Below are 72,089 nucleotides of genomic sequence, written 5' to 3' on the forward strand. Positions count from 1 at the left end.
TGGTGTATTGCCATGACATTTGTAAACTGGCATGTTGCCCTTTGGAGTGTCTTTTTTTTTTTTTTTTTTTTTGAGACAGGGTCTCACTCTGTCACCTATGCTGGAGTGCAGTGGTGCGATCTCCAGCTCACTGAAACCTCTACCTCCCGGGCTCAAGTGATTCTCGTTCTTCAGTCAGCTGAGTAATTGGACTACAGGCATGCACCACCACACCCAATTTACAGACAGGGTTTCACAATGTTGCCCAGGCTGGTCTTGAACTTCTGACCTTAAGCATTCCACTGGCCTCAGCCTCCTAAAGTGCTGAGATTACAGGCATGAACCACCATGCCTGGCCAATTTGAATGTCTCTATGTTAATAAACAGTGAGGGTCACTAAAGGTCATTTTTGTCCCCTCTTCTGATTTCCACAGGCTTCTTCACTGAGCCCTGTTTTGATCAAATCCTGCTGGGATCAGCGAGGTTGCCAACAGGGTAGGGACCGGTGCTGGAAAAATAAGGCTTGCTGATTCCCTACCTATAAAAGCCTAATACACCTCTGTCTACATATCTATCTATGTCTATCTATGAATTTTTTTTATTTTTATTTTTTTACTGCTCATGGGTTTTGTGTTCTATCTACTTCAAAGTAATCAAAATATTCTTTTTATCCCTTCAGTTGCAACTTCAGCATTTTTATCTAAGGTCCAGTTTGAAAAATATTTTCGCCCAATCTGTTCAGTTTTCTTTCTCTTAGTAGTCCTTTTTGAAGACAAGTTTCTTGTTTCGACGAAGCCCAATTTATCTATTTGTTCCTCTATAATTCATGCTTGGTGCTGTATCTAAGAAATAGTTGCTGAAACCAATGTCACAAATATTTTAGTTCTAGAAGTTTTATAGTTTTATTTTGTTGTAGAAGTTTTATAGTATTGTTACCAAAATACCAGTGATTTGGTCCAGGTCCTGTTGCTCCCTGCACAGAAAGCCAATGACAGAGACAATGAGTATTGCCAAGGTAGAAGGCTTTACTCGGGTGCTGCAGCCAAGGAGATGGGAGCACAGTCTCAAATCCATTTCCCTGTTGGACTACAACTAGGGGTTTATATAGCAGGGAAGAAATGTAACAATGTGTAAGAAAACAGAAAGTAGGGAGGGGCAAGGAAGCAATCATAATGAATGAGAGGTCCAGTGTCTCATTGTCTGGATGTGGTGATGTGCTGAGTTTTAGTGCTTTGATACTTTTTTTAGAGGCCCAAAGGTCCTTTCCTGAAGAAGGAACTCAGATAAAAGAAATAATAAGTTTTGACCTTTAAGAAGAAAAGGGTCAATTTCTGTGCTTATCAAAAGAAAAAAAAACTATCTATGGGACTAATGGGTCCGTTTCAGTTTTAGGTGTCACGTTTAGATCTATGAATATTTTAGTTAATTTTTACATGTGGATTAAGATTTGGATTGCATATAGATATTGATTGATTTAGTTGTACATACATGTATATACATATGGATCTACTTCTGAATCTCTGTTGTTTTTCTTTGTCTATTTTTTTCAATTTTTGTGCTATTTATCACTGTCTTGAAGACTGCAGCTTTATAAGAAAGCTTTGAAATCAGACATCTTGCAACCTTGTGAAAATCACTTATTTATTCTAGTAGCTTTTTTTTTTTGGTATATTGCATTGGGTTTTCTAAATAGGTGAGCAAGTCATCTGCAAAAAACACAATTTTCCTCCATTCTAAACATGGTAACATTTCTTTCCTTGCCTTATTGAATTGGTTGGAACCTCCAGTTACCATGTGGAATAGAAGGGGTGAGAGAAGACATCTCTATTTGTTTCTGATCTTAGGAATTAAACATTCATTCTTTCATGCTAAGGATTCTTAGTTGCAAGTTTTTGAAGATGCACTTTTTAAAGCTGAGAAAGACGTATTCTATTCTTATTTTGTTGTGAGTTTTTATCATGAAAGGATGATAATTTTTTTCAAATGATTGCGCTACATATCTCAAAATTACCACAGTTATATTTTCATTTTTGGTTTTTAAATGTGATGTATCATATTGTTTGATATTTTACCATTAAACCATCCTTGCTTTTCTATAATAAACCCCAATTAGTTGCAATACCTTATCCTTCATATATAATAATTAAATCCACATTGTTAAAAATTGGATTAGTACTTTTGCATCTCTGTTCATGAGAAATATTGTTCTGTAGTTTTCAGTAATGTATTTGCAGTAGTGATATGAGGGTAATGAGGCCTCAAAGAATGAGTTTAGGATGCATTCCATCCTCTTCCATTTTCTGCAAGGTTACCACAGAATTTGTATTATTTATTCCTTAAATTTAGGATAGAATTCACCAGTAAAACCACGTAGGCCTGAAATGTCTTTATCAGGTTTTACTGCAGTTTCTTTAATAGATTTGGGGTTTCAGATTATCTATTTCTTGGTCAGTTATCTTTGGCAGTTTGTGTCTTTCAATGCATTTGTGCATTTCATCTAAATTATTCAATCTGTAGCAAATGGCTTTCATATGTTTTTATTGCATTTTTAATACCTGTAGAATCTGTTGTAGTGTTACCTCTATCCCTGATATTGCTTATTTTTGTATTCTATTTTTATGCCTTATCTAGTCTGTGTAGAAGTTTATTGATTCTATTGATCTCAAATAATAAGTTTTCAGTTGTCTTGATTTTCTCTACTTTGGTTTTGTACTTCATTTATTTTTCTGCTTTGGTTTATATAATTTTCTTTCTCTTGCTTTCTTTGGGTTTAATTCTCTGTTTTTAATATAGGTTTTTAAGGAGGAAGCTGAGGTTATTACATTTTGATATTTCTTTCTTCCTAATATAAGTGTTAAGTGTTACAAGTTTCCTCTAAATCCTGCTTTAATGGCTTCCATTGATTTCGAAAATGTTTTGTTTTCATTTTTCCTCAGTTCAAAATATTTTCTTTTTTTCTTTAATCTTTGAGTTATTAGAAGTGAGTCAGTAGTTTCCAAATATTAGCCCATCTTTCAGGGATTTTTCTTTTTTATTTCTAATTTAATTCTACTGTGGAAAGAGAACATAATCTGGCATGAAAAACATCTTAAATTTATTGAAATACGTTTTATCCAATAATATAGTGTAACTTTTTTATTTTTCTCTGTTCAAGATTCTTTATTTTGCTATTGCTTTTTGCAGTGTTATATGAAAACAATTGGGTCAAGTTGTTTGAATATGTTGTCTAAGTCTTCAATATATACTTATTTTGCATCTACTTGTTGTATCACTTTTTGAGAAACAAATATTCAAAGCACAAAATCTAATTGTTGATTGATCTATTTCTACTTTTAATTCTGTTATTTTTGTTTAACATATTTTGTGTGCTTCATATATTTTAGGTGCATATATATTTTTAATTATTGACTTATTGGAGATGGTATGATTCTATGTGGTATTATTTTTATGATCTGTTACACAGCTCTGGAACATTTCTCAGTCTAGGACCAATTATTCCCTTTTATTGAAACAAGGCTTATCTGTAAACTTCACCCACCCACATTTTTGTGAATTACAGGTTTTCTTCTTTTAGCTGTTGGGAGTAGGCACTATCTCTGGCCTTGTGTGAGTGGCAGATGCTATGTTTATTTTTTTGCTTGGCTCTTTTCCAGAACTAAGGTATTTTTCTCAAATGCATCTACTGATCAATTTTCTGCCAAATACTTGAGGGAAATCCGCTGCAAATCTTCAGGTTCTCTCACTGTGTGGTGCTATCTGCTCTAGAATTTTGTCTCAGAATCTTTTGCCAGCCTGGTTTCCCCAGACTTCCAACTCTATCTCTTCAAGTTAGCAAATTTGCCAGACTGTGTGCAGATTCCCCCGTCCTGTGCCTGAAAATGCTCTCAAAACAATAAAGCAGACACTACAGGATAACATCATTTGTTGATTATGTCTCCTGCCTCACTGTCTAGCTTTTGTGACTCTTGTGGTGGTTGATTTGAAACCAACCCCATAGTCCAATAGACTTGTCTTTTGGATAAACATAGAAATTGACCTTTCTGGTCTTAAGGCTTGAAACTCATATATGTTTATCTGCGTTCCTTTCTCAGGAAACAATCTTCAGTTCTCTCAGAAAAGTATCAAAGAACTGAAACCAGATCACTGCACCAAATGCTGGTTCCCTTATTCACCATGATTGCTTCCTTGCCCCTCCCAAGTTTCTGTTTTCTTACACATTGTTACATTTCTTCCCTGCTATATAAACCCCTGGTTTTAGTCAGCCAGACAGATTTTAGATTGATCTCTTATCTCCTCAGCTGCAGCACCCAATTAAAGTTTTCTTCCTTGGCAATACTTGCTGTCTCAGTGATTGGCTTTCTGTGCGGAGAGCAGCAGGACCCAGACCAAACACCTGGTGTTTCAGCAACGGATTTTCCTTTTCTTACATAATTGCACTAGCCAGGAACTCCAATAAAATGATGAAAAGTAGTGGTGACAGAGGACAACATGGCCTTACTTCAATCTTAGGAAAAGTGCATTATTTGTTTATTATTTAGTAACCTGTCAGCTGTAGGTTTCATTGTGGATATCTTCTACTATATTAAGGAACTTCCCTTCTAGTTTTGGTTAATCAAGATTTTGAACAATCATGGATGTTAAATATTTAAAAATGCTTTTTTTTCTTCATTCATAAGATAGTCTTACGATTTTCTCCTGTAATCTGTCACTATACTAATATTGAATAGTTTCAAACATTCAACTAAACTTGCACAACTTGATTGAACTCTGTCATGAAGTATTGTACGTTATAAAACAATGTGAACCAATATACTAATATTTTATTAGTTATTCTGTATATATGTATAAATTGTTAACTTTATGAGTATGTAATTCTGCTCACCTGTTATGTCAGGTTTTTGTGTAAGAGTTAGACTAGTCTCATATAATGAAGTAACAATTCTTTTTTTTTTTTTTTCTGAAGAAAGTGTGTATAAGGCTTCTCATTCCTCTAGTGTTCCTTGTATTTGGGGCACTGTTTTGGTTGTGAAAGTTTTACTTTATTGAGTAATCCTGTCTTACTTTCTGCTTTAAGTTTTCTCTATGAGATTGCACTTCAAAAAGGCTCACTTTCTGCATGTTTTGCTATACACAGAGGTAGACTCCTGTTCTTTTGTTCCTTGTTCCCCAATGCATACCATCATTGGTGATTCATGTACAGTTTCCCATTTCCACTAGTAATATGCAACAGTTAAATGTACTTTTTGAAAGCCAATTTATATTTTAAAAATGATAGTGAATAGATAAACAGTGAAATGTAGAACGAATTAGAGAGTAAGGCCTTGAAAATTTTTTTGTTTGTTTGTTAGAGGCACCAAAATATATTAGTAGCCAGTGCCTTGTTGAAATACAGTGTGTTCAATCCACTGTTTTTAAATTGAGTAAGTGAACAATCCAGAAAGCAAATCTTTTCTAAATTCTTGGGTTAGAGCTCATGTATTTCTAGTTAAACCTTAATATGTAAATAAAACATTTTATAAACTGGCTGTCTACTTAACATTTTGAATAATATTCAAATATACTTGTAAAATAGGCATGAATAGCAGATTCTTCATGTAAAAATGAACCTATTTAAGAAGGATTTTATGAAAACATTAGTTGGCTGTTGGATTCTACCACCACAATCAGACTCCTAGCAGCCCCAAGATTACCCAGCTTACACTCTCTTGCATCTACCTGTTCATCCTCCTCATAATTAGGAAGCAGTTGTTTCTGGCCTTCTCCCACAGCAACTGTCAACTGCAAATGGGATATAGAAGATCAGGAAAAGTAAAAGATTGCTTTGTGCCAGTGACAGGATACCATTAGTCTTATAGAGATACAGTATCTACGCTTTACATCAGAACCTTATAATTGATTTATTTCTGTCAGATGGTGAGTCACTGTCTTTGGCCATTCAGACAGCTTTAACCAAAACAACATAAACTGGAAGGCTTATAAACAATAGAAATTTATGTCTCACAGTTCTGAGGGGAATTTCAAGACAGAAGTCCTACCTGTGTTCTAGTGATGCCCTCTTCCTCACTGTCTTCCCACAGTGACCGCACATGGCACAATTGGCACAGGGTCTCTCTAGGTCTCTCTTGTAAAGGCATTCATCTCCTTTATGAGGCCTCCACTCCCATGACTTAATCTCAAAGGCCCCACTTCCCACTTCCTCAGATCATCAACTTGGGGGTTAGGATTTCAGCATACGGATTTTTGGAAGACATAAATATTTAATCCATCTCAATAAGGGGCTTATAATTTTCTTTTAGAATAAAGTCATGAGTATATGAGTAGGCATATATCCAGTTATAGTCCATGGTCTCTCTATATCAAGATCAAATATTAATAATCAAGTGATGTGTTTAAAGCAATTTGAGTTATTAATAAACAGCTATGTCAGGTTCTTAACTATATGACTTCCTTTACTTCTAAATTAGACAATATAAAATGAAGGTATATATATCAACTCCAGCCTCACTTTTAAATGAAGTAGGAGAATGATTACTAGGGCTTTCTTTTACAATGTTATTTATTTTGCCTTTAAACCCATTTATGCCTAGTGTTTCGTTATTGGAACACTAAGCTTGTGGGAGTTATTTATATGCTACTGCTCAAGGTCATCACCAAGGTCCGATTTTTCGCAAATAAAATTTGTAACCTCTGGCATAAATGGGTTAAGAATTATACAGGGAAGGAAAACCTGAGCAACAGTTATATGGTGATTTAAATATTTATAAAAATATCAACTATTTTATTTCAAATTCATGCATAAATTATTTATTTAACTGAGTTTAAAACCCAGGAAATGTAAAATTAATTAAAGCAGTGATCTGTAAATGTTAAGCCTCCACAAATTATATAATAAGATTGTTTTTTCTCTACATAAGCCCCAATGGCTGAGAAGAAAAATACAATAAAGTAAGTAACATTCAACTGAAATATCCCATGGGAGAGGTAGCATTTTATTATTTCTGTTTAATTTAAATATTTGATACCTTTTTTTCTCATTCTATAAGTTAATAAGGCTGGAAGCCAATTGGATTGAAAACAACCTTTTCAAAAATCAGAGCACAAATACTTTTCAACAACAAATATTACACATAATAAATGTGATTATCTTGAAAATTGATACAAATGTGGAGAGCTTATATGGAATGATATTTTACTAGCTAAATATACAGTAAAATATCCACAGAGGTGGAGTACCAAGGGTGCCATTACAGGCTGGGGAGTCTACAAGTGACCACAATATTATCAACTTGAGGGAGAATAGAAAACTCAGTACAACTTTAGATTTGGTTTATTTTATTTTTATTTAATTTATTTACTATTTTTATACTTGTGCAGTAAGTCAAAAGATTCTTGCAGCATAATATTGTGATGGAAAATGCTACAATAAAAAGAAAATACTGCCTCATTTAAATATTTACAGAGTAGCCTTTAGAATTAATATTTTTTTAAAAAGTGAGCGGCTCTTGTGACAATACTCTTACTTTAAACTTCTATGTTAATGTAGTTCATAGTCACAGAAAAGTTGCAAAAATAACCCATGATTTTCCACATACCATTGACCCAGCTCCTCCAAATGTGAATATTTTATTGCATGAGCTTTATTATTCTGTCCATCCATCCAGCCATCCATCCATTTGTCCGACATCTCACTCTCTCCCTCTCTCATTAATAATCTTTTTTATTTTTTCTAAACTATGTGAGAATAAGTTGCAGGTTCACTTTCTGTTTACCTTAAATACTTTAGTATATTTTACCTAGGAACACGAATGTTTTTTCATAACACAATAAAATTATAAAAATCAGGAAACTAACACTGAAATAATACTATCAACCAATATGTAGGCTTTATAAAAATTTCTGTCATTGATTAACAAATGCATTTAAAGGCAAACTCACTTTTTCAATTTTCTTTTAATTAACTTCTATTTTAAATGTTCTCTTAGTTTCAGGAATTTAAAATTTTTTTTCTGTCTAGTTATTTTGGTAACTGGAAAATTTATCAGAATAATACAGTTCTGCATGGCATCCTCATAGTACATACCAGCCAAGATTCATGTTACCAATTTTGGCTGCATTAAAACTTCCATCGTTCTTCATGCACCTTGTTTCCAACTCAGGATTTTTCTGTCCTTTTGAATAACCAGGTCACACACAGATTTCGGGAGTTAGGAAGTTTCAGTGAATAGCCTTTTTTTTTTTTTTTTTTTTTTTTTCCTATCTAGATTCTGAATACATAAAGAAATACAAGCAGGTTGGGCATGGTGGCTCATGCCTATAATCCCAGAACTTAAGGAGGCAGAGACAGGCGGATTACTTGAAGTCAGGAATTCGAGACCAACCTGATCAACATGGTGAAACCCTGTCTCCACAAAAAATACAAAAATTAGCTGGGCATTGTGGTGTATGCTGGTAATACCAGCGCTTTGGGAATCCATGGCAGGTGGATCACTTGAGGTCAGGAGTTTGAGACCAGCCTGACCAACATTGTGAGACCCCATCTCCACTAAGAATAAAAAAATTAGCTGGGTGTGGTCACATGTGCCTGTAATCCCAGCTACTCGGGAGTCTGAGGCATGAGAATTGCTTGAACCTAGGAGGTGGAGGTTGCAGTGACCCGAGATGGTGCCACTGCACTCTAGCCTGGGCGACAGAGCGAGATTCCATCTCAAAAGAAAAAAAAAAAATTAGAAAGAAATATAAGAAGATTAAAGAGAGCAATGTGTCACCTTTTAATTAATGGAGACTACTCTGGGGAATATGGACTTAAATCTATTAGTCACTGAACTTCTAATAAATGTCCCAGAATTAGGAAAGCCTAGTACTCTAATAACAGGCAAAGTAGGACAACCACATGCCTTTTCGTAAGGGGGAAGTCCCTTTAAAAACTATCACATGGCCTTCTGACACCTTGGACATAAATCACTAAACATTTTAGAAATCATTTTTTTAAAATTGTAATTAATTGCTGGACTGAATTTGCAAGCAATTACACATCAAATATGATTCTGCTGAGGAGAAAAGTCACTAGAATGGTAAAGAGACCAAAAACATTTATCCAGAACAGAGAAAAATTCACAGAAAAGCAGATGTAATAAAGAATGTGATTCTATTTTTGATGCTTGACTACTGGTAGATTCCAAGCTCCACTTCTCCTACTTTCCCTTTTGCCCCATAAGTCATCATAGTAATTAGAAAGTTCAGAAGCTCCTTCTTTGAATGCCACAGAGGAACTTCAAACAACACAAATTGTGCTTGTGAGCCCTCGCCTCAGGCCAGATCCCAGCCATAAGAAAAACAGAGCCACAGCATCTTTCTTTCAAATGAACCTCCACGAGAGTGTCATGACTTCATAGTCTCCTTTTTTGAAAGCATGGTCTTCAAAAAATGATGCTGGGAAAACTGGAATTCCATGTGCAAAAGAAAGAAACTGGGCTCTTATCTTACACATTATACAAAAATTAACTCAAAATGTACCGAAGACTTACCTGTAAAGTTTAAATATATTACTCCTAGAAGAAAACATGGAAGAAAAACTTTTTAACATTGGACTTGGCAATGATTTTTTGGATAATGACATCGAAAGCACAAACAACAAAAGCAAACAGACAAATGATACTACATCAAAATTAAAAATGTCTGTGTATCAAAAGAAAAATCAACAGAATGAGTGGAGAACTCACTGGATGGAAGAAATATCTGCAAATCATATGTCTGACAAAGGATTAATATCCAGAATACATAAAGAAATCCAAAATATATATTAACAACTCAACACCAAAAAAAAGATAACTAGATTAAAAACTGGGCATTTGTCCAACGAAGATATTCAAAAGACCAGCAATCACATGAAAAGGTGTTAAAAATTATGATTCATTAGATAAATGCAAATCAAATAAATGCAAATCAAACCATGAGATACTACCTCTCACCCATTAAGATGGCCACCGTCAAATAAACAGGAAATAACAAAAGGTGATGAGAACGTGGAGAAATTGGAACACTTGCACACTGTTTGTGGGAATGTAAAATGGTGCAGCAGTTGCTGTGGCAAATAGTTTGGAGACTCTTTTTTAAAAAAGTAAGGGTAGAATTATCATATGATCTGGTAATCCTATTTCTGGGTATATATCCAGAAGAATTGAAAACGGAATCTCAAGGAGATTATTTGTGCAACAATTTTCATTGCAGTATTATTCACAATAGTTAAGAAAAAGACAACATGCTAAGTGAAATAAGTCATACACAAAAAGATAAATACTGAGTGATTGCACTTATATGAGGCAGTTAAAGTAATCAAAATTATAGAAACAGAAGGTAGAATGATGGTTGCTGGGTGCTGGGAAAGGGGAAAATGGGAAGCTGGTGTTCAATGAGTACAGAGAATCACTTTTGCAAGATGAAAAAGTTCTAGAGATCTTTGCACAACAATGTGAATATAGTGAATATTACTGAGCTTTTCACCACAATTAAGACAACAACAGCAACAATTTATGTTTCAGTATGATAGAATACATTCTTGGGTCCCACAGTACTTATGGTCTGCCCAGGTGGCTTCTATCTGAGGTTTGTGTTGGATGGATCACCTTCATAACTATCACTTCAACCAGGAGAATTTGATTGTTACCTACCAGGTATCAAGCACTGTTCTAGGTTTGGAATTTATGCTGTTAAACCAGGCAATTCTCTAAATCTATTGGGAATATACAGTCAAACTTGTAACACTATACTTAGAATTCCTCTTTCTTGACATGTTTGACAATCTTAATCACCCAAAATTTCAAAGTTCCTACTTCTTCTGAATTGTATCTTTGTTGTTTCACACACTCTTTTGCAATTCTTTACTTTTAAACTAATGCACGTTGAACAAATTATTTATGTAACTACTGACTTTAGGTGTTTCAAAAAGCATTTAGTTACCAAAATTATAAATAGAAAGTTTTAGGAAAACAACAACAAAAAAAACTTTTCTCAAGGTAATTAATGTTCACCAAAAGGACGTTAATCATTCACAAAATATCATCCATGCTCTTGAATTTTGAAGATTTTTAGTAAGAAATGACATTAAGCTCTCTTTTTGTTTTTTTCTCATCTTTGTTTAGATACATCTGTAATATCACAGCAATTGTAAAACAAAACGTTTGTCTTGACATATTGCATTAATGAGAGAGAAAGTAAGCAATTAAATTTTAAAAATTGATTTCACTATATAACAAGTATATAAGGAAACAAAATTACATATCAATTTTAGAAAACATTGAGGAATCCCTTTCCAAAAACATATTTGTGTTAAAACCACAGCAAGTAAAGAGCCATTCATTGAAAACAAGCAAGCAAACAAACAAAAAAAATCACTGGAAAATAGTTATAATAAATGTATAAAGTTTTAATCGTATTTTGAAAATATTGGAAACTTTTGTAGCTCCTTTTCTGAATTTTCAACGTTTTATTTAATGAACCTGTATTACCCCCATAATGTAGAAGTTTACATTTAAATTATGAAAATATATTAAAACATTATAATTTAACTGCTACTGTTTTTGACAAGTACAATTCCTTGTTAACAATGCTTAGATATTAACGATGTTTTATCTGTCAGAGTGCATTATTAAATGCATGCTTATCCATGCCATGTATATGCAAAATAAGACTTTATTTACACAGGAAATCTTAGAAAATCTGATTTTTCTGAAATTTCTGTTACAAGAGGCATTTATTGTCTGATATGCTTGGCTTGTTCAAAAGGAATTTCCTATTGGAAAAGACAAAAAAGTGGGCCTTTATACTAGGTCACCACTGCTACTGCATATACATTGTGATTCTTCTTTAGTAACCTTGTTCTTCCATGCAATATAATGTACCTTGAAATCATATTTTTAAATTATGCCTTTATCTTTACTGAAGTGAATTATGCTTTTAAATTAATGAGCTAAAAACAGCTGAAGGACACTGACAACAACATGTCTGCACTGGTTTAGCAGAGCCGGATGTGCCAACCGTGGGATCACATTATTCATGTGACAAATGTCCTCTCTTGAAGGTTTCTAAGGATGTTTACTTCCAGATTTACTTTTTAAAGTTTGAATAATACTATACAAAATCTATCAGCAAAATATTTAGTTTTAGATATTATTCAAAATGTGGATCAAAGAATAGAAGCTTATTTATAAGTCCTGCTTGTAATTAGTATGTATCTGCTTTTTTATTGCAGTTTTTTCTCTGAAATTATTTTATATTAATAGATCAGTCAAATTAATTCACATTTGGTATTAGCAAAAATAATATTTAAATTGTATATTGATATGAGATTAAAGGAGTATTTTACACTTGAGAAATAAGGACATTTTCCTCAGCTGAAAACATTATAAGTGACAGTGGAGAATTAATTCAGATGTTCATTCATTTATTAATTTTTAATTGACTCAATAAATACTAAATGCTGCATCATTTTAATTTTCAAAAGGAATCTTCTCACTAAGAATATTAATTGGAAGGTAGTCAGAAATTGTTTTAGCATAAATGCTGGTCATATATTGTTCGGAACTTATATAACCAATATATAGAAACAAAAGACAAACACCAAATATGTTATACAACTTATCTTCTAGCAATAAAGCTTCTGTAGAGAAAACAAACCCTCTTTCAATAGATTCATTACGACTAAGAGTATTTTAGAAATGGCGAAACAGGAAATTGTGCAGTTTCCCCTCATAAACTGCAATGCAACTTTCATGACTGAACATCAGTGAAATCCTTTTGATATGACTAAATATGCAAAGTTCTGCTGTTACAGCTATTTGAGGTAACTATGTAAAGTTAGAACTGTCTCTGGTGATGAAAATGATTTTCATTATACTTTCATATATAAAACTATATTGGATATTATCATATATTCATTTTTCTTAATGAATCCACAAATATTTATAAAGAGCTGACTATGCAGAATTACTGTGTAAATATCGTGGTTTAAATTTGAGCAAAGCAGACAAGATCCAGCCAGCCAAGGTCAATTTGGCCATCAAATTGACACCATGGATTTCTTTTGAAATGCAATGTCTCCTTCAATCCCATCCTACATGTGTGCAGAGGTGTGCTTGGGAGAAGGTAGATGCTATTCCCTGGGGTGCTTTGTGCTAGGGAGGGAAATCATATCTCATATATGGATGCCATATATGGGGGAGGCATGGTGGGTGGTGGACTGACTGTTGGTGGCAACGTTGCTATTTCTGAAGTGTCCTGATAAACTAAAGTGGAGGGATCTCCACATTGTGTGCCTATGGGTGTCAGTCTTATCATGTGTGCCAATAATTTACTGCATTGGAATTCAGTCACAGTTATGGCACAAAAGGAAATGTCCAACCGAACATACTGCTAATGAAAGTAGAGTTGGTCTCAGAAGATAGTGCATGCCAAGATAAGAAATCTGGGAGCAGCTGCTTTTACCACTGCCTGATGATGCTAGACCCCAGGAACACATGGTGGAGACCTGGATGGTGGAGGCACAGTGTTTGGAAAACAAATGAATGAGAGCAACTCATTCTTGGAAGCAGACAGCTACATACAAGAGCTTGTCTAGGTTATTGCAGAGGAGGTACCAATTCAATAATTTTGTAAGTCCTACTTTTATCTTGCCATGTAAGTTGATATTAAGACCTCAGAATATGAGGAAAGTTGGGTTTTGTATTAATGACCACCCTGCTGTATACTTCGTTTTACAGCTGCAGAAAGATATTTTTTGTGCAAATGTGTTACAAAGACTGGCAAAAGGACTTTCTCATCTTTACCATGTGTACTCCGCATCTGACCCCATTTCTCCATCTTCACTTGGTCTTTCTGCCACAGTATAGTGGGCTTTTATTAACTTTTTACCTTGGTTCATTTTGTTCACACTGCCACATTCTTCTGCCATCTTCTCCACAGCTGCAGTTTCTTATTCTTTCAATGGCAACAGAAAAGTGAGCCATGCCTTGATTCCTTGTGCCTTTGTCATGATTTTTTCAATTTAACTCATATGTTTCAAAGCAGAGACCCATAATCAACTGAGTCCTTAATACATGTAAAAATGTAAAAAGGTTACTTTGAAACCACCAACTCCTTGTCTGTCATGAATCTTATAAGATAACCATGAAGCAAATACCTTGGAGGCTAGTGCATATGCATGTAGTTGATTTGGAAGGACTGATATGACCTGAGACTCATGTGTATCCGTGTGGACACCAGCCATGGCATTACCATGTTTTCTTTTATTCTTCTAATTTGTATTGTTAATTTGTACTCTGTGTCTTTGGAATAATATTATCTATTTTATAATTGCCAAATCTTTATCTTATAGAAGAGCCCAGCCTTAGAAAAATGTTGAATAGTATAATGATCCAAAATAATTGGTTTGGTGTATTTGCATTGCAACATTATCTAAGCACACCAATATATATATATCAGATTAGACAAATCCAGTTTTTTCTGGGGATGTATGAAGAAGAAAATGAATTTGGAAATAGTGAGACAGATAATTGCCAGAGAGTCTATGTTTTGGTATTGTTTTGTGCTTATCTACCCATAAAGAAAATTGAAATTGACTAGTAAACATAAAATTCCAATACAATTAGATAATTGTAATACATATAAATACAGAATAAGCCATATGCAAAGTTTAGTGATTTAAATAGAACTGTTGTACAAACACTACTGTTGTACCAACAATGACTCTCAAATAGTTTTCAATCCAATTACCTCACTTTCATTAAAGATTCTTCATTTTTAAACTTGTCTTTAAATTATTTTCTAAAGAAATCAAATCTATGTAAGTTTAGTAAGGCTGCCATAACAAAATACCTCAGACTTATTGGCTACAACAGTAGAAATGTATTTTCTCACATTTCTGTAGGCCAGAAGTCTGAAATCAAGGAGTGGGCTGGGTTGGTTTCTTCTGAGGTCCCTCCTTGACTTGTAGATGACCATTTTGCCCTGTGTCTTCAGAAGGTCTTTCTTCTATGTATGTTAGTGTCCTAATTTCCTCTTCTAATAAGGATACCATTTATGTTGAATGAGAACACATGCTAATGACCTCATTTTAATTACCTCTTTAAGTACCATATCTCCAAACACAGTAACATTCTAAAGTGCTGGGCATTGGATTTCAATGTATGAATTTTGGGGGAAACAATTCAGCCTTTAACAATGATATATGCATATTTTAAACTAAAGCTTAAATGCATGAATTCTACAAGCACATATATAACATAAGATCATGTGTGAACGTGTGTATATTATATACATCTACACAAACCCTGAACTGAAATCCATTAGGTAAAGAGCAACCACTAGACCGAGAATGTCACAAAACAATGTAAACTTAGCTAGAAGGCAGAATATAAAATTTTCAACCTACTATGCAAATGGTATTATATATGGCTAGATGATTATTCTATTTTAGTTGGACTTACTATCCTTATGTTTTGAAAATTCTGATAAATATTAAATAATTATAGACATAACACTCTCTCAGTAATTTTGAATTTATTGTTAAGGATTGGATCTATGTTTCTCTGAAGACAAATGGAACTTGATGACTGAGTCTTAAACTTTGTGGTGTTAATAGCATCTTTTTCAAAATGATATGTGCTTTATAGTATTAGAGAAGCAAGAATGTTGACAACTGTAGTGCTTTCTCCTTTAAATCAGTTGTATGCCTACAAAGCTAGTCAAATTCCTAGTGAGATTATCTCCACAAATAGTTACGGCTTTTATTTTAGGCACATTATCTTTGTATTCTTGATAGAGTCTAAACTCTGTATTTAATTGCGCCATAAATGTTAAAAAAACTTCTTGTTCTATTAAAAGTTAATTTGTCATAAATTGGAAAGAATGATCAGTGTCCCCTGTGACAGAGTGAGGAAAGTCTGCTCTTCTGTACTATGGAAAAAAGTGTACATTGGCACCTTCTCTGTGCCTTCTGTAGGGCAATTATCAAAAGCTTTAAAATGAGCATATGCTTAGATCAAGAAATTCCAGCAGAAGAATCATCCTCCAGAAGTCTCATGCAAGTGTGTAGATGAGGAGATGATAGATAGGCAGATAGATAGATAGATAGATAGATAGATAGATAGATAGATAGATAGATAGGAAGAGAGAGATTTTGCCACAGTCCATTTTTGTTTGTTTGTTTGATTTTGTTTTTGCTTTTTGAGACAGGGTCTCACTCTGTCGCCCAGGCTGGAGTGCGGTGATGCGATCTCAAGTCACTGCAACTTCTGCCTCTTGTGTTCAAGAGATTCTCCTGCTTCAGTCTACCAAGTAGCTGGTATTACAGATGTGCACCACCACACCCAGTTATTTTTTATTTTTTATTTTTATTTTTTGTCTTGTCAAGACAAGGTTTCACCATGTTAACCAGGCTGGTCTTGAACTCCTGACCTCAAGTGATCCTCTGGCCTCAGCCTCCCCAAGTGCTGGAATTACAGGCGTGCCAGGCCACAATATTGATTTTAGAGTGCAAATTTAAAACAACTCAGTTTCCAAAGTAGAGGATAGGCTAACTAAACATCTATATACAATAAGTATCTATGTAATAGATTGTCTTGTACTCATTAAAATTAAAATATCTATACATTTATAAAATATCTTAAGTTGTTTATTATATATTATTAAAATAAAATTAAAACAGACTAAAAACAAAACACTTAATACTTTCATACTATGTAGTCTAACACTACACCTACATTTACACATACATATATACAGAAATATGTGTGTATTTGTATTTATATAATTATGCATATAGTGTGTATATATATGTGCGTTTACGTATTTATCAAGATAGTGCAAGAGAGAGATGTATTTTGTTGAGCATGGGACTATTTATAATTTTTAAAGTTTTTTTTTTATCTACCCTCCCATTTGTTTTATAAAGTGTGTGTGCATGCACATGCTCTGGAATTACACTTGCACAATATTGTATGAAGAAAACGTACATGTCTAAAGAAATAAGTAAGGCCGGGTGCGGTGGCTCAAGCCTGTAATCCCAGCACTTTGGGAGGCCGAGACGGGTGGATCACGAGGTCAGGAGATCGAGACCATCCTGGCTAACATGGTGAAACCCCGTCTCTACTAAAAAATACAAAAAACTAGCCGGGCGAGGTGGCGGGCGCCTGTAGTCCCAGTTACTCGGGAGGCTGAGGCGGGAGAATGGCGTGAACCCGGGAGGCGGAGCTTGCAGTGAGCTGAGATCTGGCCACTGCACTCCAGCCTGGGCGACAGAGCGAGACTCCGTCTCAAAAAAAAAAAAAAAAAAAAAAGAAATAAGTAAACATAAAGTTAAAACACTTCTTTATATTTGTGGCTGTTGGTCAACAGAGATTTATTACAGTAGTATTGACTTGAGCCTATGTTCAAAATCCTCATCTTGGTGTTTTAGCTGCGACTGATCTGATGCCTCTCATCACTTCCTGAGTTCCTTCTCGCTGTCAGCAGTACACTTCAGGAACTATAACAAGCTATTTCTTACCTTTAATATTTCACACATGCTATTATTTTTTCATTGGAAAGCCTTTCCTATCTTTACACAAAACTAAGCTCTATCAATTATTTTTTCTTTCAAATAATATGTTCTGTCTTCAAAGAGTAGCTTACTGATTTTCCAATCTAAATTTGATTTCTTAGTAATGATCTTATTTTTTAATATATGTTTTTGTTGTGTGAATAATTTGTTGAGTAATCACTGTACCCACTGGATTAGAGACTCAATTAGGGCATGGATATGCCTCATATTCAGCACCAAATCCAATCTACCGTATAGAAAACAATAAATGTGTATTTGTGGGGGAAACAATTAATGGAATAATTTTGTTAACTTCATGCTTGAAATTGCCTTCAGGCTGTGTTATAAACACAAAGAATTAATTGAGTATCAAGTATTTGATGTTCATATGTATTCATCTTGATCATCTAGCTAAGGAAGACACCAAACTTTTTCCTAACATGTATATATTTCTAAAAATGGAATTCATCCACAAAATATGAAAAGCTATCCTTAATTAGAATAATCACATAATTTTCCATAGGCTCTAATTATAATTTCCAAAAGGAAGGTTCAAACACGTTTTGGCATATGCAGTTTTGTTGCAGGAAGTGAATCATATTGCATGTTTTCTGATGCAATCGTGTTGAAGGACCAAACACTAATTTGTATATTACATTCTGGAATATTTGTATTACTTTAAGCTTTTATATATGTAGCTACATATGTAGCTATGTAAAAATAAATAACCCATTAATATTTATATTTCTCTGTCTGGGAAAGAAGCCATCTAAACTTAACATATACGATGGACTTGTGGTTTCCTGTTGTTTGAAGGTTATTTGTAAACTCTGCAATATCTTTTCAGTTCTTCCAAATTACATTGTCATTTCCTAAGACAATCTTTAAAACGGAGAAAAATAATACATAATTGCAACCATTATCCAAATATTTCAATATTGATCATTGTAGTTGGAATGTTACCATACCATTGGAATGTTACAATTTAATAACTAAGCCATAAATGTATTATTTTAAATTTCTCAAAAAGTGAGTACATTTTATCACTTCAAATTTCCTTCCAAGATAGTCAACTTGGTTTCATTGTTTCTAGGTTATACAAGTTAAAATAAATACTTACATACATTTATATTGTTTAATATGTTCTATAGTAAAGAAAGTATTGAAAATTTCCATAGAACTTTACAACTGCTTATGTTATTTGATAATAAAAGCCAATTCAGTAAAATCTTTTGTTGTAGCAAGTAAACCTGCCCCACAATTACAAAGGAGAAAACCATGTACACATTTAACTAAATTGTATAACAAAATATTTGGCCAACTTCTTGCTACCTTTCAAAGATAATAATTTCGCAACAACTTTCATTATTACATTTTTTAAGCTTTATGCTTGTAGTTTTAGAAGAACTAGTCTTTTCTTAAATATATAATGATATGACACATAGGTAAGTTCAAATGATATTTAAGATGTGCCTATTAAGACCAAAGTTAGCAGAAGGTATGAAATAATAAAAATCAGAGCAAAAAATAAATTAAAGAGAGGCTAAAAAAGTAACACAAAAGATCAAAGTTTTAAAAATAAGGTTTCTTAAGAGATGTTATAATTGTGACAGAATGACATTACCTATTTGGGAAAATGATCCAAAAACATTCATCAGATAAAGCTCCAAGTACAGATGCTAACAACAGTAAGTCCTCAGAATCATCATTTATAGGTAGTTATTTTACAGTAATAGCATGCATGTTGTGATCACAGGCTAACATTAGCTTTACAATTCAATAAAAAAACTTCTAGTGAAATCTCTATATTAAAAATTTTCCAAAATTTGGTGTATATATTTAAGATGGGAAAGGACAATATTATGTGACATGTGATAAATCTTACAAATTGTAAATAATAAAATTTTTAAATGTTTTAAACAGACATTTAGATGTGAGGCTTTTTTTCATAGATAGTAAAAGGCTGGCTTATCAAAGCTTGAAAAATATTTAAACAACATGTATAACAAATTGTATACATGCTCTCACATATAGTATGACTTGGTTTTTTAAGTACCTTACATTTTCATTTCTCAAGTAGTTTTCAATTCAAATATGCAATTAGGTATCTATTGACAAAACAAAAGAAATATCACAAAAAGCCTCAAAGTAATTTTTATGCCTGTAAAAAAATTAACATAAATCATATACTTGATTATGAAATGTAAAACTCTACAACTTTTTGGAGAAAATACAGAGGACAGGGTTCTGAACCTAGTGTTTGGTAAAGAGTTCTTCACGATGACACAAAAATCACAGGGCATAAGAGAAAAAGATGGGATAAATTGGACTGCATAAAAATGAAAACTAGTCTGTTAAAAAGATAAAAATTCAGGATAAGTTTGGGGAGAAAATATTTGCAATCCACATATATGGCAAAGGATGCCTATGTAGAATGCATAAAGAACCCTTAAAACTCAACATTAAGAAAACAAACAATCTAATTACAAAATGGGCAAAAGTCATGAACCAAAGAACATATACAGATAGCAAATAAGCACATCAAAAATGTACAAAATTATTAGCCATGAGGGAAATACAATTTAACACTACAACAGGATATTAAAATATATCTATGAGAACAGCTGAAATTTTAAAATAGTGCGAACATCAAAAGATGGCTAAGATGTAGAGAAACAATCTCTCGTACATTGCTAGTGGAAATGTAAAATAGTAAAGACAGTCTAGAAGATAATTCAGGCAGTTTCTTAAAAAAATCTATTCTTACCATATTCTTACCAGCTATCATAATCTGGAGTATTCTCCCAGAGATTTGAAAACATATATACATACAAAAACATTCACACTGTTGTTCATTTCAGCTTTGTCTGTAATAGCCAAAAGTGGAAACCCCTGAAATTTCTCCAGTAGGGGATTAAACAAGCTATGATACATTTATAGCATGGAATACTACTCAGCAATGAAAAGTATCAAGCTATCAATATGCAATATGCAAACTTGAATGGATGTCAAGGGCATTTATGCTGAGACCAAAAAAAGTCAACATAACAGTTTGATTTTAATTGTATAAGAAAATATAGACCAGTGTTGTATATGATTCTACTGATAAAACATTCTTGAAATAACAAAATTATGGAGAAGGGGAACACATCAGTAGTTGCTAGTGGTCAGGGATTTAGGCTGGAGGGAAGAATTGGGTGTGGCTAAAAATGGGTAACATGAAGGAGACCTTTGTGCTGGTGGAATAGTTCTGTGTCTTAATTGCACTGGTGGTTATACACATCTACACAAGTGATAAAATCATGTAAAACTGTTCACATTTATTGTACCAACTCCAGATTCATGGTTCTAATATAATTATGGATGGTATAACCATACGGAGAACCTGGAGGGAGGGTGTGTGAGACCTCTGTCTATCATCTTTGAAGTTTCCTATGGATCAATAATTATCCTAAAATTTAAAAATAAACAATGTAAAAGCAAATATATTGATTGTTTTGTCCAATGCTTTGGTTTTCTTTAAATCCATTTTCCTTCATGTTGTTCGAGCTTCTTTTTTTTTTTTTTTTTTTTTTCGTTTTTTCCAGACTGAGTCTTGCTCTGTCTCACAGGCTGGAGTGCAGTGGCGAGATCTCGGCTCACCGCAAGCTCTGCCTCCTGTTCACACCATTCTCCTGCCTCAGCCTCCCAAGTAGCTGGGTCTACAGACGCCCACCACCACGCCCGGCTAATTTATTGTATTTTTAGTAGAGACAGGGTTTCACCGTTTTAGCCAGGATGGTCGTGATCTCCTGACCTCATGAGCCGCCCACCTTGGCCTCTGAAAGTGCTGGGATTACAGGCGTGAGCCACCGCGCCCGGCCATGATGTTCAAGCTTTTCTACCATCCTAGTTTCTTCTGGCTGCAATTTGTATTTCTTGTTGGCATTTGATTTCCATAGTTATTGTAGACTATCAATATTAAATGTTTCTCTACATTGGCAATTATAAAATATGACTTTGAGTTGCTGTGAATCCTGAGGGAAGGGAAGATTTGATTACACTCCTCCTCTCAGGATCACTGTCAGATGCAGCTTTCTAGATACTTGGTTCTTGCAGCCTTGTTAGATCTGCATTGCTGGCTGCCTTCTTACCCAAGGTCAAGTACCTATACCTGCTCTGGTGCTCTAGGATGATGTTCATCGCCTGACTGGGAGACCACTGACCATTAAAGGGCCTGGGTTGTGAAACGTCCTGCATTTAAAATTACTGGCTGGCACTTAGTTCAACATAAGAACAAGGTCACACAACAAAAACTGAAGCATAGAATGTACCAGTTGACTAGGGAACCATCTTCTCACGATTTTCTTTCAATCTGAACAGAGTCTATGCCTTGTTTTTGAGATTCTTTCCATCCTTCTTGGATTGTTACAGCTTTGTGAATCTACCTCATCCTCCTGAAATAATGCCACCCACATTTTTCATACTGATTCCCACCTTATTTCATATCAATTTTTAAGTAGTGAGATAATTCAGTAACATCGTGTTCCTTTTTAAGCTTTTTCTGTGCTACAAATTCTTCCCTCACAGCAGTGTTTTGATTAAAGTGTAGGAGGGAATGCTCTTGTAATTTACACTTTCAATTCTCAGGTACCTTATAAAGGAGATATCTCTTAAAATATTCATACTGTGCTTTTCAATTTTCAGTCTGTAGAATTTATAATCTGGCCTTTTATATAATTAAGTATCGTATGGATTTCTGAAGCCAAGGGTTAAAATGCCTCATTTTTAAAAATTCACATTAATAATCTCATTTTATTAATGGGAACTTGCAGTTTTGCAACTGCAATGTACATGCAGAATGTACTATTAACAGTAAAACAATTCAAAAACTGTTCCTTGCCTGGTTTATTTCTGGTTACTTTGCACAATTTCTTAATTCTAACTCTAGGTTGACATAATTGGAAAGTCATGTGTGGCAATTTCAGGACATGTTGATTTTTCTCTTTTCCTGTTAAAGGGGCTGTGTGATGATATATTGCTGTACTTTAGACAATGCAGAGTATAGTGTCATGTATTTTCACCCATTTGCTGACTCCCCAAGGTGACAAAAATGCAGTGATTTCCTTTCCTCTCCACCCACCCGTCATCCTCAAGAGGTACAAAGCTCACATAGACAAGAAGAGTAGGTTGTGAGATTAAGTGTACACACCAGGGTGGCTATAGCCAATAACAATATATCATATACTTCAAAGTATCTAAGAGGGTAAAATTTAAATGTTTCCCCATATAAAATGGTAGGCAAGCAAGGTGGTAGACATGTGAATTAGCTTGACTTAGTCATGGCATGTTTTTTATATATACATATATAAACATATATTATATCTTATAAATATACACAACTATGAGTTATCTTTTTTTTTTTTTTTTTTTTAACGGAGTCTTGCTCTGTTGCCCAGGCTGGAGTGCAGTGGTGCAATCTCAGCTCACTGCAAGCTCTGCCTCCCGGATTCATACCATTCTCCTGCCTCAGCCTTCTGAGTAGCTGGGACTACAGGCGCCTGCCACCACACAAGTTAATTTTTTTGTATTTTTAGTAGAGACAGGGTTTCACCATGTGAGCCAGGACAGTCTCGATCTCTTGACCTCATGATCTGCCTGCCTTGGCCTCCCAAAATGCTGGGATTACAGGCGTGAGCCATGGCACCAGGCCGACTTGTCAATTTTTTTAAAAAGCAGTGATTTAATCAATGTTTCTTGAAAAGATGTATATATGTGTCCGACAATCTTCAGGAATAAGAAAAAATACGTTTCTCACCTTTCTTACCTCCAGTTCTCTGGTCCACATTCCAAACATTCTCTGATATCTACCTGATAATATTTTCTTGACCAAGCAAAAAAAAAAATCTCCTGATTGTTTCTCCTACTATGGACTCCTGTGGTTGGCGGTCGGGGGTGTGGCGCTGTAGATAAAAAAAAAAAAAATAGAAACTGAAAAATACGGCACATTTAAATATTCTTAACTTTCTCACCTCCCCTAGGCTATCAGTATGTATAAAAGATGGCAACCTTTAAATATCAGATAAGATCGGCTTAAAGAACCGGCCTTATTTGGGAGAACCTTAAAATACTTGAAGTGATTTCTACATGCAGCATATGTTCCAAACCTAACTGATAAATATTTTTATATTCTTCAAAATTCCCACACTTTTCATCCAAAAAAATTGAAATCACCTTAAATAAGTCCAGGATGCAACATTCCACCTAAACTTCTGTAATATCATTGTGCAATAACTAAAGGGAAAAAAAAATCACAAAAATATTTCCTTCACTGGAATGTCAGAGAACACATAAAGTATCCATCAACCTGCCTCTCATGAAACTAAATAAGGGATCAACATTATATTTAGAGGGTACAGCTTTAAATGTAGAGTGACTTTTTTTTGTTGCATATATTATTCTTTTCCTAAAAGAGCATTCCAGGTTTCTATGACAGCGAATATGCTACGGTTACTGAAGAATCCCCTACTGAGCTAGCACCAGCCACTGATGAGCAATTGCAATATTGAATTTAGTTACGGCCACCAATTTGCAATAAATTAATTTGCTATAAAATATTTTAAGGACTATGATGTACATTGATTACACTAAGCCTTTGCAAAATTCATGAAAATGTCTAACTTTGTGGGGAAAAGAAAGAGAGATCAGCCTCTTACTGTGTCTATATAGAAAGAAGTAGACATAAGGGACTCCATTTTGTTCTGTATTTGAGATGCTGTTAATCTGTGACCCTACCCCCAACCTTGTCCTTGCAAGAGACATGTGCTGTGGTGACTCAAGGTTTAATGGATTTTGAGCTGTGCAGGATGTGTCTTTGTTAAACAAGTGCCTGAAGGCAACTTGCTGGTTAAAAATCCTGCCTGTCCTGGGCAATGGAACATCTCTGTGTGAGACCCGATTGTATCCTCTGTTTACTGAGATAGGAGAAAACCGCCTTACGGCAAAAGGTGGGACTTGCTGGCGCAATGCTTCTAAAAGGTTTATGGAGATGTTTGCATATGCTTATCAAGGCACAGCATTTTCTTTTGAACTTATTCATGTCACAGAGATCTTTATCCATATGTCTTACTGCTAATTTTCTCCCTAAAATGATCCTATTGTCCTGCCACTCCCTTATCTTTAAGATGGTAAAGATAATTATCAATAAATACTAAGGGAACTCAGAGACTGGTGCCGACATGGGTCCTCTGTAAGCTGAGCGCCAGTCCCCTGGGCCCACTTTTTCTTTCTCTATATTTTGTCTCTGTGTCTCATTTCTTTTCTCAAGTCTCTCGTTCCACCTAACGAGAAACGCCCACAGGTGTGGAGGCGCAGGCCACCCCTTCATAGCTTGGAAGAAAATCTGTATAAATAGTAAAATACATGTATTCTCAAGTTCATATTTAGAATACTTCTGCACTAGACTATGTAATGTTATGAATTTGTCAATTAATTGGCTTCAACCCAAGGTAAGTCAAGTCTTCCATTCAAAAATTCACAGTACAGAGAGGGTCAATATATTGCATGAGAATGTGCAGATCATCTAGAATCTAGATGAAACTGGTAAATAATCTACCAGTCAATACTTGACACTTGGCTAAAGTAAAACTGAATGTCAGATATGGACTGTGGTGGTTTATATGAGGTGCCAACTTGACTGGGTAGATGGATGCCTAGATTGCTGGTGAAGCATTGTTTCTGGTGTGTATGTGAGGGGGCTGCCATAGGAGACCGACATTTGAGTCAGTGGACTGGGAAGGGTAGCTCACCTTTCATTGTGGGTGGGCACCATCGAATCTGCTTCCAGTGCCACTAGAACAAAGCAAACGGAAGAAGGGGGAGGAGCGGCCCACTGAGTCTTAGGGCTCACTTTCTCTTTCCCATGCTGGGGGCTTTCTTCCACTCCTCCTGCCCTTGAACATCAGTCTCCAGGTTCTTCAGCCTTTGGACACTAGGACTTGCACCAGTGGTCTCCCAGGGGCTCTTGGGCCTTCAGCCTGAGACTGAGGGCTGCACTGACTGCTTCCCTGGTTTTGAGGCTTTCCAAACTGGACTGAGACACCATGCTACCGGCTTCTTTCTTTCCTCGCTTGCAGATGTGCTATCGTGGAACTTCGCCTTTTAGTCCTATGGGCCAGTTCTACTTCATAAGCTTCTTTTCATGTATACATATATCCTATTTGTTCTGTCCCTATGGGAGACCCTAATGCATGAATCTCCATCAACAAAATCAATGGCTTGTTCATTATCATGACTGATGAGCGTTCAACATGTGCTTTCATTGCTGAGATGAATGACAAGATTTCAAAGCACATGGACATGCTCTACTTCTGCATAAACAAGGATAAAAATCCAGCAGAGGTCATAGTGGATACATGCAACTATGCATCTTTCAAAACCTGTAGAAATTTACAGCACAACGATTAAAACTTAACGTATGTAAAATTTTTAAAACATCATTTAGAATATTGAGGAATGCCAGCTTGGTATGGACAGTAAAATCAAACTGTATTACACATTTGTGAAACAATCACCAAAGGTGATGAGGGAAAGATGCTGACCTACGTAACTTTTGGACATGAGCGTAGTCTAAAAAAACTGCCCATAATCCCTGCACTATAGCTGACAAAGTTACTTCCCATGGGGGTATAGATGGGAACTATTCAAATACCACTATACAGTAGTGCACTGTTTAATGACAAGAATGCATTCTGAGAAATGCATTGTTAGGTTATCTCATCATTATTTGAAATCATAGAGTGCACTTACAAAATCCTAGATGGTATCACCTATTTCACAGTTTTAATACATGGTAGAGCCTATTGCTCCTAGGCTATACAGCTGTACAGCATGTTACTGACCTCAATCCTGTAGGAAATTGTAACACATGATAAGTATTTGTGTATTTAAGCATATCAAAACATAGAAAAAGTACAGTAAAAATATGGTATTATAATCTTATGGGACCATTTTGTATATGTGGTCTGTCTTTGACTGAGATGTTATTCTGCATACTGGAATGGAGCAATTAAATGAATAGAAGGCAGATGGTGGGAGGCAGGGTTCTCACTGTTGATGTGGGAAGTTATATACAAGCAAGGGGAGGAGACTAAAATTGCCTATGAAGTATAAAATTTGAGCAGTTATATCAGCAGGAACTCATGTGGTGACCTATCTATAGATATGGTAGATATACGTTAGAATGTATATAGACATGTATATATAGGAAATACATGTATATCCTTGCTCTGTTTAGAGGACCTACAAGACAAACACATTAGTAAATGAGCACACCTACCATACTCTCTGTTTTGAATACCATTCTCTATGGAGAAATGGTTGATTCTCGAGTTGGAACAAGAAATATATATGATGAACCTGGAGCATCTTGAAGCATCCCAAGTGAGGAAGTGTTAAAAAAAATGATGTGTTATGTCAAAGGAATTCAGATGCAACTGAAAGATCTCCAAATGGCCCTAATTGGAATACTTTGAAATATTGTAGCGTTAAATTATAATACCAAGTATAATATAAATATTTTTAGCTCCAAACTGGCACAAATAATTGAATAAATAAATGCAGAGAAGAGACACATTTTTATGCAGAATATTTCAAAATAATTTACTTCACTGTCACAGAGAAGGGTTATAGCTCCCCTCTCCCTAAGTGTGGACTGCACATAATCACTCCTTCCAAAGAGTACAGGATGGAAGGGGAAAAACAGTAAGAGTAACTTTGCAGTGGAGAAAACTGACAAACACTATCTCGACCAGGAAATAATGGTTAACATCCACAGAGATAAGTCATGTTGATAGCAGGTACCATTGATATTATGTGGTGAAAATAGCCCTTTGCCTCTGAGATCTTCATTCCAAAACAAAACAAAACAAAACAAAACAAAACAAAAAAGCCATATCTCTAGCCTCATCATGAGAAAAACATTGGACAATTCTCAGTTGAAGGACATTCTATAGAAGATATGACCAGCACTCCTCAAAATTGTCAAGCTCGGCAAGAGTGGGTAAAACCTGAAATACTGTCATGGTCTTGATGAAATGCTCACCAACACAAGAAACGACACAGCCAAGTGCTTTTTGTGGAGGGCAAATGGAAAGGCTCATGCAGTGCGATATTCATATTGTCACCTGCTTCAGGGCATATGCCATGTATTGTCCTTTGTCTCTTGAACGTCTGTGTTTAGGTGTGATAATTGTATATGGTACAGTTGACCCACGAGAGTCTCATCATTTAATATTATTAAATATTTTTAATGTTATGCTTTCTATCACAATCCAATTAACTACTAATTTCTAGATATGTGAATAAATATTTTTTAGAGTCCCTAAACATTTAATACACAGTTTGTGATTATTTATTGGAAAAATATTTCATGGGGAAATTAGGAAGGACATAGAGCCTAATTAGGAAGAGATTTTATCAACACTCCCTTAGCCTCAAACTATGTTTAGGCTACTATGTCTATGCTATTTTCCTCTTGAAACAACATAACTTTCCATGTTGTGCAAAGTCAGCAAGATAAAACTTATTTTGTGTTCTAATACATTCAGGCAGAAACCTTCAGAAGCTTTCAAGTATTGATCTCACTCTTGCAGTTTTATTCTTGGAATAAGATATCCTACCAAAAAGGTGTCTTATTGGTACTCTGTCTAAATATAGCAACCAAAGTGGAAAGGAGTCTTCATAGAAATACAAACAAATATGCTACAAGAAAAAGACCCCTAAATCTCACTTAGACCCTTTGACAGAATATTTTTAAATAAATTGTTATTGCAATTAATCAATGTGTTTTAGACCACTGCTTTGCGAAAAACTCTATGATTATGTATATCATAATCTTTGTCTAGATAAGTAATGAAATGCACATTGAATGCAGTGTGCAGAGTGGAAACATAAATCCAATCATGACCTCTGATCTACATGCTTTGAATGATAGAATAGATGGATTCTATGATATATGCAACTGTCTGGATTATAATTAAATATCATTTGCATAATTATGTCTTGGATTTATTCTGTCTATTTTCTTACATTTTTCAAAGATTGCTTGTGAAAGTCATATGGTTTGTGTAATTTATAAAATTGACAAAAGATTTATAAATTTTTCATTTTAATTATCAAAGAAAACCAGCTGTTTGGAGACTGCAAAACAAAGTGTTGTATTTTACATTAGATTATTAATGAAACAAACAGTAGAAGATGGTAGAAGGGACAGCTGGGTGGACTTCTGCTGTAGTGAACTAGCAAAAATTATTTTATATTTAAGTGTTAAAGTTAATTGCATATTAGTGACTAAAAGAGTTTTCATATTTGGAGGTTAAAATTGCTAATTATAGCACTTATTTTGTTCATATGGATATCTGCTTATTTTTTCAGTTTCCAGGACTTACTTCATTTAAACATTTGAAATGCTGAAGCTCTTCATTCAGAACCCTTACTAAAAAAATGTAGTGTCTAACAGGGCATACAGAGGGGATTTGGTTCAGTGGTAGGACAGTGCACAAAGCACATTTCATCCAGCTTGAGCAGTGGGTCCAATAGCATGGCTCTGAGTCCCTGTGGATAGTAAATCCTCAGATAGCAACAGTGACAAAAGATGGAGGATTCAGAATACACCCCACAGAATGGCTGAAAAAGAACTGCTTGAGTCTCCAATTCCAGTTGGCTTAGACTTAAGAAGGTGTTGAAGAGAAAAAGCGCGGTGGGGTGTAGAATTTAGGGTTTAGTTTCCCATGCCACTGGCTAATGTTGATTGCAGAAATCACAAATCAGCTCCTAAAGCCATGGAAATTCTAGATCCAATCCTCATCAGGATTACTACATACTACAGAAGGTGATGTTGGCTCATTCTCTTTCTCTCTCTCTGTCTCTCCCTCTCTCTTTCTCTCCCTTCTTCCCTCCCATTCCTCAACATTCATCTCCAGAGATGTTTTTTTATTATATTTTAAGTTCTAGGGTACATCTGCACAATGTGCAGGTTTGTTACATACATATACATGTGCCATCTTTGTGTGTTGCACCCATTAACTTGTCCAGCTTTCTGAGCAAACTATCTCAAGGACAGAAAACCAAACACCGCATGTTCTCACTCATAGGTGGGAATTGAACAATGAGAACACTTGGACACAGGGTGGGGAATACCACACTCCAGAGATTGTTTTTTATTGCATATGAGGTTTGAGTTACTCCTGCTTGAATACTTCTCTGATCCTAAGTGATATGGAGAGGGAAACACAGCCTTGCTGTTCCTGAACCTCAAGGATAGTCACTTGGGTCTTTTAAGTTGCTCTTGCATGGAATGGTTTTGATTTTGATAGATTAACTTTCATGTTATTGGATGGCTGGAAAAATTTTTAGTGTAAGAGGAACGATGAGTGAAAATATATGATGAATATCTGTAGCACTCCCTAAGTTACCTATTTCTGATTCATTTTGGTTTACCAGGAGAATACCTGATAATCTAGGGAAAAGTTTTCATGGAATGCTTTTGCCCATGATACACTCTTCCTGGGACTTCTCCAGTGGCAGAGAAGCATAACAAGCAGAATATTCAGGATCCTGACAAACAGGGCAAATAACAATTCAAGACTGCCTTCAGCATTAGCTAAAGCGACTTATTAGGAAAAAAACAAAACAAACAAACAAAAAATAAAAACTAAAAAGCTCTGTTCAAACATAATTTAGGATTAATAAAAGAAATTAATCTAATTAACTATCTCTAGTATTTGTCTTGAATGATTTTTAAGCTGATAGTAAAGAAATTGTAAAAGCCATCTCCTGTCACCTTAAAATTTACAACCTGAAGTATAAGACAGTTTGAGTAAATGTGTGATTCTTTTGAAACCAGTAGGTAACCATGATTGCCTGTGGCTTTATTAACCCATAATCTAACCTTATTAACATGTAAATTAAAATCTGTTCTAAATTGCTTTACATCAAAAGGACTGTGGAGGAGGAGAAAGAAAAGTTATCTCTGAAATCAGAAGTTCACATAAGTTTCCTCTGAACATGCGTGGAACCTAGTGTCAAACAGGGTGCAGTCATTATCTGCTTAATTCCAAGTAAAAGAAAAAGAGAAAATAAAGCATAAAACCAACATAGTTTTAGGCAGCATTTTTCAAACTGACTGGGGAGCACCCTGTCGTGGATAACATGGGGAAGAAAGTAAGAAAGAAACTAGAGGTACAAGCTCAAGCTCCACCACCACTTTTTGTCATCTGCTCAAAAAGTGCTTTGTTTTGAACACTTTGTTTTGTGGATGATAGAATACAGAGATAGATAGATGGATGGATAGATAGATAGATAGATAGATAGATAGATACAATGTTTTCAAACCACTTCCAACCATTCAAACATCTTTTTGTTTGGTGATCTGTCCGTTTGGTGATCACAAAGCCATTGTCTTGTATGAACAGATCCCCAAACAAAAAGATGTTTCATTGCCCACAAATGTAAAACCAAATCTTTCCTGTTGTCTTTCCAAAAGTGAGGGAACCCTTCTAATGTCTTAAAAATAAATAACCATGACTCACTTTTCACTTTCTGTCTCCCAAGCCAAATTGGTGGAATGGGCTTCAATTTTGAAAATTAATGGGAATTAGTTGTGCCTTCTCATAGTTCCTCTGCAGAGGGCTTAATGAGAGAGTACCCCATCAGGGAAAACAAAGACATTTTTGCAAATTGCATTTTGTACTCTAAATTCAGCTGATCATGACAATTTTATATCAATACTAATTTCAAATTGAAATACATCCCAGATCAGGGATTTTTGCTTCAATATGTAATAGATTAATATGTAAATTAATGTAAATAATATGTAATTAAATTAAAATAATATGTACAATATGTAATATGTAAAAGATTAATGTACCCACAAACAGCAATGGGAAAACCAGATATATTTAGAAATCATATACTGAAGGCGCTGTAAGCTGTCAAAATTGTGAAAACTAGATAGACTAAAATTCTAGAAATAGAAGAAATGTTTCAAGACGAGCAGAGGAAAAAGCATTTGTACCAATGCCAGTGCCTGGGCTAAGTGACATCAATCAAAAGCTGGCAAAGGAAAAAGATAATTGCTAGAAAAAAATACTGAACTGCTTGAGGTCAGGTGGGTTGAATATGGAGATTTGAGGAGCCATCATCACATGAACAGTTCTTACAAGACACTACTGAAACCTTAGAGTGTGCAAGAGGCTTCAAAACTGGGCTGAAAACTCAAAAATCAGAAAATCCTGTGTTCCCATGGTGTTCAGAAAACAAAGAAAAGATAAGCACTGTCCTGAAAGAAAATAGGTGAATCATAGTGGGAGTGGTAAATCAGCTTGGAGGACTTGCAGTCACTTTTACCAAAAGGAACTTCGAATTCTGGGCATAGCTAGAAGATGCAAGACTGGGCCCTCAAATCCTAGACAGTGGCATTGCTGCAGGAAAGAAAAAGACCAGTAGTGGTATTCGCCTGGGCTAAGGTGAGAAAATCAGAGACTTAAGTTCAAAAGTAGTCCGTTTTCGACTCAACGTAATGACAAAATTAGAAGCTTTGTAAAGTGGAATCATAAAGAGTTAACATTAAATTCTTGAAAGGAAGAGCTGATTTTTCCATAGTCTTTTAAGGCACAAGAGACAAAAACCTGCCAAACTTTCAACTGAAAGACCTAGAAGGCTACCACCTAGAAGAAAGAATTAATTAAAAGCAGACTGAGTTTTAGGAAAACTACTACTGTATCTTCATCCAGTCCCATTCTAAATTGGATACCATAGCTAAAAGAAGACATCATAAGAAAAGAACACTACAGGCCAATATCCATAATGAATACAGATGCAAACAATCCTCAACAAAATACTAACAAACCAAATTTAACAACACATTAAAAAAAAATATTCACAGGTGGGACACAACTCCCGCCTGTAATTCCAGCAGTTTGGGAAGGTGAGGCAGGCAGATCACCCAAGGTCAGTTGTTCAAGACTAGCCTGGCCAACATGGTGAAACCCCATCTCTACTAAAAATACAAAATTTAGCCAGGCATGGTGGCGTGTGCCTATAATCCTAGCTACTTGGGAGGCTGAGGCAGGAGAATTGCTTGAACCTGAGAGGTGGAGGCTGCAGTGAGCCAAGACTGCGCCACTGACTGGGTGATAGAGTGAGACTCCATCTCAAAAAAAAAAAAAAATTAATTCACTGTAACCAAGTAGTATTCATTCCTTGGATGCAAGGATGGTTCAACATACACAAATCAGTAAGTGTGACATACCACACTAAGAGAAAGAAGGCCAAAGCCATACAATTGTCTCAGTTGAAGAAAAAGCATTAGACAAAATTCAACATCTTTTCAAAATGAAAACACTCAACCAATTAGGTATAGACATACAACAAGTTATAGTGATTGAAACAGCATGGTACTGGCATAAAAAACACATTGAACATAAACACATAAAAAACACAATGGTATGGGGAGCCAGGCAATGAACCTACACGTGTACAGTCAATTGATTTTTCCACAAAGGTGCCAAATATATACATTGAGAAAAGAACAGTCTCTTTAAAAAGCATTGGGAAAGTTAGATGGTCACATGCACAAAAATGAAATTGTATCTTTATCTCATACTCTATACAAAAATCAACTCAAAATTGATTAAAGACAAACATAAGAGCTGAAACTGGAAAACTACTAGAAGAAAACATAGGAGAAAAACAGTACACCAGGCAAAATTTTTTTAGATTTGACTCCAAATGCAGAAACAACAAAAGCAAAAATAAACAAACGGGACTGCATCAATCTAAAATGCTGTGATTTTTATACACTGTCTAGAATGTAGTGAAAAAAAGAAGTATAGCATTAAAAGGGAGATCATGTGATCAACAGTAAAAGAAACAAAACAGAAAACAGGAGCACAGCCACAGATAATTCAGATATTTAAATTAATGAACAAGAAATTTCACTATAATTAATATCTTCAAGAAAATATAAAAGATAGACAATGTGGGCCCAGCACAGTGGCTCATGCCTATAATCCCAGCCCTTTGGGAAGACGAGGTGGGCAGATCTCCTGAGGTCAGAAGTTCGAGATGAGCCTGGCCAACACGGTGAAACCCCGACTCTATTAAAAACACAAAAATTAGCCAGGCATGGTTGTGCATGCCTGTAATCCCAGCTACACGAGAAGGAGAATCACTTGAACCAAGGAGGTGGAGGTTGCAGTGAGCCGAGATCACACCATTGCACTCCAGGCTAGGTGGCAAGAGCGAAACTCTGTCTCCAAAAAAAAAAATCAAACCAAACAAACAAAAATAGACAATGTGAGTAAACCAATAAGAAATGAAATCACAGAATTTAAATCAATGAAAAATATATTTAAAGCTAGAAATAAATACAATATTTGAAAGAGTTTGCTGAGTGAATTTGAAAGCAGACTGAACATGCCTTAAACAAATAATTTAACTGGAAGATAAGATTACAGAAAACGCTGTCACTGAATCTGAAATAGAAGAAATACCAAATACATAATAGAATAGATTGTCAGAGATATTAAAATAATGCTCAAAAGGTCAAACATATTTATAAGTGGACTTACAAAAGGTAGAAAATAGTGATAGAAATAAGATGTAAAAGTGTGACTGGTAGTTTTCCTAAATGTAAGAAAAACTCACAGCAACCTCAACAATCACAATCAGAATAAGGACGAAAACACATATTTCTTCTAATAAAGACCAACAGAAAAAGCATAAAAGCCCACTGAGAAAACTGACATATTGAGCCCACGGCCTTCAAAGACACACAAGTGAGACTTAGAGATGACAGAATGACAGGCCATAGTGATGGCAGCGAGGGCCCTTCACAGTGGGGAGGCGCGGATGGTGGTGGCAGGAGAGGCTGCGGGAGCAGCAATGGCTCCGTGGGTCCCCCATGCCCCACCTCCTGGAGGCAGTCAACTAAGCCGCCCCCACTGTCCCACAGCTGGGCTGACCGCCCGATGGGACCCGTCTCCCCCACCCCCTCACTCCTCCCCACCCCCGCTTCCCCCCACCCACCCTACCCAGAGCCCAGAGCTTCTGCAGTCTGGACCCCGGCCCCGCCTCACCTCTCTCATTGGCCTCTGCTGAAGGGAGGGTGCAGGGAGGAGGCAAAGCTGGGGCCATGCTTCCCTCTGGGCGGTGCAGGAAGTGGGAGTGGCACCACTTCAGGGACTTGGCCAGCACGTTGGTGCCAGGTTCCTACACCTCAGGGGAGGCTCTGTGCAGGGCCACCCAGGGCTGCGTCCCCAGGTGCGCCCCCCATCAGGGTGACCACCAGGCCTGATACTCTCCATGGCAGGACCTGGGCACACAATCTGCTCCCAGAGACTCCCAGGGCAGGGCTGCAAGCTGAGTAAGGCGTGGTAAGGGGGAGCTCGATACCAGGGAGACAGGGGGGCTCACATAGACGTTGTCCCTTCCCAAGACACTAACCAGGGGCCAAGCGAGGACCTGGAGCCCCTGCCCCAAGCTGCAAGGGGGTATGACCAGGGCTGCACACTCAATGGAGCCAGCTGGGAGCCGGAGGCAGGCCGCAGCCCTGCCCTCCTGGGCAAGTCAGGGTTGTGGCCTTGAGTCTCTCTGCACCCTTGGGTACCTGGAAACCACCCCCACCCCTTGCCCTTGCAGGTTCAGAGGTGTCTGTTCCCGCTGCCAGGCCTCTCCCCACTGCTGGAGCCCACTCCAGTCTCGGGGCAATGTTGGGGTTGAGCCTTGGTGCTGTCACAGTCCAGCTGGGTGTGTGCACACTTGGGCTCTTCTGCCTCTGCCCCCTCCAGACTTTGAGTACTGACAAGCATGGCAGAAGTGGACAGGGGTGGGAGCGGAATTGAGTGGTGCAGGTGTAAGCCACTTGGGCACCATGGATGGTGGCAAGAGGCAGATGGGCTCCTCCTGGGCAAAAGGGGGTGGGGCCCAAGGGAGGCCCCTCCCCTCCTTCAGGCCAGGGAGGGCCTAGAAGCTGTGAACCAGTCTGCCAGTCCCGCAGACCGGAGTGGGGACTTGCGGTGCCTTCTCTGGGCCTCCTATGGCTGTCTATGGACCAATCACTGCACACTTACTCCACTCTGAGGTCTGTAAAAGCATAGGGCTCAGCCAGAGCAGAGGATGGAGAAACAAGGGTCAATCAGCTGCAGAGAGCAGCTACCCTCACAGCAGAGAACTGCAGACAGGACTACCTGCCTGCAGAGAGGAGCCACCCTATCTGTGGCCTCCTCCCTGCAAGCAAATGGGAGGACCAGCTGCAGAGAGGTGGTACTCTCTCTGCTAAGAACTGAACACTTGTAGAAATGATAGGTCTGCAGAGGGCAACTACCCTCTCTGCTAGGAGCTAAAGACTTGTCAGGACACCCTGGCTACAGACAGGAGTTGCCCACTGAAGGTCTTCTCTGAGCTGTTCTATTGCTCAGTAAAGCTCCTCTTCATTTTGCTCACCCTCCATTTGTCTCCTCATTTTTCCTGGGTGCAGGACAAGAACTCAGGACCCGCCGAATGGCGAGGCTAAAAGAGCTGCTATAACACAGACAGGACTGAAATATGCCCCTTGCTTGCCATGTTTGAGTGAAGAGCTGCAGCCCTTTGGGGAGCTCAGACCTGGAGTTCACCCAACCAGGGCTGTGATTACCTCTTTGGGACCCTGTAGTTTCTGGTATCTCCAACCTTCCAGATACCACCGCATACCCTGGTGCCAACCAGGGAAGCTGCCTGCAGTGTGCCTGGTACCGCCACAGCCTCACAGAGAGCTGGCACCCATGCCAACACCTGGAGCTGCCTACGCCCTGGCCGCAGCTAATGTGTCTGACCGTGCAGTAACCAGACCCCATGTTCTCTCACACACAGCCCTCAGCACTCCATGCCTGACTCTAGTCTCCCTTGGTGGTATGGGATCCAGGCTGGTGGCATGAACTGAACACAGCCTGCCAGGTCGAGTGGGCAGAACAAGCCCAGTGGTCCCAAGCAAAACTTGGACAAAGGCATCACCAGCCACAGGTTTTCAGGCAGCAAAGTGACACCTGAAAGAGCCCGTAACAATAGGAAAATGGAATGAAAAATAGGGAGAACTGGACCAAATAATAATAATAAAAAAAGCCACTTTAAAATTCTACAGCGAGCAAAAGTATCCTCCAAAATAGTTGATTGATTTCAGGAACCAAAACTGAAGCAAATTTGTATCATCAGTTTTGCACTAAAAAGCAAATAAAGAGAGTATATCAAACAAGAGATAAAATGGCCAGATGGAAACAAGAAAATGCAGGATGAAATAAAGTACACAAACAAAGAATGAGAAGGTAAGTATATATAAATGAACACTGATTGTACTAAACAAAAAAAGTCATGCTCCGTGTAGGCTGAAATTCATTGATAACTAAAGTGCATGGCAACAACATGGAAAGAGAGAGAGAAAGCAAATGATATAAACGTAAATTCAAGTAGAAGTGAGTATACGGTAAAATCATTAACTTGTTTTAAACAATTCAAGAATCAATGCTGTCATCTCTAGATAACCAATTAAGGAAGAAGAAAATATAGCTAACAAAATCATAGAGAAAAAGAACAAAATACTAAAAGTAACATGGGCCCAAGGCGGTGGCTCACGCCTGTAATCTCAGCACTTGGGGAGGCCGAGGGGGGCGGATCATGAGGTCAGGAAATCGAGACCATCCTGACCAACATGGTGAAACTCCGTCTCTAATAAAAATAAAAAAAAAATCAGCCAGGCATGGTGGTGGGCTCCTGTAGTCCCAACTACTCAGGAGGCTGAGGCAGGAGAATGACGTGAACCTGGGAGGTGGAGCTTGAAGTGAGCCGAGATCGCGCCACTGCACTCCAGCCTGGGCAACACAGCGAGACTCAGTCTCAAAAATAAAAAAAAAATTAAATTAAATTAAAAATAAATAAAAGTAACATATTTATACAAAGTAGAAAAAAGGAGCAAAAGAGAATCATCCAAAAGTTTGGCAAAATAGAAAATAAAGAATTTTAAAAGTTAATAATGAGGAGGAAAAGAGTTAAAGTGTGGATCACTAGGTCAAGAGATTGAGGCCATCCTGGCTAACACAGTGAAACTCCGTCTCTAGTAAAAATACAAAAAGAAGTTAGCCGGGCGTGGAGGCGGGTGCCTGTAGTCCCACCTATCCTGGAGACTGAGGCAGGAGAATGGCGTGAACCCGGGAGTCGGAGCTTGCAGTGAGCCGAGATCCGGCTGTCCAAGGTAACCATATTGTAGGGGTACAAAACAAGTCTCAATAAATTTAGAAGGACTGAAACAATGCAAAACATCTTATCTGACCAGTGTATTGAAGCTTGAAATCAATAACACAAAGAATAACGGATAACTCACAAATATTAGAAAATTATACAAGATGCTCTTAAACAACCAATGGGTCAAAGAAAAAAAAAATCACAAGGGAAATTAGAAAATAGAGATGAGTGTAAGTGGTGACACAGCATGCCAAAGTTCTGAGCTGCAGCAAAAACAGTGATCAGAGATAAATTTATAGCAGTAAACAGGCATGTTTTAAAAAGAAAGAAAAACACCAAATCAGTAACCAACTTTACACCTAAAGGAAATAACATTTTAAAAAATACAAAATAAACCCAAAGCTAGCAGAAGAAAGGAAATAATAAAGATTAGAGCAAAGGTAAACAAAATAGGAAAAAGAAAAGCAGTAAGAGGATTAATTAACCTAAAAATTGGTTTCTTGAGAAGATTAGCAAAATTACAAACTTTAGTTTGACTGAACAAAAAATAAAAAATAAAAAGTAAATAAATAAATAAATATAGAATACACAAACAACTAAAATCAGAAATAGAAGTGGACAGTGACAGTCAGATATTTTAAAAAAGGATTATAAGAGAATACTATAAGAAATTATATGCATCAGGCCAGGCGCATTCACTCACACCTGTACTCCCAACACTTCGAGAGGCCGAGGTGGGCGGAACATGAGGTCGGGAGATTGAAACCATCCTGGCTAACACGGTGAAACCCTGTCTCTACTAAAAATACGAAAAATTGCTGGATCTTGGTGTTGGGCACCTGTGGTCCCAACTACTTGGGAGGCTGAGGCAGGAGAATGGCGTCAAACCAGGAGGCGGAGCTTGCAGTGAGCCAAGATTGTGCCACTGCACTCCAGCCTGGGCAACAGAGTGAGACCCTGCCTCCAAAATAAATAAATAAATAAATAAAAGAGAAATTACATGCATCAAATTTAACAACCAAAATGGCATGCTCGAATTTTAAAAAATGTGTAAATTACCAAAATAGACTCAAGAAGAAATAGAAAGTCTGAATTGATCTATAACAAGTAAACGGATTGAATAAGCAATGAAAAATACCAAACAAAGAAAAGGACCAGGTGGCTTTACTGGTGAATTTTACCAAATACTTAAAGAATTAGCAACAATCTTTCTCAAACTCTTTCAAAAAATACAAAAGGAGGGAACACTTCCTCACACAGTCTATAACATTTCCTCATACAATCTATACGATCCTGATATTAACCCGGAAAAGAATATATTTTTTAAAAATCAGAGATCAATATTTCATATGAATATAGATGCAGAATTCCTGAACAAAATACCAGTAAGCGGAATTCAATAGCATATTCAAATGACTATAAACCATGACCAGGTAGAATCTGTCCCAGGAGTGCAAGGGTTCAACATACAAAAATCAATCATTGTAAAGCACCATATTTACCGAACAGAGGGGAAAAAGAGCTCACATCGTCTCAATTAACTAAGAATAGTCATTTGACAAAATCCTTCATGTTAGAAACAGTCAACACCCCCCCTCCACTGGCCCCTGCTGGAGAATACAGAACTGAGACCCAAAGAGAATTATCTCAACATGATAAACTACATTTATAGAAGCCCACAGCTAGCATCATACTCAATGGTGAAAGTCTGCAAGCTTTGCCCCATGATCAGGAACAAGATGAAGATGCCCACTTTTACTAATTTTATTCAATATTTTTACTGGAAGTTTTAGCGAGAACAACCGGTCAAAGGAAGTAAATAAATATCAAAATTGGAAAGGAAGAAGTAAATCTCTCTATCCCTATTTACAGATAAGTGATCCTGCATATAGAAAATTCCAAAGATTCTGCAAGAAAATTGCTAGAGCTAATAAAAAAATTCAGTAAGTTTCAGAGTACAAAATCAACATGCAAACATCAGCTGTGATTTTGTTCAACTGCCGTGAAGAGTCTGCAAGGGATATTAAGAGAGTAATTACATTCACAGTAGCATCTAAAAGATTATACCTGGGAATAAATTTCACCAAGGAAGTGAAGTACGTGCACACTGAAAGTTACAAAACATTACTGAACCAGATTTAAGAAGCCTAAGTAAATGGAAAGACATCCTGTGTTCATGAATAGGAAGACTTACTATTAAGACACAGAATACCTATCAAATTTCCTATGGCGTTTTTTACAAAAATAGAAAAGTCATTGCTTAAATTAATATGAAATTTTGTAAAAAGAACAAAGTTGAATATTTACTTCCCTGATTTCAAAATTTACTACAAAGTGAAAGTAATCATAACAGTGTGATACTGGTAAAAACAGACATGAGAACCATGGAACAGCATTGTAAACCCAGAAATAATCCCATACATCTGTGACCAACTGATTTTCGACAAGGATATTATGAACACTCAATGGATAAACACAGTATTTTCAACAAATCGTGTTGGTACAACTGGATTCCACATGCAAATGAATGAAGTTGGACATCTACCTCATGTCATATATAATAATTAACTAAAAATAAATAGATGACCTATATATGAGATAATACCATATGATGCTTAGGAGAAAATATAGGGGTAAATGAATATTCATGACCTTTGATTTGGAAGTGCATTTTTAGATATGATACCAAAAACAAACTAAATAAATAAATATTAGATAAATAGAACTTCATAAAACTTTAAAAAACCTTTTATGTAACAAACAACTTTATTTTAAAAAGTCAAAAAAAAAAAAAAAAAAACAAACCACAGGATGGGAGAAAACATTTGCTAATCACATAGCTGATTCTATAGCTAATCATATAGCCGACTGAATGCCAGAAAGTGTAAATGACTCCCACAAGTCAATAACAAAAAGATAAACAGCCTAATCTAAAAATGGGCAAAAGGCTTTAATAGACTTTTCTCATAAGATATACAAATGATTTAATAGGTCATAAAATATGCTCAACATCCTTAATCGTTAGAGAAAGTCACATTAAAACCATGAGATATCACTGCACTCTATGCAGACAGTTTCATTATAAAAAACAAAACAAAACAACAACAACAACAACAAAAAAAAAACCGGGAAGGAACTAAAAGGAAAGAGAAAAAAAAATAAGTTTTCATAAGAATGTGGAGAAATTGGAACGCATACATTGCTGGTGAGAATGTCAAATGGAGCTGCTCTGATAAACAGTTTAGTAATTCTCCATAAATATAAAATCTCCATATGACCCAGCAATTCCCAGCAAGGGTACACTCAAAAGAATTGAAAACAGGGACTAAAACAGATACTTGTATGTAGCATTTTTCGCAAGAGCGAAATGGTGGAAAAAACTCATGCCCCTGAACAGATCAATGGATAAACAAAATGTAATAGATACATGCAATAGACTACTGTGTGACTATAAAAAGGGAATGAAGTTCTGATATATACTACAACATGAGTGAATCTTAAAAACACGATGCTAGATGAAATAAGCCTGATGCAAAAGAATATTGTATGAGTCTGCTCATATGAAATATCTAGAGTAGGCAAATTATTAACTAAATATATTATAAGTTACCAGGGGAAAATGGAGGGGGCAAAAGAAGAGGTATTCCTTAATGTGTGCAGGGTTTCCATTAGGGATAATGAAACATTTTGGCAATAGATAGCAGTGATGGTTGCAGAACATTGCAAATGTCATTAATATCACTGGAACTAACACTTAAAATGTATGAAATGGCAGGTTTTATGTTATATATTTACTTTTACCACAGTAAAGAAAAAGCAACTTTTAGAAATTACCAATATAGCACATGAATAGAAAAATTGAGAAAAAATAAAATGAAAATATTGAAAGATACAGTGAAAGAAGTCAACAGAGTTCAGTAAACATTCAAGCTAAGAATTATAACAAGCAGAAGGAAAGCACATTTTCTTAATCACAAAAAATATATCAAGAGAAACAAAAAATTACCACAAAATGCTTAGCAGGGATATTCTAAAAGCTTTATTTGTGATAGCAGGTATCTAATATCATTTATCATTTTACCGGATATTCCTTAGGGTATAGGAAAACAACCACACAACAATAATAAAATCACAAGCACTGAAAAAAAAAAAACCCTTTTTATTTATATATGGCATAATTTTCTCTGAAGAAAATTCAGAAACGTTTGCAATCAGCTATTAGAATTCATAGCAGGAAAACAATTTTTTTTAATTAAAAGGAGGACTTGAAGTAGCAGATAGAAAACTCAATCCTAAAGCAACAGTATGTAGATAATATGATGTTGGCCGAGGAACAGAGTTGTGCATTCACAGAAACCTGATTTATAAAATGTGATATGGGAGTGCTGGGAGAGGCAAACTGACCTTTTAACAAATTGCTAAATTGATAGGATATCCATACAGAAATAAATATATATGGATCTTGATTATGATATCATTTCATACTAAAAATAATCAATTCCACACATTTTGGATGCTCAAATGTGAAAAGTAAAGAGATAATGTTTTTGGAAAGAAACGTAGATAATTATCTCTGTGATCACAGAGTATAAAAAAGATTTCTTAAGAAAAGTTCCAAGGAATGCCAAATGTAAAGGAAAAGTGTCTAAATTGGGCCACATTAAAATTAGTAACTTGTGTTTATTGAAAAAATCATTAGCAGATTTAGAAATCAGCCAATAGAGTAGATGAGAAAATGAAAAGGATACAGACACACTGTATAGTGAGCACCTGCAAAACAATAAGAAAATTATGAAGAAGCAATGGAAAAAATGAAATATATAAAATTGTGAGAAGACATAAATACAAAAATATGGTCAATTTCAGTAGTTATAAGGGAAATAAAGATTAAAATCTTCATATTATGCATGTCCCACTGTTAACCAGCATATGTAGTGTCTAGAACTCTTAAACTAATGATGAGAATATCAGTTGGTTCAGAAGCTTTTGAGAAAAATTGAGCAGCATCAATTTTCGCCATGGGGAAGGAAGTGGTATGACCCAAGCCTTCCTGCCATAAATAGCAATACTGGACAAAATACATGAGGCAACTGTTTATGGGAATTGGACAATAGACTGCAGAAGAGAGGAATCTTTCTGAGGACATTTCCTGACCATGGCAGAGGAAGGAGGAGCCCCCTCGGACCCTGGTAACCCCACTAATCTAAGATGGCAAATAAGAGGACCTCTGCCAAATAGACTGCAAGTGGCAGGAGGCTGAGTAGAGCACCGTGGAACTGGAAGCCAGATGTCTCTGGGACTGGATGCTGCCAGCCCTGGGCTAACGGTTGGCCAGTGCATGTTCATGACAATACTATGTGAGGCTTCCTGAGTGTGCTTACAAATGGTTGAGACCAGAACAAAGGCTTCAGAAATCAAGCATTGATAGCAATCATTAACGTTACAGCCTCTGCAGAGTGAAGAAATCTCTTTCATACCACATGTTACATTTGAGACACCAGAAAGGCCACAGTTTAGGCTTGAGGACAATGTACCAGATTAAGGAGTGCAAAAGGCTTGCGCTAATAAAGGCTAACATTAGGCCTCAACGAAATCCTCAGGGAATATGAAGTTTGGAGTTTGCACCCTACCAAGTAAACGTTTTGGCATAGACATCTGACTTTTCACAGATCTCCACTAACAAAAATTAAAATCAAGACCACAAAAGTTGTAGATTGTTAGGCAGTAATTGTGTCAATGCCTACAAACATAAAACAGCAACTTTCTTCAATGGAAGAATACTTATTGTTCAAAATGTCTAACACAGTAAGATTTTCTCTATATATAATACAAAAGAAACAAAAAAAGAATTGATAATCAAGAAATAAAAGTAAAACAAAACCCCAGAATTAGACACCCAAACCTTGCATTAAGTACAATAAAAAAGCAGATATTATAAAGATTATAAAGATGTTTGAGGATATAAAGATAAGCGTAATCTTAAAGAATTAACAGGTCAAAAATCTCAGCATAGAAAACGTAAGAAAGAACTAAATAAAAATTTAGAACAGAGTAGTACTAAAAATATTTCACAGGGTGGAGTTAACACAAGATACTTGATAAGAGAAGAAAATGTCTAAAGATAGAACAATATAAATAATACAATCTGCAGAGCAGGGAAAAAGATTTGTGAAAAACGAGCAGATTCTCAGGAATGTGTGGAGCAATGTCACATAGAACGGAGCTCCTCAACGAAAAAAGGAGAAAATAAATGGAAAAATCATGGGAGAAAACTTTTTAATTTTGATGATAAGCATGAATTTAAAAGTTCAAGAATCTCAACAAATCTCGAGCAAAATATTATATATTATATATACATAAGAGAGATCAGAACAGGAAGGAGGCAGAGAAGTAGGGAGAAAGAGAAAGAGGAAGGAAGGAAGACAAAAGAAAAGAAGGAATAAAGGAAGGAAAGAATGAAAGAAGAAAGGAAGGAAGAAATAAAGACAGGAAGGAAAGAAGTAGGGACGTAAGGAAGGAAGGAGAAAAATCTCATCAAAGAACATAATAGTATAACTGCTAAAAACAAAGACAGAAAATGTTAACATCACTCAGGGATGAAAGATACAGTATAATCAGAGAAACAAGTGTGCATCTTTTAAGAGATTTCTTAACAGAAATTATAGAGGCATGGCAGAAAATGAAATAGCATCCTCCTGCATGGATGAATAATTTATTCACTTTTGTTTGTTTATTTATTTATCTAGCAGTGAATATTTGGGTTGTGTCCAGTTCTTGACTAGAACATTTGTCTACAAAACGTTGTAAGAGCATATGGTTTTATTTCTCTTGGGTAAATAATTAGGAGTGGGATGATTGCTCACAGGGTAAGTATAAGTTATCATTTTGAGAAATTGCCCAACTGTTTTACAAAGTGGTTATACTTTTCACAGGTGAGAATTTCAGTTGCTTCACATCCTTGCCAGGACTTGCTATTGTCGGTATTTAAAAATTACACTTGTAAATAGTGTAATTTTACACTATATTGTGGCCTATTATATTTTAATTTGCATGTTTCTAATATATAACTATGTTAAGCATCTTTTCATGTACTTGTTAACCACCTATAACTTTTCTTTTGTGAAATGTCTGTTCAAGTGTGTTGTTTCCTTTATTATTAAACTTTGAGTTTTAGGGTTTCTTCTAGTTTCATTTTGTTTTTTTGTATATGTACAGAACGTGTCCTTTATCATATACTTGAAATGCAAATATATTCTCCATGTGTCTTGTCTTTTATTCTTTTATCAGTACCTTTCAAACAGTAAGTTCTTAATTCTAATAAAGTCCGATTCACCAATTATTGTCTACTATGGATTATTATTTTGGTGGAATATAAGGAAAATTTTTGCCTAACATAAAGGCACAAATATATTCTCCTAGGTTTTCTCCAAGTGGTTTTGTCTTTAGGTTTTGCCTTTAGGTCTATGAGCCATTTAGTTTTTGTAAGTGATGGGAAGAATAAATCACTTTTTAAATTATGAATATCCAATTATGCTAGTACTATTTGTTGAAAAGGCTATACTTTCTCCAACTACTTGCTTTTGACCTCTGCTGAAAATCCAGTGACCATATGTGTGTGTCTTTTCCTGGACTCTGTATTCTGTTTCATATGTATTTATGCTAATATCTCAGTAAAATAATAAAAAAAAAACTAAACAAAAATCAATAAAATGAAAATAAGAAAAAGAACTGAGAAAATTTAAAAAGAAGCAAGTTGGTTGTGGAAATATGGATTAAATTAATAAACACCTAGCAAGAAATGAAAACACAAAGAGATAAAACACAGATTTCCCAAACCAAGACCCAAATAAGACATAGTACAAAAGATCCAACAGATTCTAGAAAGATAATAAGGAAATATCAGAACAATTATATGGCAATAAATTTGTCAGTGTTAAATTTGGCAGTGACAAAATTTACAAATAGTTTTTAAAATAGGAAGTCTTAATAGTTCTTTATGTAGTAAAAACTATGAATGTGTAATCTACCATTTTCTTACAAAGAAGTCTAGGTCTAGACACTTGCACTTTGAATGCAATTAAACATTTTAAGGAAAAATAGCAACAATTTTATGCAAAATCTGTCAGAATATAGAAAAGTCTATGAGATTGCACATTTAAGTGCTCTGGATGCAGGTGTGTAATTGACTAGCCTTCTGCACTGTGAAATCCTTCACTGTACTTGTGGCAAGGTTCTTTCCCATGGGCACTTCCAAACCAGCACCTGAACATGGAAGGGTTGCTGAGGGAGACGCATTGCCAGGAGACTCCAAGATTCTATGATGGAGGGCAAGGCCCCAATGTCCTCAGTGAAGCTCTTTAGAATGTCACCATAGTCTAAGAAGCTTTCCCTCATTGTCCTTCCTTTTTCACTCTTCCCCACTGAAACTCAGACATTCATTGCAGTCTGATGGCTCTCCCAAACTCTCCCTGATTTCTCAACATTTTCTCTCACAGGCATTTCCCCTAATAAACTGCTTGTGTGTTTAATCCCTTCTTCTTCTTGCCTTAAAGAGGCTAAAACACTAGGACTAAAATGGGTGATACTAGGAGTGGTCTGAGGAAGCAGGGGTAGTTGTGTGCTGACAACCTGGGCTCATTTATTGCCTAGCAGACAAAGAGGACAGTGCCATGTCTGGTAAATGGGAAAGAGACGGTCCCTGGAACAATTTGGTGGTTTCACTGAAAATGAACTGGGAAAATATCCTAGTGGAGAATATTGTGGCAGGTAAGATAATTTTTACTTGAAAAATTACCCAAGGAACACAGGCAGAAAGAGCAGAATTGTGTGGGCTTTGCCAGGTAGTATGAATGCCCTGAAGGAAAACTGGGAGACATTGAAGGCTGCTAAGAACAATGGCTAAGTGTGGAAGCTACAGGGCATCAGTAGCAACTCACAAACAGCCTCTGTTCCCTGCATATGACAGGCAGAGACAGCTGGGCAGCATGCAGTCACCTCACAGTTAGGGTTTCAGGGCTCGGGATATTTGAATTTCCAGCCATGACAGGAGCGTTATGAACACAGCAGGGACTAGGCGGGAAACCTGAAACCCTAAAACTTGGGCAACTTGGATGGATGTACCCTGGGTGTTGACTCTGCAGTTCCCCTCTGGATCCCTAGGAAGTGCAGAGGCAACCCCACTCACCTAGGAGGAGCTGGCACTACCACTGTGATGGTAGGGGCATGCTGACAAAAACAGGAACAGGAAATTTTAGCCATCGACACTCACAGCTACTGCAAACACAGGCTCAACTCTAGTCAGATAAACATAAAATCCCACAAGCAGCCTATGTACTCCAGTTTCTTTTATATAGTACATCACTTCCAGATTTCAACAAAAATTCCAACAATGCTATAAAAGAAAAAACACAGTTTGAAGAGATGGTAAGCATCAGAACAAGGCTCAGATATGATAGAGATGTTAATGTTATAAGACCAGATATTGAGAACAACTATGATTACTATGTTAAAGGCTTTAATGAATAACATAGACAGCATGCAAGAGCAGACGGTCAGTGAAGCAGAGACACAGAAACTCTAAGAAAAAATCAAAAGCCAATGTGAGAGATCAAAAGCACTGCAACATAAATGAAGAATGCCTTCCATTCAAAAATGTGCAAAGAACCCTTACAACTCAACAATAAGAATACAAACAACTGAAGAAAAACATGAGCCAAAGACAATGACAGGCACCCCATCAGAGAACATATACAGATGGCAGATAAGCATATGAAGAGGCAGTCAACATCATATGCCACCAGGAAAATGCAAATTAAAATCAGAATGAAACTGGAAGCCATTAGCTTAAGTAGAAGAACTCAGAAACAGAGAGTCAAATAGCATATGTTCTAACTTATAACAGGGAGCTAAACAATGTGTGCCCTTGCACATATGGAGTGAAATAATGGACACTGGAGACTAGGAAGTGTGGGGACAGGTGAGGGATGAGAAATTACCTAAAGGCTACAATGTACCCTATTAGGGTGATGGTTACACCAAACGCCCAGACTTCACCAATATGCCACTTATACCCTATCCATGTAGCAAAATGACACTTATACCCCCTAAATCTATAAGTATAAAAAAAGTTAAAAGAATGAGATACCACTACACATCAGTTAGAATAGCCCAAATCCAGAACACTGATGACACCAAATGCTGGCAAGAATGTGGAGCCACAGGAATGTTCATTCATTGCTGGTGGGAATGAAAACTGTTCAGTCACTTTGGAAAACAGTTCAGCAGTTTCTTCCATAGCTAAACACAACCTTACCATAGGATCTAGCAATCATGCTCCTTGATATTTGACCAAAAGAACTGAAAAGTTATTTCCATGATACAGGCAGGAGGCACAGAACTCTCCTATATAGTTAGGGGAGGGTCCTTGAAGAACCTGTGACCCACCCAGGTCATTATGCACAGGGGGCTTGCCTAAACATACCCACAGTGAAAAATTCCATCCCTTAACATATGCGTAGTTAGGGAAATAAATCAACGTGGAGTGACTCAGACTAAGGGCCCACATGTGCACCAGAAGGATGGGGTGAAGTCACCAGGAATTTGCTCCTTATGCAAAAGAGGAGCCTGGCCTCTTCAGCTCGTGTGTGGAAGTCCTGGTACTTCATTCTGAGGGGGAAATCTGCTTGGAAAACTCCTATCTTTGTTGAGAGCTTTCCTTTCGCCTAATAAATTCCATTCTCCTCACCCTTCACTGTGTCTTTGTGCCTAATTTTTCCTAGTCATGAGACAAGAACCTGGATTTAGCTGAACTAAGGAGCAAAAATCCTGCATCATCCATGCAAAAATCTGCACTTGGATATTAATTGCTGCTTTATTCACAATTGCCAAAACCTGGAAGCAATCAGGATGTCCTTCAGTAGGTAAACAGATAAACTGCTACATCCAGATAAGTGGATATTATCTGGCAGTAAATGAAAATAATCTATCAAACCATGAAAAGTCACGAAAGAAACATTTAAGCCCATGTTACTAAGTTAAAAAAAATAAAACAATGTAAAAAGCTACATACTATAGGAGTCCAGTTATATGACATTCTGGAAAAGCCAAAACTATGGAGATAGTAAAAGAATCAGTGATTGCCAGAGGTTGGGGGTCAGTGAGGGATGAATAGGTAGAGCACAGAGGATTTTTAGGGCAGCGATATTATTCTGTACAATACTCTGATGGTTGAGATATGTCATTACACATTGTCAAAAGTCAGAATATGCAACACCAAGAGTAAACCCTAGTATAAACTATAGAGCTTTAGTTGATAATCTATCAACATTGCCTCATAAATTGTAACTAATGTAACATACAAATTCATGATTTTAATAAAAAAGGAAACTGGGGGAAACACAAGTTGAATTGAAATTGTCTGTATTTTCTACTCATTTTTTTCCTGTAAACCTAAAACTGCTTTTAAAATAATTTTTAAAAGCATGTAAAAGCCATCTTAGCTCACAGGTCATACAAAAGCAGGTGGTGGACCAGATTTGGTCCTGTTGTAGATCCTGGTAGACTTTGGCAAAGAGGCTTTGGGACCAGATGGAGTCTCCTTACTAGAGTACTTTAATAATGTCAGGTACAGGGTCTGTGGCCATTAATTTAGCAAATGTTCTCCTTTCTGTTTCAATTAGAAAAGATGATTCAAAGTGATTTTTATCCATGCGAGATGAAAACCATTGTTCATTTAACTCAGGGCTAGATTTAGTCTTCTACTGGCATCATAATGTAGTGTGAAGTGTTTGGGCCATCTGGTCTTCCCAAAGGCAGATCTCAGATCCATTGTATTGACAGCATCCTGCTGATTGTATAAAAGGAACAAGATCTGAATAGCACCCTGGAGGCCCTGGTGAAAAACATGTGCCCAGTGGGTAGAGATAAACCCTTCAAGGATTTGAGAACTCACTTCATCAATGAAGATTTAAGGGCCCTCGGGGTCAGGGGTATGCCAGAACAGCCCCTTCCACAGTAAAAGACAATGTGTTGTATCTTGTACCCTTAACATAAAGAAGAAAGTGCACTATGGCAGGGCTTTGTGGATTCTAGGGGCAGCACATTGTATCTCTAGAAATATTGCTCTGGTCATAGAGGGCTGCCAGCCTTGTGTGGGACGTGGAGGAAGGAAGGGCATTGTTGATGCCATCTGCTCCTCGGGCCATATGACCTGGCCAGCACTATGGCATTGGAGGCCTCACTGTAAGAGGATAGCAGAGTGGACTTTACTTACGCCCCAGTGGGAGAGTCATAGTGCAGGCCCAGATTCTAGGCATTACATCCATCCAGCATTACATGCTTCAAAAAATATCTTTGGGTGGGTTCCTGGGCCCTGGTGTGTATGGGTCACTTGACCATGTAGTACTATGTACTCATGCATCTAGAACTGCCCATTTCGAGCGGGGTTCTGACAAACCTGGTAAGTTGTCAGGCCCAGAAGCAGTCCATTTTAAGTGAAAGATGGAATATCCCAAATGTATGCAGGCAGAGTGCATGGACACACTGCACGAACGACAGACCTTCTACCTCACTGCCCCTAGCCTAGCTAATATCTGTGGATGTATAGGGTAGAGTTCTCACACAGTAGGCCAGAAGAGAAGGAAAGAACCCTGCACTTGGTTTGAAGATGGGTCGACTTGCGTGCAGGTGTAAACTGAAAATAGATAGGGATGCATTGTTGACACATGCAGAAGTGACCTTGAAAAATGGAAGGGGGACACCTTCTCATGGGAAGAACTGTGAGCAATGCACCTGATCATACACTTTTGTGGAAAGTGAAGTGGCAGAAGATAAGGTTCCATGGAGATTTCTGGACAATAGTCAATTACCTGGCCATGTGATGATGTGATGAGCGGCTTGCAAAAAAAAGAAAAATGCTAGGGAACAAAGGAGTCTGGGATAAAGGAATGTGGAGGATATAAGATGGGAGGTGAGGCACAAAGGGGTAAAGTGCTCATATCCTTTCCAGTATGTTTGCTAGAAAGCATCAGCCATGGAACAGGCACTGAATGACCAAATGGACACTATAACCCCGCCAGCTGATGTTAGCCAGCCTTTATTGTCACTCTTGCCAGGGCTGGCACTATGTACACATGAGCTGAGCACAAGGATGGAGTTGCATGTGCACCCAGCCTAGTGCTGCCCTGAATGTTAACCTTCCTGCAACAGAGACCAACATCGGGTCTCCAGTGTGACACAGCTCTTGAGGACACCAGCTAGCCTCCTGATAGTACGTTAGCTACATTGAGCTGGGGTCACATTCCTCCTCAAAAGGACATATAGACACCAGCTCCATGGGCTTCCTCCCGTTTTTTCTTACATATATTTTCCATAGTACATTTCTCTACTGTTGAGAACTGTCTTGATGCCTTTACTCCTCAGAGACCCTGAACTAACAAAACAGGGGAGAAAATAACCCATCCCAGCATATTTTAATGAAGTCAGCAAAGCCCTGACTCCAAACCCTGACAGACACATTACAAGGAATGAGAAGCACAGGATGATATTTTTACAAACATATAATCAAATATCATGAACAAAATCTTACCAAATTAAATCAGACAATATAAAAATAGAAAAATCCATCAAAATTTAGTGAGGTTTATTTCAACAACACAAGGTTTGTTCAACATTGGAAATCAATAAAAATAATATCCCACAGTAGCACAGTAAAAAAGAAAAAACATATGATCAACCCAACAATGAAAAAAATCATTTGACTAAATTCAGTAGTCATTCAGGATAAAAAGTGCTCAGTGCATTAAGAGAACTTCCTCAAGTTGATGAAGGGCAGGTACTAAAATCTACAAGTCACATAATATTTAATGTTGAAACACTGAGCACTTTTACCCCAACAGTGAAAATAAGGTGACAATGCCCACTCTTGTCCCTGTCCAGCACTGTCAAGGAAGACAAAGTATACAAGGATAGAGCTTAGAAAACAGGAAGAAAAATTTCATTAACAGATGACATGATTGTCGACATAGAAAATCTTAAGGAATTGAGAGAAAAAAGAAAAACACCATAGAATGATAAAGCAATTTAGCAAGTAGGAACTTACATTGTGAAAATAGCAAATTCAATTATATCTATATACCAGCAACAACAAATAAGAAAATTAAATTTTAAAAGATGCCATTTACAAGAGCATGAAAAAGTCTACCCTAGTAGACATCAATTTTGTAAAATTTTGTACATCTCTACTCTGGAAACATGAATAAAAATATCTAAATTTAAAAAGGATGTATGTCATGTTCATAGATTAGAAGACTCAATATTGTTGAACTGTCTAATGTACCAAAGTTTATTTAAAAATATTATTTATTTAAAAAGTATTATTTATTTGAATATTATTTATTTTAAAATCAATCAAAATCAATATGCTGGAATGGATTCTTTTCTCCCCTGTTTTGTTAGTTCAGGGCCTCTGAGAAGTAAAGGCATCAAGACACTTCTCAACAGAAGATAAATGTATTATGGAAAATATATGTAAGAAAAAATGGGAGGAAGCTGGTGGAGCTGGCATCTACATGTCCTTTTGAGGAGGAATGTGACCCCAGCTCAATGTAGCTAACTTACCATCAGGATTTATTTCATCAAAATCCTTGCATGCTTTTTTTCTTTTTATGGTTTTATTTTTTGCTAAAAGTTCACAGTATTATTCTTCATGAAAGGACCTGAAATTAATCCCTAGAAAATAAGTTTGAAAAACAAGAATTAAGTTGGAGGACTTACACTTACTGATTTCAAGAACTTTCTAAAGCTACAATAATGAAGAGACTCAAATAGCGATGTAAAGATAAATGCATTTTTCAATGGAGCAGAATACACAGTCCAGAAATAGATCTGAACATATACTATTGATTTTTCTCAAAAGAGCCAAGATAATTCAACAGAGAGAAGTGATATTATTCTATATAATACTCTTTTCTTAAAATGTGTTAACAATTTCTTATAAAACTAAACATTCAGTTGCCATCTGACCTATTATATCCATTCTGAGGTGTTTAATGAAGACAAATGGAAACGTATGTCTAAAAAGAGACTTGGGCATGAAAATGCATAAAGACTTCATTCATAAAACCCCAAATTTGGAGTAAGTCCGGTGGGCATATGTGGATACCCAGGTGAATAAACACACAGTGGCATAGCCCTGCTGTGAAATGCTGCTCAGCAATGAGAAGTAACAAAACACTGATATGAGCAACATGAATGGTGCTCTAAAACTTTATGTTGTGTAAAAGAAGCCAGGCACAACAGAGGATGTACAAAATTGCATATTTGTGTTGTGTTTCTGGCAGGCAAACTAATACATTATGGTTGAGAACAGAGCAGTGGTTTCCGGGGCTAGGCATAGCTGTGATTACTGAAAGAGTCAGGAGGAAAGTTTCTGGGATCACAGAAATGTTTGTCATTGTAATGGAAGTTGTGTTTATAGGATGTATATATTTTTCATAATCAATGAAAATGCACACAAAATGCTTGAATTATAATTGTATGAAAATTTAACATCAATCAAGTTGAACATTTGAAAAATAACTGAACATATGTACTCAATATTTCCCAGCAATTTATTCATGGGTAATTACATATTCTATAATATTTGTATTATTTCTACACAGAATACTTCCAAACTGGAAACTACTAAAATGCACATTAACAGTAGCATGTAATCTATTGTATATCATGGTGACTATAAGTAATAAAAAAGTATTGTATACTTGAAAATTGCTAAGAGAGTAGATTTTAAGTGTTCTGACCATACACACACACATGCACACACACACACACAAGTATGCAACGCTGAAATGAACATGGGAATGCAGAAATCTCTTTGGCCTATTGTTGAAATACTGATTTCAGTTCCTCTGGATATACCCAATTTTGTATAATTTCATAACAATTGTTTTACACATTGATACCCAGAAGTGGGATTGCTAGATCACATGGTAGTTCTATTTTTTTGTTGTTGTTTTTCAAGGAACTCCCATACTATTTTCAAAAATGGCTATACTAATTTACATTCCTACCAACAGTATTCAAGTTTTCACTTGAAAAAGTTCCGTTTTCACTACATCCTCACCAACATTTATCATTCTTCTTTTTGATAATAGCCATTCTTACAGGTGTGAGATGATATATAACTGTGGTTTTAATTTACATTTTCTTGATGATTAGTGATATTGAGTCTTTTTTCATACAACTGTTGGCCATTTTCATGTTTCTTTTGAGAAGTGTCTGCTTAGATTCTTGCCATTTTTTATTGGGGTTTTCGTTTTCTTGATTGACTTGTTTGAACTCCTTGTATCTTTGCATTACTAGCTCCTTACCAGATGTATGGTTTGCAAATATTTTTTTCCCAATTCATAAGCTGTTTATTCACTCTGTTAACTGTTTCCTGTGCTGTGCAGAACCTTTTTAATTTGGCATAATCCCACTTGTCTGTATTTGCTCTTGTTGCCTGTGCTTTTAGAGTCCTATCCAAGAAATCATTGCCCAGACCAATGTCTTAACTTTTCCTCCATGCTACATTTTCATATTCATCACAGCACTATTCACAGCAGCCAAGATATGGAAGCACCTAAATGTCCACTGATAGACAAAATGTGAGCTATATCTATATATGCAATGGAGTACCATACAGCCTTTAGTAAGTAGGAAATTTTGTTCTTTTTGACAACACGGATGGAACTGGAGGATTTTATGTTAAGTGAAAATAAGCTAGGCACACAAAGACAAATACTGTATGTACTCACTTATATGCAGCTCACATAAAAGTTGATTTCATAGAAACAGAGAATAGAAAAGTGGTTATCAGAGGCTAGGAAGGGGGTAGGGATGAGGAGAGGATAGAGACTGATCAAAGAGAACAAAGTTTCAGTTAGACTGGAGGAAGAAGTTTTAGTAATTTACTGCACTGCATGGTGACCACAGCTAATAATAACACATTGTATATTTCAAAACTGCTAAAAGAATAGGTTTTTAGTGTTCTCACCAAAAAAAATAAGTTTATGAGGTGACAGATATATTAGCTTGATTCTTTCTACAATGTATATGTAAATAAAAACATCACATTATACCCCATAAATATATGCAACTGTTATTTGTCAATTAAAAATACATTTTAAAAGTATGGCAGATAATGATTGTTAAGTAATTTTATTTAGCCATTTCACAATATATACATATACTAAATCATCATGTTGTACACTAAAAATATATACATTTTTAAATTTAAAAATAAAAAATACATAAAGGCAGTAGAAAGTATTAATAAATTGTGGTATATCCAACCAATGGTGTACTATGACACAATGAGCATGACTGAATTACTGCTACTTGCAGTAGCATTGATGATTATCACAAGCATCATGTTGACTGACAATTTACACACTAACTTGTATACACTGTATTATTGCAATTTATGAAGTATGAAAATTATTAAATTAATAAAATTCAGAATAGTGACTATATTTGGAGTAGTGACTGGAATAAAAAGTGAAGGGGCCTCCAGGATACAGATAATATTCCAATATTTCAGTACAGATTTCACCTTTCCCCAGCCCCTTCTCAAATTACATTTTCAATACTGCCTTCTTTGTCACATTAGTCACTGTGTCCTTCCTGTTTGCACTTTCTTTCTTATTTCATGAAAACTATAAAACTGGTGCTAAAAAGTCGTGTAAGCAATGATGCTGCTTTGAGGATATGTTTCAATATTTTGCATTTTGTTTCATCTGTTCGATAAAATTAAAAAGTCTGTGGCTAGAAATCAAGTTTCTTATTATTTTATTCCCAGAGTACTCAACATAGTATGAAGTACCCAGTAATGGTGCAGAATGGAAGAATTAACACTGGGTTATCCCTACTCTGTTGTCAGCAGGGCCTAGTGGAGTATGGAGCCCCCACCTCCCTAAGACATAAATCAGGCAAAATGTGGGGTGAGAGGTAGGGCTCTTCATGGCCTGCTTCCTCTCTCCACTCTCTTGGTATCAGACGGGCCTGGAGGGAGCTTAGGTTATGCCTTCACAAGGAAGCCACAGGGGTGTGACAGCCCTCTCTGTTCTCTTCTCCCAGGAGGCAGAGGGAAAGAACACAGAGACAGCTTAACACAAAGCGATCTTACACCCTCACTTAGAGACCACAAGACAGTGAGAGCAGGAGCCCCACTTTAAGCTGCTCTCACTCCAGCTGTTTGCAATGAAGCCATGTGAGTCAGTACCCACATTTTCTGTGATGATGTCAGTGTTGACAGAGAGACACAGAATTTCTAGGCAGACGGGGTGGGTCCTGGTGAAACCCCACCCTTAAGCCAAAAAGCCTGAAACCCATGGCCCAAAGTGAGAACTTCCATCTCTGTTTGCCCGCTTTCTACTGATTGGGTCTTTCTAAATAATGTCTTTTAACCAATAAAATAATGTCTTTTCCAAAACTACCTATGGTCGACCCCACCTCCCAATCCTGTGCCTATAAAGACCTCTGACTCAGTCAACAAAGGGGAAAAAGCAGCTTGACTAGAGAAAGGCAAATTGACTTCAGAGGACAGTTGGACTTCAGAGGGGAGGTGGCTTAAATTCAGAAAGATGGCTTCACTTCAGGGAAGAGCCAGCCAGAGATGGCCAGACTTCAGGGGCAGATTACCTGTCTGTCCCATTCCCTTTCCAGCTCTCTTCTCCACTGAGAGCCATCTCCATCGCTTAACAAATTTATTTGCTTTCACCATCCTTCAAGTTTCCAAACAACCTCATTCTTCTTGGATGCCAGACAAGAGTTTGGGACCCACTGAACGTGAGTATCCAGAGAAAGCTGTCACACTGGCTCTTTGCCCTTGCTGGTGGGAGGGCAGCCATCCCATAAGATCAGGCAAGGGCCCCCCGAGCTGATAACGTACAGCTGTCCATGGATGGCAGAGCTAAGAAAGCATTGTAATATTCCTTCTGGTGCTTCAGGGTTTGCAGGCACCCCAACCTGGGCACGGCCATGGAGCTTGCTCATTTGCTCCCTCCCACAAGGGGTTGAGTGTGGCAGTCTGAGTAAATGGGGCACCTCCTCTGAAAGGGGAGAAAAATCCTGCATCAGCGTGATCCAGTTTGAAGATGAAAACAAGCACATCCATCTAGACCTTGTGCTAAAAGGAAAATTAAATAGGACTCAAAGTCTTCTAACATGGAATTAAAAATGTCCAGAATACAATTTAAAAATCACTTATAATACCCAGAACATGGACAATAACAATAAGAATGACAAAAGCCAATCACCAGATAACAACACAGAGATAAGCCAGATACCGAAATTAGTTGACAAAGATGTTAAAACAGCTAAAGATACAAATACAATTCAATGAGGAAAGAACAGACTTTCTAGCAAGTGGTTCTGGAACAACTGGATAGCTACAAGAAAAAAATAAACTTCACCTCTTATACAGAAAGAACTCAGAATGAATCATAGGTCATCAGTGTCAGAACTAAACCTATGAAACACACAGAAAAAAAGATTATGAATAAATTTTTACAACTTTATTTATTTATTTATTTATTTATTTATTTATTTTTTTTTTTTTTGAGATGGAGTCTGGCTCTGTCGATTAAACATGACACCCAAAGCACAGTGAAAAAAGGGAAAAAAACAGATAAATTGGACTTTATTAAATGAAAAACATGTGTGTTTCAAAAGACACCATTAAAAAGTGAAAAGACAGCTCACAAAAATGGAACAAAAATTGTACATCGTTTATAGATAAGGTCCTTGTATTCAGAATATCCTGAATAAATAAGGAATTCTTACATCTAGACAGTAAGATAAATAACACAAATAAAAGTGGGCAAATGACTTGAATATCCATTTCTCAAAAGAAAATATACAAATGATCTTTAAGTACATGAAAAAATGTTCAATATCACTATTAGGAACATGCAAATCAAAACCATCCTGATATACAACTTGATATTAAGTAGAGTGGCTAAAACCTATAGTAGAAAGACAATAACAGGTGTTGTTGAGTATGATGAGAAATTGGAATACTCATACTTTGCAGTATAACTTTTTTTTAGCCTACAAACTATGAACAAGGCAGGGAATAGACTTTAAAGAACTGGTCCAGTAAAATTAATAACCACATAAACACCAACTATGGCAACAGAAAAGAGAAACAGCAACACAGCCCAGAAAAGACAGGAGATCTGATTACCAGTGCTGATCCACTATATTATTTAAAACATCCAGATTTTAATAAAAAGTGTTGTTTGATTCCATTTTTATGGAATGTCCACAATAGGAAACAAAAACTAAATGAGTAGTGGGCTAGGGCTGGAGCTGGTGGGTGAGTGGGGTGGGGAGGATAAAGAGAATTATGCATAAATTTTAGGGTGATAAAAATATTCTAAGATTAGGTTGCAGTGGTAGTTGAATAGCTCCGTTACTATATTAAAATTATTTAGTTGTATTTTAATATAAGTAAGCTTTTTGATATTAAAAATTATACTTCAATAAAGCTGTAGAACACATAAATGAAAATTACGGAACTGAAAATAATGAAATAAAAACTAAAACTAGTTGTTTTATAGCTACAAAAACTTTCACTGCATGATCTCAAGATTAGAGTGGAGATTACAGAAATAGAATTAGCAAATGTATGGACAAATACATTTATTTAATCTGATTGAGAGAGACAAAATAGGTTATTTTTTAAATGATAAAGAACAGAATCTCAGAGACCTTTCAGGTAATAGCACTACAGATAATTTTCTAGCATTTTTGGCATCACAGAAGGAGAAGAGAAACAGAACGCTACTTAAAAAAAAAAAAAAAAAAAAAAATGAAGAGCCAGACACAGTGGCTCACGCCTGTAATACCAGCACTTTGGGAGGCTGAGGCGGGCGGATCACAAAATCAGGACATCAAGACCATCCTGGTTAACATGGTGAAACCCCGTCTCTACTAAAAATATAAAAAATTAGCCGGCCGTGGTGGTGGGCACCTGTAGTCCCAGCTACTCGGGAGGCTGAGGCAGGAGAAAGGTGTGAACCAGAGAGGTGGAGCTAGCAGTGATCCGAGATCGCGCCACTGCACTCCAGCCTGGGTGACAGAGCGAGACTCCGTCTCCCACCCACCCCCCCCCCAAAAAAAAATGGATTCAGAGTATATTTTCTGAATGCAATGAAATCAAACTAAAAATCTATGGAAGAAAGACAACAGGAAAATCTCCATACAATAGGCGATCAAGCAACAGACTTCTAGACAGACCGTGGGTCAAAAAGAAAGTCTCAAAGTAAACTTTAAAAATGCAAATAATCAGTTGGAAATGAAAATGTAAGATATCAAAACATGTCTGATGTATAATTTAAGCTCCTATCTGCTTTAAGAAACCAGAAAAACAAGGACAAAATGAATCCAAAACATTTTACACTAATAGTAATCCTGTGAAAATGAAAATTAAATATATAATGTCATTTATAATTTCTCCAAAGAAAATTAAGTACATAGGTGTAAACAATACAGCACGTACAGGAACTATACGTTGCACATATGTACAACTGTATGTTGAAAATCATAAAATGTTGATGAAAGAAATTTGTTTAAAGTCTTAAGTAAATAGAGACATTCCATGTTCATTGATTAGAAGACTCAGCATAGCCCAGTGTGATAGACATGTTTAATATCAGCAACGTTGGTGCATTATCAATATGCCAGTAAGATTTTTTTAAAGGTAAACATATTTATCCGAAAATATATATGGAAATACAAAGGGAGAGCTCTGGAATAACTAAAACAATATTGCAAAAGACGAATACAGCGTAAAGAGTCACTGTACTCAATACTAAATCCTACATTTAGCTAAAATCATCAAAATAGTATGGTATTGCAAAGGGATAGTCATATATATATGCAGACATATATATATATATAGACATATATATACACATATTCAGATCAATGAAACGGAATCCAGAACCTAGAAATAGCCCCATATAAAGACAACCAACAGAATTTTGACAGTGGTAAGAAAATCATCAATGGAGACATGGCAGCCTTTTCATCAAATGATGTTAGAGCAGTTGGACATCCATAGGCAAAAAATATAAACCACAACACTTATATTCACACCCCAACCAAATTAAAAAAATCACAGTTTTGATGTAAAATATAAAAATCTATAACATTTAGGAAAAACACAGAAGTTCTTCAGGAATCTAGGTCTATTCAGAATTCTTAAATTTGACATCAAAGGAATAATCTATAAAGAAAAAAGATGATAAGTTAGACTTTAATAAAGTTAAACACTTTTGTTTTCCAAAAGCCCCTGTTAGGATGCTAGATGTTGAACTACAGAGTTAGATTTGTTTCTCGTTGTTAATATTCTTTATTAATTTTGCTTTTTTCAAAAATTTATAGAATAGCAAATTTTCTAAACATTTTTGCTTTTACTTGCTCTATTTCCCATATCTTGTAAACGCCATCTAGATTTGCTGCTGTTCTTGTTTGATTGCTGCTTGCAAAAGAATTTTTGGAATGTAAAACGTTTACAGTTTTCCATGCCTTAGGATATATTTGTTTTGCCTTTCTATTTAAAGTTTATGTTAGCTCAGCATAAAAATATAAATTTGGAGTTGTTTTCCTTCAATTGAAAATATAACTTTATTCTCAGTTGTTATTTTGTCAGATATTTCCTCCTATTTTTGTGTCTTTATGAGACGAGTACTAAAAAAGATGCTGACATCCTGTTTCTATCTTCATAGTTCTTTTCCTTTCTTATTTCGTTTCTCCTTGATATCTTTTAATTAATGTTTCTACCTAACTTCTCAGCTTTTTTAATGCATTCCTCCATTTTGTTCATTCTGCTTCATACAAAAGAGTTATTCTATATATTGTCTTTCTCTTGATACTAGTTATACTCGTGAGATGACTCATTACTCCTCTCTGATGGGGCATGATTCTTGGGGGCACTATCACCTGAGCTGATGTGACAGCCCAAGTCCTAGTGATCTACTTGATGTATTTGGGGCATAGTGAATGAGGAGGAACACATCCAAGGGCAGGATGTGGCATTAAAATCAGCAGCTTCTTATTGTCCTTTCTGTATGGAAGACAACGAGGTTAGCAAAAAAGAGCAGGGGATATTACAAGATAAAATTTTCTTACCACTTTACAAGGATTTTGACTTTGTACTGTTGAAATGCAAGAGGATTTTCTTATCTGTAAATATCAGCACTTAGTTTTGCTCGACTGTGTCTACAACATTTTATCACTGGAATAATGAAATTCTTATTCTGTACACACGTACTTTATATGACCCTTCATATCTGAGTTATTTACCACACAAAATAAGTCAGAAAAAATAGAACTGCCAAATCTGATTTTCTGTAAATATGATGTGGGAGATAAATTAGAAGATAGAAAATGTATGCTTTATAACATTTCCAAGTTCATTTTTCTTTCTTATGTTTCTAGCTAGTTTGTTAAATCATCCACAGAAGAGGCAACCCTGATCAGTCTGAAGGCAGGATCATAGCCCAAAAACCCAGGAGCGATTTTCCTGCATGCACAATATAAACAGACATGAAAACATTTCAAATAGAAAATATAATTATTCTTTTGATTTTTGTTATAATACTGTTATAAAAAGGTATGCTACCATGGTTACATTAAATATACCTTTTTCTGTTTTGTTATCTTAAATGACTTCTCTTTTCAGGTTTTCTGAACCTGAGATACTTAGGTTTCAGCACTAGCTTCTCTCTTTATTTCTCTTCGTATATCTACCAGGCCTGTGAGATTTTGTCAATTTAGGGATGTATGAAGGACACTCTACATAATATAAAAGAGGTATGCACGAGGAGAGAGGCATGCCACATATAATATTAAAACAAAGAAGCAAACAAAAAAACAAGAGACAGAGAAGCAACATAACCAAGTGTACAACAGCAGAGATTTACAGTTCTATTCTGAAGTTTATTTATTCAACCAAAATCTGCTGAACATTAAAAATCTACCAAACAGGTTTTCCCTCATGGAGTTAATTTTTCTTAATCATTTGGACACAAAAATCCACTAAATGTGAAGTTCTGTGTGTGTGTGTGTGTGTGTGTTTCCTTTGTCAACTAAGAGTTAATAATGCAAAAAGGAACAATGGAAATTCACTGTTATTGTAGAATCCGAGGGAGTTAATCTAAATAGCTTAGCACAATGTTTTTAAACAATGTTTTATAGTGGATTGCAACAAAAAAGGTTTTATTTTTTAAATAAAAAAACAGCGAAAGAAAAGTAGTAAATTTCACAATGTTATAATAAGTTAAAATCAAGTTTTCCTGTTATATGTATGTTTGTTTATATTAATAGGCAATAAGTACATCCGCAAGTAAGTGTACTGCAGTTATAGCAAACTAGCACCAAAGTCACTGAATGGCAAGCTATGGTACATGTTATGCTGCATTTGAATTTCAAGTGTAAAATCTTTTAAGGAGGATTATTTCCTCTTTCTATTATTGTTATAATTCTGATTATTATATCTGTTGCAATATATCATCTTTTATATGCAGTAAGCAAGCAATCTTACAGAGCCTTTACTACTAATGCAAATCTATTAATCACAGTTACATATCATCAGTAATTCTGAAAATGTTAACAAACTGAATCAACAATATTAATTTATAAGGATATTCCTAAATGTGAGACAAAACAATTTAAAAGATATCTAAAATAATTAAGTGAAATATTAGTACATGCTACTGGAAAGCATATGGATATCACAATGTGATGATAAGAAAATGTTGATACAAATGACCCATATGTTCTTATAGTACTTTTGGCTCTGTAACATCTACAAAAGTGTTCAAATGCTGATAATTTCAAATATTTAATAATATTGAGCATTTACTGTAAGTCAGACAATAATCAGTATTTATATGGATTATTTTACTTAATACACAGCTTATGAAATTGGTATTATTTGTGTGCTAATTCAGATGAAGTGGCTGGTATGGCATACATTGAGACATACAGAAAAAATACGTATATACTATATGATCTAAAGCTGTACACTACAATATCCTCTCTTATAATAATCTCAAATATCTTTTATAGATTTAAAGATACAGAAATCTACAGGTATAAATTTTTCCTAAAAAGGACCAAATAATAAATAATTTATGCCTTTTGGACAATGTCAGTTTCTGTTGAAAAAATTTCTGTTTTCTGCTTTTTAAATAATTTTTTAAACTGTAAAAACTGTTCTTGACTCATGGGTCATATAAAAATAAAGGTCATGGGCTGGATTTAGTACAAAGGCAATAGTTTACTGACCCCTAAGACAGAAGGCAGTAAACCCCTACTGTGTAGAGAAATATCATACTGCAAAGAAAAAATTTTGGCATTTATCACCATCGTAAAATTACTTCTAAAATGGGAACTAGTAAAGAGTCAGAATGATTTAGCACAATCTTAAGATTCTCGCTTCTGATCAAGGTGAAGTTAAAGGGCTTAGCTATACCTGGCCACCTGAAACAACTGAAAAGCCATACAAGAGATACAAAATACTAGTTTTTCAATATATTGAACATAAAACAAGGAAGGTTAATTACCCTTGAGAATATGGGAATCTACGTGTTTGTGTTGAGCACTATGATTGCAGCTACTGCCTAGAGAAAGTTTCTAGCCTGGGATGCAGAGGTCATAATAGTATTGTGTGAGCCTCTGCTACTCTTCCTTCTAAGATGCAGGAAGGGGAAACCCTGGTGAAAGTGAGAGTCTCTTGCTAGACTTATAGGCCCAGGCACCACCAAGGAGAGAGCTAGAAAGAAAGCTAGCCCTGGAGATCTGCAGAGTCATCCCCACTCCCCACCCACACCACTCCCCCTTGCTAAGTGTTCAACTGAGGAATGATCAACTGAAGGAATGCATATGAGGAAGCCACCTGAAGTCAGAGAAAGAACACTCCAAGAGGATTAGAAGGAGCAATAGCAGGGGCTCACAGGACTATCGTAACTCCTGTTCCTAGCAGCCAGAGTGGAAAACCTCATCATTTATGATGCATGAGGTAAAGCTGACCTCAGCAAATTTTTTCTCTACAGAGCCAGAGACTAAATATATTAGGCTTTGAGGACCACATGTAGTATTTTATTTTATACAAGGCTTTAAAAATGTAAAAATCATTTTAGCTCATAGGCTATAGAAACAAACATAAGCCAAATCATCAAGAACATTTGGAGAAATACAAAAATACCCAGCACCTCCCAAAATTAAATCAACAATATCTGGGATGCAAGCAAAAATGACTAAGCATATATCATCCAAAAGACCACCAGGATGACTAAACAGTAGAAAGGAAAACTTTATTGGAAACAATAGTTTACAAACCAGGAAGAGACAGTATCTTGCATGGATTGAAAGTGCTATCTCTTCACAGAGGGAAGGGACAGGTTGAGTGTTATGCCTCATAGAGTTCATATTATACAATCGAGTCATACATATTTTGTAGGTAAGGAGAAAAACTATATATTTATGAGAGGAACTGAGTGCATGTGCAATGAGTAAACATGTATGTAATATACATTCCATGTTCACTTTGGGGCAGGGTTTCAGCATTAAAATGAGGTGGAATTTGACTCTTTATATCAAAAGGTGAACCATAGGACACAAAGTTTGTGCATAGGCTCTTCAAGCTACTGAAACTGATGTAAGCTTTGAGTTGCTTATCAGAAAAGAATATTTGTAAGGCCGGTCCTCCACCAAATCAGAGTTGTGGTGGTCTGGGTTGTAAATCAGACAGGAGGAGTCTGATAGTTTCTGTTCTTAGGAATTTCAGCAAGAGTGTGGGTTTGTTTGTTCATGTGTTTTTTTCTTGTAGCTGTAGGAATTTAGAAACTTGCCATAACAGTCAGGCCCTGAATCCCTGACCCACAGGTAACTTTTTAAAAATTTTATTTTAACCATAATGTTTGTCTTGGTGATAACAGTGAATTTCAGATCAGACATGCAAAAAAAGGTGAAAAACACAACCAATGATTGGGAGAAAAATCAATCAATAGAAAATGATCAAAAAATGGTACATATGTTTGAAATAGTTGACAAAATCATTAACAGAGTTATTGTAATTGTATTATATACATCACAGAATTGGAGGAAAGATTGTCATGTTATCTAAGGAGAGAAAATACATAAAAGACTCTAATATAGTTCAAGAGATAAAAACAAACTTACATGAAATAAGAAAATACGCAAGGTAGATAGAGTAATCAGTAGATTAGTCATAGAAAAGAGTAGTAACCTCGAGGATATAGTAATAGACTATAGTATTAGAAAGTATTCAAAATGAGATAACAGGTCTGAAAAAAATAAGCAGAGCATCAGCGTGTTGTGAGACAAGACCAAACAGACTACTATTTGTGCAAATGAATGTTCCAAAGAAGATCAGAAAGAGGGAGGGGTGGAAAAGCTGTTTGAAAATGGTCTTTTGCAAGTTTGATGAAGACTATAAACCCACAAATCCAAGAAATTCAACACAACTTAAGAACAAGAAAACTGGGGTGGGCGGTCGAGGGGAGCTACAACAAAGCAAATTATAATCTCACTGCTTAAGAACAGCAATAAATCGAAGTTTTTAAATAGGCTGGAGAAAGACATAATGTGCATAAAGAAACATAAGAATGACAGCAGACCTATCATCAAAAAGGATTTAAGCCAGAATACACTGGAATAGCTGGCTTTAAAATACTGACAGGAAAAAAAGAATAAGTCAACTTGGAATTCAATTGTCAACAAAATATCTTTGAAAACAACTGAATGTGAAACAAAGACGTATTCAGACATGCAGAAACTGAAAGAATTCATCAGAGACCTCACTTACAATAAATATTAAATAAAGCCTTACAGGCAGAAGATAAATGATAACCTACAGAAATCTGGTTCTACATGAAGGAATAATGAGGAATAGAAATGGTAATTGCTTGGGTAAAAGTAAATGTTTAAACCTGTTTTAGACGTAATTGAGCATTTAAAGCAAAACACGATAACATCATTGTGGAGTTTATGGTACAAATAGAAGTGAAATCTATGGCAATATGCAAAAGTCAAAAAGGAGAAAGTGAACTATGGTTTGATTAGCTAGATTGTACGTAAAGCAACATAAAACTACTTGAGTGAAGAGGGCAATAAGTTAAATCTGTAAAAGATAAACTGTAAACATCTATTAAAATAAAACAGAAAGAGTTGTAGTAAATATGCCAAAAAAGCAAGATATAAAAGGGACATATAAAACATACTTAATTCAAAACAAAAAGGCAGAAAACAAACAAACCAAACAATAACAACAACAACAACAAAACCCAGAACAGATTAAGCAAATAGAAAACGAGGAGAAAAGAAAGGAATTTAAACTCTAAGCATTAATAATAACATTAAATGTAACTTATGTAAATATCCCAATTAAACAACAGAGATTATCAGATTGGCTAAAGAAACAAAATCCAACAAATTGCTTTCTACATGAAACTCATTTTAAACATTAAGAAAAATATAGGTTAATTCAAATGTTGGAAAATATACACTGCTAACTTGGAGCAAAATAAAGATGAAAGATCTGTATTAATATTAAATAAAGTTGATTTCAGAGCAATAAATGTTACCAGGAATACTGGTGGTCACTTCATAATGAAGATGGAATTAGCAACTAACTCTTTTAGTAATAGAACTTTAAAACTAAGGTAGTAAAATCTAATTGAGCCACAAGAATAAATAGACAAATTCTCAACTATAGTCATAGATCTCAATAGTCTTTTTAAATGATTGATAGAAAGATATAGAACAGGTGAAGGGCGTTATTCTCCAGCTTGCTTTAATTGACACTTTTGAAACAGTCCACTAAACATTAGCAGCGTGCATATTCCTTTCAAGTGCGTAATAATTTTTACCAAGAGAGACAATATTATTTGCCATAAAACAAACCGTAAACTATTTAAACAGATTACAGTCATATAAAGTATGTTATCTAACAACAATGGAATAAAATTACTGGAGGACTTTCTCCTTAGTTCAACTAAAAACAGGATTCTTGTCACACCACCATGAAAGATTAGGCTGTCACACACTGTAAGGGGTGAGAAAAATGAAATTTATTGAACAAAAAGGAAAAAGAAAGGGAAACAAGGGCTCTCAGACAAGCAAGAGTCCTGCTAACAGGTTTCCCTCCTTGCAGATTGAATCCAGGTACATATGTACCCCACTTGAACCCCAGAACAGGAGAGGCCACGCTCCTCCCCCCTGCAAATGATGTGAACTTCCCCAGGCTCCACCCCAGTGCTTACTCCTCCCAGTGCATCGGCCAGTTGGAGGCTCTGCCAAGGAGCCCTTTTTACTTGGTTGTCTCAAAATTACTAATGAACAACAGAAAGGCACATTTTGGAATCTACAAAAGAGCTGGTAGAACTAATAAGTATATTTGGGAAGTTTGCAGTAAACAAATACACAAACCTCAATTGTGTATCTATAATATTAGCAAGAAAACATCAGAAATAGTAACTTTAAGATAAAACTATTTGCAATAATGTCAAAAATGTTAAATACTTAGACTGAATCTGACAAAAGTGAAAGATCTATAGACTGACAAATTGAAAACCTTGCTAAGAGAAAGTAAGGGAGAGATAAATAAATGGAGAGTTGGCCTCTATACATCATGAAAAGACTCAGTATTGTTAAAATGCCAGTTCTCTCCAAATTGATATACATATTCATCACCACCCTAATCAAAATGCCAATGGACACAGTTTGGGAAGTTGAGAAGCTAATTCAAAATTCAAGTGGAAATGATGAGGACTTAGAATAACCGTAACAACTTTGAATATAAAAGAACAAAATTGGAGAAATTATGTTAATTGGAGGATTCAGGACTTATTGTAAATCTATAATATCAAGACAATGTAGTACAGAATAAATATAAATTAATAACTCAATGGGAACAGAATAAAGATTTCAGAAATAAACCACGCATATGGGGTCAACTTTCAAAAAGGGCTAACAACTCCAATTCTAGCACAATTCTTGACAAACAATCATCAGATATGCCTATGCAAAAAAGATGAACGTTAATCCATAAATTGCACCCTAAAATTTAAATCATAGTCTAGATGTGAAACTTATGAGAAAACATAAAAGACAAATTCTGTGAACTTGGGTTAAGAAAAATTTCTTAGATATGATACTGAAACCAAAAATTTGTATCATACTTTCTCAAACAAGTACACTTCCTGATATTATGAAGTATATAATTGAATGAAATATTCATATAAGTCTAAAACTAATATATCCTATAGGATATGAAACAAAAAAACAAAATTAAATATGTAACCACTTCTGTATACATAAACTTTAAGAATTACCCATGCGTCAATAAATGTAAGTGGTGTTATGTCTGTAATCATATACCACTTCTGTTTGCTTTCTTGCTTTTATAAATTCATTTCACAAATATTTTCTGCAATTGGAATTAGAAAACTGTTTTGAAGAGATTGAGGTTTATATTTGCAAATCTCCCTAATGGCACAAAATGTCATATAAATGCTAATTTTCTTAGGCATTTATTAATTTTAAAGCAAATCTCAATAACTCCTTGCATTTTAGAAAAGCTTCTTAACACAAAAATTCAATATTCATTTTCAACAATAATTAAATCTGAACACGTGCCTAAGAAGTAGAAAATGAGTGTATTAAACCAGTTCTCCCAGTGCCTAAAGCACTCACTGTTAGTTAACAAGGGAGCTTTGGAAATTGTTAATTCCTATAAGCTTATGAGCACATCACTCAGGATGCTGGGAAACGAACCTGCTTAATTGTGTTCTAGACATTCAAAACAAACAATGCAGAACTTGCAAAAGACTGTTTTAATTATTAGAAATTTCAGAATCTTGATTTATTATTTTATCCTATGATATTTATTTTAGTGGTTAGGCAGGAATTTGGACTTCATTAAATACAAGCCTTTTTATTGATGTTATTTTATGCATATAGAATTACATAATTGTGGTGATGAGTGAGTTTAATTCATTATTTTAAATAGTAAATGGATGTGTGTTTGTATTGTGTAGTGTGTGTTTAATAGTATTCAAAAGGCAAATGTATTGAAAATAAGTCTTTCTATTCTGTTTCTTAATCACTGTTCCTTTCCTCTGTGATTTCCCTCACAGATGGTCATGTGCTGAAAACTGTTCTCCAACTAGGTTGGATCCCTTCCAGTGTATTTTGAAGGTCTTTCCTTATCAGTATGTATAAACCTACCTCATTCTTTTTAGGTGGCAAAGTGTGGCTGCAGCATAATTAATGCAACTAGTCTCTGATTGATAGGCATTTAAGTCGTTTGAAATAACTTGCCAGCATAAGCAGTGCTGCCTGGAATATTGCTGTGTACGTGTGGACACATAAGAAAACTGAAGACTTTTGAACCAGGAAATGGGTCTCTGTTCAGAAAGGCAAGGCATCCCCTCAGTGCCTTTGTCAAAAGATGAAACAGGAGCATGCCTGTGGCAGTCTGCGCCTCCCTTCCCCAGCTAGCCCTGGAGAGGGGACCATGCCTGTCTCCACACCTGGGAGAAACCCATGAGGACTAAGCTCTGATTTTTTATCGTCCCAAAATTCCTACCTAAGGGGTCTAGGCAGTCACACCCTGCAAACCATAAATTCTCATCAGATGGGTTTTATTTGTCCCTACATATCGTGACTTACTTCTTAATCTGACTCTGGCATAACATTATGAGACAAAGAAAAATTATTTAACCCCAAAATATATTTCCTTGCCATACCTTGAAATTGACCTGCAAAGTCTCTTGAGGGAAAAATCCACATTCTGTAGAGAACCCCTTTTCCCCTTTGTTTTCCTTCCTTCCTTTCCAAATCCAGGAGATAATCAACTAAGAGCCAGGCACCCTTTTAAGTCCAATAAGAAACGTTTTACAACCTGCTGTCTCTGAAGTCTGCTATCTGAGAGCTTCCTCTGCACAATAAAACTTGGTCTCCACAATCCTTTATCTTAACCTGAACATTTCCTTTGATCCCAGATTTTCAGATAAACTCAACCATTGTCAACCAGAAAATGTTTAAATTCACCTATAGCCTGGAAGCCCTGCTTTGAGTTGTCCTGCCTTTCTGAACGAAACCAATGTATTCCTTAAATGTATTTGATTAATGTCTCATGCCTCCCTAAAATATACAAAACCCAGCTGTACCCCAATCACCTTGGGCACAGGTTCTCAGGACCTCCTGAGAGCTATGTCATGGGCCATGGTCACTCATATTTGGCTTAGAAGAAATCTCTTAAAATATTTTACAAAGTTTGACACTTTTCGTCAACACCTGGGTGCCAATCTAGATGCCCTCAAGAGTGGCTCAGGGCACATCTGGGATTGGTCAGAGCTGGGAAAACAGCTCAGGATTCACCGACAATGCCTGTGACAATCATCACATTCTCAGTCAACTAGAAACTCCCAGGGCAGGAAAATGATCAGAGAAGTTCCTTTCCTAGGGCTGCTGCTCTCTGGTCACTGGGTGCAGAGTATGAGGAAAACGTGGGGACCGTGATTTTCAGTCCTGGTGGCTCAGATAAGCTGGTGACTGTCGCTTAAGCTGATGGAAATGGAGGTTATCTCATTTTCCCTTTGTAATGCCCAGACCGTTTGTTCCCCAAAGAAGACCACCAGAGTCCAGAGTCAAAGCCAAGCGGCAAGGATCTTTTACTGCAAGTTCGAACTTGGTCCCTCCATTCCACAGCATACAAGAGGGCCCCGAACAATGCGAGTGCCTGCCTTTTATAGCCCGATGTAAATAGGATACGTAAAGTTACAGAGGAACAAGGGAATTCTTTTGGTTACAGCACTACAATTGGTTAACATTTAAAGTTATACATTTAGCAGTTTTCTATTGGTTCCCGCGCTTTCAGTAAAACCACGAACGGCTATGTCCTTATTGAAGACTTTCCAGGTGGTGTTTTTCTAAAGTTGAGATATATGGTAGTCTCTGAGTTGAGAAATGTGTTTGTACTGGGCTCAGGAAGTTGAGAGATATATGGTGGGATGTGTTTGTACTGGGCTCAGGAAGTTGAGAGATATATGGTGGGATGTGTTTGTACTGGGCCTGTTTGTGTTGAGTCCGGGGCTGAGGAATGTGCCTGTTTTCTTTCACCTTCATTCATTGCCTGACAAAGTAACTGATAACCAGAGTGGTTAAGAGCTCATGAGCAAATATGGAAAGATTTTTGAGAAACACAACATATTGAAACTTTAAAAAATGACAATCTTGTGTGAAATGTTGTGGTGCATCGCCCAAGAACTCCCTGCAGGACTGAGGTGATCATCGTTCCAGGTGCTGGGAGAGTTGGGGGCTGACTGGTCGTCATGGAACCCTTGAGGAACTAGCCACCTGTCAAAGGGAGTTGACATGGCCAAGGTTACAGCCACTTCCTGCAGGCAGGAAAACTCAGAGCCCGGCCCCTTTCATTTACTTTTCTTGTGTGCTAAGATAAGGGAAAATCATTGGCTGTGCTGATAGAGGGAACCTCAGAGCCAAGCCCCAAGCTGAGTAGCAGGAATGAGAAGGACACTAACAGCTGTTAGAGTCCACCCCCACCCCTGCCTCCGACCAGGACTCCTTTGAAAGGATAAGCTGGCTCACGGAGCAGGTTACATGACACTAGGTCACCTGAAAGCCTCAAGAAAATTTCCACGCAAAGAGGAACACTGAAAACATTGTATGACCCAACACAATGGTGTTTGCCTTTTAGTTTTTTATCACAGCTCTGAGAAGCTCAATGAAGCAGTTACGTTACCTGGGGCAAATACCCAGGGTTTGTCATCTCGAGCCAAGAAAATTTAGGACAGGGACACACATGAGGAGTTTAGGAGTAGAGATTTAATAGGCAAAAGAAAGAGAAAGGAAAAGAGCTCTATCTCTAGTGAGAGAGAGGGTACTTCCAAGAGGAAAAGGCCGGAGGTGGATAAGCCAGATTTTATATTCCAGCTTGAGGAGGCAGTATCTCGTTTATGTAGGGCTCACAGACTGGTTCGATCAGATGTGATGTTTACATAGTCCTCAGGGAAGGCTGGTCACCCCACCCTAATCATACTATGCAAATGAACTCACCTCTTGTCTCTCATCTTATCAGGTCCTTACTGTACACGTGGCTGGCAGAGAAGGGAAGATGGAGCTGCCATCTCGAACATGTCTAGTCCCAGGTAGTTCTTTCCTGGAGACATTCACCTGTGCAAACTCCCAGCTT

Source organism: Theropithecus gelada, chromosome 8 (genome assembly GCF_003255815.1).
Source record: "Theropithecus gelada isolate Dixy chromosome 8, Tgel_1.0, whole genome shotgun sequence".
Lineage (NCBI taxonomy): Eukaryota > Metazoa > Chordata > Mammalia > Primates > Cercopithecidae > Theropithecus > Theropithecus gelada.